At 38.0% G+C, this 72,089-nt stretch overlaps 4 protein-coding genes across 8 annotated transcripts; 2 read left to right on the forward strand and 2 right to left on the reverse strand.

The window, feature by feature from the left end:
* The first annotated feature begins 8,980 nt into the window (after positions 1-8,980).
* Positions 8,981-13,217, forward strand: LOC103413279 (serine--tRNA ligase, chloroplastic/mitochondrial-like). Of its 3 annotated transcripts, none has more exons than XM_029107167.2 (10): positions 8,981-9,465; positions 9,570-9,718; positions 9,917-10,017; positions 10,112-10,260; positions 10,381-10,473; positions 10,746-10,925; positions 11,002-11,168; positions 12,092-12,226; positions 12,308-12,401; positions 12,570-13,217. In XM_029107167.2, exons 3-10 carry the CDS (start codon positions 9,969-9,971, stop codon positions 12,843-12,845), a joined length of 1,143 nt encoding a protein of 380 aa, XP_028963000.1. In that variant the 5' UTR covers positions 8,981-9,465; positions 9,570-9,718; positions 9,917-9,968; the 3' UTR covers positions 12,846-13,217. The 3 variants fall into 3 exon arrangements, with proteins under 3 accessions (XP_028963000.1, XP_008349973.1, XP_028962999.1); XM_008351751.4 differs by having other exon boundaries at positions 9,011-9,465; positions 9,924-10,017; XM_029107166.2 differs by having other exon boundaries at positions 9,091-9,465; positions 9,891-10,017.
* Positions 13,218-15,511: 2,294 nt separating this feature from the next.
* Positions 15,512-20,585, reverse strand: LOC103413280 (O-fucosyltransferase 7-like). Of its 2 annotated transcripts, none has more exons than XM_008351752.4 (11): positions 20,206-20,585; positions 19,526-19,622; positions 19,368-19,435; positions 18,419-18,507; positions 18,143-18,323; positions 17,914-18,042; positions 17,671-17,804; positions 17,374-17,584; positions 16,419-16,603; positions 16,214-16,309; positions 15,512-16,058 (listed from the first exon to the last, which is right to left on the reverse strand). In XM_008351752.4, the coding sequence occupies exons 1-11, from the start codon at positions 20,338-20,340 to the stop codon at positions 15,917-15,919; spliced, it is 1,467 nt and encodes a 488-aa protein (XP_008349974.1). In that variant the 5' UTR covers positions 20,341-20,585; the 3' UTR covers positions 15,512-15,916. The 2 variants fall into 2 exon arrangements, with proteins under 2 accessions (XP_008349974.1, XP_070682596.1); XM_070826495.1 differs by having other exon boundaries at positions 19,526-19,631; positions 20,206-20,564.
* Positions 20,586-24,297: 3,712 nt separating this feature from the next.
* Positions 24,298-34,917, reverse strand: LOC103423028 (O-fucosyltransferase 7-like). Of its 2 annotated transcripts, none has more exons than XM_070826497.1 (12): positions 34,437-34,917; positions 33,965-34,048; positions 33,558-33,657; positions 33,407-33,474; positions 32,807-32,895; positions 32,521-32,701; positions 32,298-32,426; positions 32,061-32,194; positions 31,763-31,976; positions 25,274-25,458; positions 25,065-25,160; positions 24,298-24,893 (listed from the first exon to the last, which is right to left on the reverse strand). In XM_070826497.1, exons 1-12 carry the CDS (start codon positions 34,590-34,592, stop codon positions 24,764-24,766), a joined length of 1,566 nt encoding a protein of 521 aa, XP_070682598.1. In that variant the 5' UTR covers positions 34,593-34,917; the 3' UTR covers positions 24,298-24,763. The 2 variants fall into 2 exon arrangements, with proteins under 2 accessions (XP_070682598.1, XP_070682597.1); XM_070826496.1 differs by having other exon boundaries at positions 33,965-34,069.
* Positions 34,918-54,923: 20,006 nt separating this feature from the next.
* LOC139198109 (uncharacterized) lies at positions 54,924-55,604 on the forward strand. Its single transcript, XM_070826371.1, has 2 exons — positions 54,924-55,084; positions 55,193-55,604. Exons 1-2 carry the CDS (start codon positions 54,924-54,926, stop codon positions 55,602-55,604), a joined length of 573 nt encoding a protein of 190 aa, XP_070682472.1.
* Positions 55,605-72,089: the final 16,485 nt, after the last annotated feature.

Consider the following 72,089-nt stretch of genomic DNA (forward strand, 5'->3'; position numbering starts at 1 on the left):
AGGAGTTCACATGTACAAGTTGTACCACTCGTCTTCTGGTAGGTGAAATGAATAGTGAGTTGCTTTCATCACTTGGTTGGTGGTACAAATGTGAGTTCCTTCTTCCCCTGGTTGGTGGCATGAATGGCAAGTTGCGAAATGATATTAGAGTACGGGTTGTACATTTCATCACCTGGTTGGTGGCATGAAGGAGAGTACAGGTTGTACATTTCATCACCTGGTTGGTGGCATGAAGATGAATTCCTTCTTCACCTGGTTGGTGGCATGAATGGCAAGTTACCAAATGATATTAGAGTACGGGTTGTACATTTCATCACCTGGTTGGTGGCATGAAGGAGAGTATAGGTTGTATATTTCATCACCTGGTTGGTGGCATGAATGGCAAGTTGCCAAATGATATTAGAGTACGGGTTGTACATTTCATCACCTGGTTGGTAGCATGAAGAAGAGTACGGGTTGTACATTTCATCACCTGGTTGGTGGCATGAGTGGCAAGTTACCAAATGATATTAGAGTACGGGTTGTACATTTCATCACCTGGTTGGTGGCATGAAGGAGAGTACGGGTTATACATTTCATCACCTGATTGGTGGCATGAATGGCAAGTTACCAAATGATATTAGAGTACGGGTTGTACATTTCATCACCTGATTGGTGGCATGAAGGAGAGTACGGGTTGTACATTTCATCACCTGGTTGGTGGCATAAAGATAAGTTCCTTCTTCACCTGGTTGGTGGCATAAGTGGCAAGTTGCCAAATGATATTAGAGTACGGGTTGTACATTTCATCACTTGGTTAGTGGCATGAAGGAGAGTACGGGTTGTACATTTCATCACCTGGTTGGTGGCATAAAGATGAGTTACTTCTTCACATTTCATCACCTCGTTGCTGAGAATAAGGGCAAGGTGTCCAGGCACATTGTAGCAAGTGTCGAATGACACAAAATATGTTGAACCCTTTCAAAGCACAGTTGGCTTATGTATGAATGTGTTGGAATGTATGATTGAACAAATATACTGTGAAGCTGTTCGTTTATTTGTATAGTCTTATTGACATATACTTATACTTTGTTTCATGTTGGAAGCATTCATGTTGAAGCTTTGAACCCGAGTGTTTCATTGCTAGGAATGTAAGAGGATTAAGATCGAGTTGTCTAAATCACCTCTTTATTGAATTCATGTCAAATAGTCTTCGTTACATAGGATGCCGAACGGCTGAAGCTTAACACTTGTACAATATGAGTTTACTTGTAATAGTACTTCAAGTGATCAGCGTTCCATGGATGGCCAAGGGTTTTGCCATCAGAGCTTCTAAGCTTGTAGGAGCTAGGGCGACTGATGCCAATAACTTCAAATGGTCCATCCCAGTTTGGACTAAGTGTTCATTCACTCGGGACTCTGTCGCAGAGTAATCTTTTCTTCAATACCTAGTCCCCTACTTTGAAAGAACAAGGTTTGACCCTTAAGTCATAGTAGTTGGAGATGCGCTACTTGTAGGCGACATTCCTCAAGTGAGCCTCGTTTTTGTGTTCCTCGACTAGATCTAAGTTGAGGGTAAGTTGTTTGTCATTTTCGCTTTGCACGTAGTTCTGGATTCGGAACGTTGCTTGCTCAAGCTCAATTGGGACAACTACCTCTGTACCAAAGGCAAGTAAGAATGAGGTTTCTCATGTTGATGTCTGATACGAAGTGCGGTATGACCAAAGAACTTGGGGTACAAATTCTGGCCAACAACCTTTAGCATTGTCCAAGCTGGTTTTCAAAGTTCGCTTGATTGTTTTGTTGATGGCTTCAACTTGTCCATTAAACTGGAGATGAGCTGGGGAGGCAAAACATAAGTTGATGTTGAACTTAGAGCAGAACATCTTGAACTTATTGTTGTCGAACTGTCGTCCGTTGTTAGTGACTATCGCATTGGGAATGCAGAATCTACATAGGATGTTCTTCCATACGAAGTCTTCTATTTTTGCCTCAGTAATGGTTGCCAATGGTTCTACTTTGGCCCACATTGTGAAGTAGTCAACTGCAACGATTGACTATCGAACCTTACCCTTCCTTGCAGGCATTGGGCCGATCAAATCAAGTCCCTATTGGGCCAAGGGCCAATGGCTGATCATATGAGTGAGCGGCTCGGGAGGGGAGTGAGGAATAGTTGCATAGCGTTGACACTTATCACATGAGCGGGATATTCTGATAGCATCTTGGTGGAGTGTTAGCCAGTAATATCCTTAGCGAAAAGCCTTGTGTGCTAGGGATCGAGATCCAGCATGATCTCCGCAGACTCCTTCATGTATTTCCTGATGGACAATTTTCGCCTCTACGGGCGTAAGGCATCTTAGGTATGGTAGGTTAAAACCCCGCTTGTAGAGTTGGTCATTAATGATCAAGTAATGGGTAGCCTTGTATCGAATCTGCTTAGTTTGGACTTTGTCATTTGGAAGGGTGCCATGAACAAGGAATCTATAAATTGGGATAATCCAACTATCTCCTTGTTATAAGTTGCACACTTCCGCAGCCATGGTGCTTGGTGCTGCCAACAATTCGACCTGAATTTTTCTCCCAATCTTGTCTTCCACCGCTGAGGCGAGGCGAGGCGAGCCAAAGCATCTGCATGACTGTTTGTCGCTCGAGAAATTTGGGTGATCTGGTAGTGGAAGTGTTTGAGCAACAATTGTGTTTGTGCCAGATATGTTACCATGGAGCTATCCTTGGAGTCAAAGTTATTGGTGACCTGGTTAACCACCAATTGGGAGTCACTGAAGATATCAATTTGTTTAACCCCAAGGTGTTTGGCCAAACGTAAGCCTGCTATGAGGGCTTCATATTCGGCCTCATTGTTCGACTCTTTGAATTTGAAACGAAGAGCAAACTCTATCGCCACTTTGTCAGGGGTCGTAAGGACTAGTCCTGCTCCACAACCCTGTTGGTTGGACAAGTCATCAACATATAGACTTCATGCTGGGGCTGTTGATTCTATTTTCTGAGCTTCCGAGGGTAATGAAACCACTTCTTTAGGCGTAGAAACAATGTCAACAGGATATGTGAAGTCGGCGACGAAATCTGCCTCTGCTTGGCCCTTCTCAACTGGCTTTGGTTGGTAGGAGATGTCAAACTCACCTAATGCTATCGCCCATTTGATCATTCGCCCGGAAGTGTCAGAACTTTGGAGTATTTGTCGAAGAGGATGATTGGTAAGCACGATGATAGAGTGTGCTTGGAAGCAAGGGCGAAGTTTTCAAGCAAACATGACCAATGCTAGAACCAATTTCTCAATGTTGGAGTATCGTGTCTCCGCATCTTGTAAGGCTTTGCTTAGGTTTGGAGAGAAAAAAGGCTTTACTCATGTAGTCTTTGAGGTTCTTGAATGCCTCAACATATTCATCAGTTCATGTAATGTACTTCTTACTTCCCTTAAGTGCTTTGAAGAAAGGAACACATCTATCTGTGGCCTTAGAGATGAACCTAGTTAAGGCTGCCACCTTGCCAGTAAAGCTCTGAATGTCTTTTGAAGTTACCGGTTCCTTCATGTCGATGATTGCTTTGATCTTCTCGGGATTAGCCTCAATGCCTCGTTGGCTTATCATGAAGCCTAAGAATTTTCCAGAGCCTACGCCGAAGGCACATTTGTTGGGGTTCAACCTCATTTGATACCTCTTCAGAATGGTGAAAGTTTCAGATAGGTTGGTGATGTGTTGGTCAGCATGTTTGCTCTTGACTAGCATATCGTCAACGTAAACTTCCATGCTCTTCCCAATCTGTTCGGCGAATATTGAGTTGACCAGTCTCTGATAAGTCGCTCCTGCATTCTTTAGGCCGAAGGGCATGACTTTATAGCAATATAGTCCCCTGTCAGTAGTGAAGGCTATATGTTCTTGGTCCGGAGGGTTCATGAGGATTTGGTTGTATCCTGAGTAAGCATCCATGAAGCTCAGGAGTTCACACCCTGTCGTAGAGTCTATAAGTCAATCTATGAGAGGAATATGAAAGCTATCATTCGGGCATCCTTTGTTTAGGTCGGTGTAATCGACACACATTCTCCACAAGACCTTTTGGAGTAAACTTTCCTTAGTCGGATTCTTCTTAACAAGGACAACATTTGCTACCCACGTTGGATAATTGACTTCGCGGACGAAGCCTATGCCTTTGAGTTTTTCAACTTCTGTCTTCATTGCCTCGTACCATTCAGCGTCATAAGATCTTCGCTTCTATCTCACTGGCTTGGTCTTGGGGTCAATACTTAAGCGATGACAGATTATATCGGGAGAGATGTCTGGCATGTCCTCGTACGACCAGGCGAATACCTCAGTGTTCTCTTGCAAAAAAGAGATCAATGCCAACCGAATGTGTGGTGACAAGGTGTTACCAATCTTCATAATGCGATCCAGATAATTTTTGAGATAGTGACCCTCTTCAACTCTTCAACGGGTTGTGCTTACTGGGTGAAAAAGTCATCTCGAGGGTCGTCGGCTTGACTGTTGCCACCGTGAAGATCCAAGTTGGCTTCATCTGGGCTGGTCTTTATGACTTGGTCATGTATAGAAAAGGTTTCCTTGGGCACATGCATGTGCTATTGCTTAACCGAAGTGTTGTAACATGATCGTGCACTAAGTTGATCTCCTCTGATGTAACCATTGCCATAGGGGGTTGGAAATTTCATTAACAACATATGTGTGGATACCATGGCCTTAAGATCATTGATGGCTGTGCGTCCGAAGATGACATTGTATGTCGTTGGGCAATCAACCACCAAGAAGTTAATGGTGAAGGATGATTTGTGAAAAACATGTTCATTTGAATAACATCTATAACATGCATTTAATAATTAAAAGGCGGAATCATGCTTGCATGCATTCAAAAACAAAACATTACCCATGAAATTCAAAGCCTAGTAGATTGGTGAACCAAGACTCAACTCAAATCAAAGTGAGTTGAGAAATATATACCTTTGTAGATTTCTCTTTGCATAAGCAAAGGCTAATCACCCAAAGAGAGGGCCTTCATTCCTTGCTTCTTAGATCTATGGATTTGGATGGATGAAATGGTTCTCCAAGTTCTCAAAATAGAGAACATCTAAGTCTCCACACCAAGGTAAGATTGATGAAGAAATGAGTGACCTTGGAGTAGTGGGATTGCTAGATACACCCTCCAAGGGGGCCGGCCTCTTTAGAGAGAAAGGAGAGCATTGTGTTCTCTCCAATTTCCTAAAAGAAAACCCTACATGAATTTTGGCTATAAAGTCATATTTATACCTTTATTCATTGGAGTGGCAAACTTGTAATTAAAGCAAGTTCACTACCCTCCTCTAAATGGCCGGCCATAGGGTTTTGTTTGGGCTTTTTGGGCCTTTGTGAATTAAGTTGTCATACAACTTAAGTCAATGGGCTTGACGTTCGAAGCCCATTGGGCCTTAAGGTCCAAAACTATCCCGAGGTCTTTAACGAACTTATTCGTTTAATTAATTAACATATTAATTAATCCTTACCATAAATAATTAAACCATTTAATTATTCTTACTCATCTCCATTGTTTCTTCAATCTCCACCTTACACGGTGTACGATCCATTAGGTTCCTTTTAGCGAGGCAGTGGGCGATTAAAACTCTTTAAAATCGATTGTGAATTGAAACTTACTTTCAATTCTCCCTTTAGTGTTTATACACGTTTAGGGCTTTCATAAACCAAGAGTGACACCTAGCAGCATATCATGGTTACCCAAGCTAATCAGAAGAGGTAAATAACCTATTCAGTTTAGGATTACAAATGCAATACGGTCTTTCTCTAATACAATACTCTTGACCACATTGTTTGGTTTGATAGTTTATTCATGTCTTCTATCCAATTTGATTCTCTTACTTATATGATTACCTTGAATGTGATTTGGAACGACTTCCTAAATCTTATTCATACTCTGGCCAGAGATTCTTAATCATATCATAGAGTATTCTCCCTCAAACAGTTTGAAGGTTAGAGATCCCTTGTTGCGCATTCACTTGCCTCCATGGCTAAGTGGCTTAACCCCAACTATGCCGTGGACACCCTCTGACGGAGTGACTTTGACATAGTCAAAGATCAAAGACCTAATCACAAGACAACTATGATGCCTCAGGTCAAAGGACTACTTTGCATTATCCCAACCATGAGTTTTCATGTGACATGAGTATGAGAACTCCTTGTTGATCGTGTTCAGTGGACTCATTCTCTATTGAGCACCTACATGCTTGTCTTGGTGTTAGTCACACTAATGACTCGAGACTAGTCACTCTCCCTGAGAGAAGACACAGCACGTACTGATCTTAACGGACTGTCAATGCCTAATCGGCTTTGGCTTCGGTATCAAGTGTGTTATGCTGGGGTAAATGGCCACGCATGTGGCGTTCAAATGTGTGTATGCCTCATACCTCGGGGTAGGGGCTATCTTGACACATGCTTGACCCACTGTGTTGACTGCCTGGGGTCGGGGATTATCATGGCGATACCCTTGGTTATCGCGGTAGTGTCCCTTACTTCTTTTACTAAAATGAGACTGGTGAAGATGAAAATCTTTCCTTTTACCCTGAGATTGATATGTCTATTGACTTGGCAAAGTATTAAGTAAGATAGGGGAAGGCACCGCTGCCGTTTGGAAGATCGAGGTCTTCTCATTTGGTTAGATCTGGCTTCCACTCCCTACTTGCTGATAAGGGGTGGTTGTGAGGGGTTTCCCTTGATATGTCCTTGCCTCGGCGGAGGCATGGTTGTAAGCATGTGCCATCACGTCAGAGTAAGTCTTCCAAGTGTTGGCATTGATCATGTACTTGAAGAAACAATCACGTAGGCCTACTGCGAAGGCCTTAAGGGCGGTATTGTCATCTGCCTCAGCACAGCGAGAATACTCATGGCTGAAACGACCAGCATACTCTCGTAGTGGCTCGTCCGACTTCTGGTGAATAGTGTACAAGTCATCTACAGAATGCAAGCGATCGGTCTGGAAGATGTGTTGAGAGACAAATAGTTTGCTTAGTTTCTCAAATGAGTCTACTGTCTCAGGTGAAATACGGCAATACCAATTTAGAGATCCGCCAGAGAGGGTGGAGGGGAAGAGAAGACATCGCTCTTCGTCAGTGTGCATCCGATATGCCATGGTGGACTCAAAGAGGTTAAGGTGTTCAATTGGATCCTCCCTTCTAATACAGATTTGCAAACCAAGCTTTTGTTTTGTCTACGCTTGAAGAGGGTGTCAAGGATCATTCTTGTGAAAGGGCTAGGCCTGGGTTGGTTCCAGTCAAGTATCTCGGCCTGACGTTCGACCTTCAACTTGTTTACTTCCTCAATGAGCTGTAGGACAAGGGGGTCTTGAATGGAGTCATGTACCACTGGGATTTTCTTTCGTAAGTCTCCATCACCTCTTGGAAGTAGGAAAGTTTGAGCAAGGGTGTGTGATTTTTCCTTGGACTCGCCGCACTGACTTCTAAGGCGAGTCTGTCGGAATACCTCAGAGTCCCCGATACCTTCATGTTCCTTTGGGACATGTAGTTCCTTCCATAGATTGGCAGCTGGCCTGGGTCGTGGGAGGGGACCGAGTCTTTCAGAAACCCTTGGGTCATTGATCTTCGAGCATATGTGGAAGGATTCTCTCGACGTTGCTTCAGGAAGTCTCGGCAGTCACGATAAACGACTTTCGATCTTTCCAACCTTTCTGCAAGGAGGTGTCTTCCTCCACTTCTCCTGCTTCGGGTCGAAGCAGCTGGGTTGAGAGAAGTCTCATGTTAATCAATGTTTTGATGATTAGCTCGTTCCTCATCAGGGATACCCATATCGAAGGAAGGTGACCCTCCGTGTTGGGGGGCACCCAGATGATGGTTGATGTCCACATGGGCAACAAGCTCGCGTGTTTGAGTACGCAAAGTTTCATGGAGCGTCTCAAAGAGCTTCTCATACTGCTCCTGGATGATCTTATTCTTCATTGCTATCTTGTTGTTTTGAGCTTCTAGCTCATTGACTTTAGCTTGAAGAGCAACCCTCTTTCCTTCCTTCTTTCGGTGCTTCGCACTAGGTGCAAGAGGGGTGTCATTCTGTGTGTTGTGGCTTCTTTCGCTCCCCATGTTGGAGAGGGATGCCTGGTCAAAAGAGAGTGTACGAATGGTGGAAACCAGCTTGACAAAGCTAAAGAGAGTGGGAATAAGTGTCATTCCCACAGACGGCGCCAAATGTTGATGTACAAAATCAGTGAGGACTTTGGTACAACAGAAAATGTTAAGTTTGTGACCTTCGCTAGATTGCTCCGGTCACGAGTGTGGATAAGTATGTAAATGGATAGAGACAGGGAAGCAAACACAAGATGTACGTGGTTCACCCAGATTGGCTACGTCCACGGAGTAGAGAAGTTCTCATTAATTGTGAAGGGTTTACACAAGTACATAGGTTCAAGCACTTCTTTAGTGAGTACAAGTGAATGATTTAGTACAAATGACATTAAGAAATATTGTGAGAGAATGATCTTTATTTATAGAAGAGAGTTTCTAGTTTCATTCTGATATTGACATGTGTCGTGTTGTGATTGGTTTCTGATGTTGACATGTGTCACGCTATGATTGGCTTCTGATGTCGACACGTGTCGCGCTGTGATTGGCCTCTTGGTTGGAGGGAAACTCTTCTGGGTCCTTGACGGCATAACGTTGACCAGTGCTCAGTTGTTTCGGGATTGGTCAAGTATGGTACAAATAGATTCCAAAGCACTTGTATTTTTACTAAGGATTGGTTTCAAAATTATTTTCACCAAAAGCGTTATCAGCCATTTTAAAAGTATTTATAAACGAGCTCAAAATATTTGGCCCATAATGTTTGGGCAATTGATCACTACTTGGCACTCCTTGTCTGTCGTCGATGTTCATAACGAAACAGATATTTTGTGACATTGATGTCATATTTGATTTCAAATCACAAAGCATTCAAATCTAATAAGCAAATAACATTTTGATTAGAAAGATTTTGATGTCAAATATGCACAGTAGCATTCCAGTTGACATCTCTTTGAAGATGCTCTGAAATATCTTCATTTTTGTTTCTTTGGTTATTTATACTTTCTTTCTTTTGTTCTGCGTGCAAAATGTAGAAAAGTTGTCGATAAAATGGTTTAGAAATAATAAAAATTGGGAATAAATTTAGTCCCTTCATGCTCTCCAAGCACTCTCTTTTTTCACGGTGCACCCATTCAAGCAGGTTTTTGCACGCTCTGCGGTCTGCAGCTGAACAATGGGTTTGGGCGGGACAACCTTGCAAACCCTGAAGCTCGCCACTATTCCTCCACCCTCATTTTCTTCTTCTTTCCGCTCCGTTTTCAAACCCTTTTCCCAAACCTTCCTCTGCCACCGTAGCCGCAGACAACGATTTCCATTTCCTCTGCCCTTCTTCGTCAGAGGCCTTTCGGCTCCGGCCGCACAGGCAACTGCTACCGCAACCCCAAAAGAAACAAGCCCGGATGAAAAGGGTTCGATCATTTTACAACCCAATTTGTAGTTTTGATTAATTGGAGCTGAATTTTGTTTTTTTGTTGTTAATATTTTGTGTTTTTTCTTTTGGGGGGAGATGCAGGTGTGAAGCAGCAATGGAAAGCAGCGATAGACTTCAAGTGGATAAGAGACAACAAGGACGCGGTTGCGGCCAACATAAAGAAGAGGAACTCCAATGCCAATTTGGAACTTGTGCTTGAGCTCTACCACAAAATGCTGAGTCTTCAAAAGGTCAGATTTTTAACTTTTGTGATTGATTGATTTGCTGAATCTTTACAAGTGCTGCAGGCAATATGTATTTCGATTAACTGCTCCGCGGGGTTTATGTCCTGTTGTGCAATTGGCTTTAGAGTTTGGAAATTTGTTGTTTTGAGTTTTGAAGAAGTGTTGTTTTGTTTCTCAGTTTATGTAGCTAATTGTTACTCACAGAAAGCAGGAAGTTGAACGGCTTCGTGGGGAAAGGAATGTGGTGGCAAACAAGATGAAAGGAAAGTTGGAGCCATCCGAGCGTCAAAAACTTATAGATGAAGGTATCATTGTGCCCTTCTTTTGTATATTCATTTTGTTTTCTTGGTATGCTGATTTAGATTTGAGTTATTTAGAATTATTGGCTTTTGCGTTCAGGAAAGAATCTGAAGGAAGGGCTTCTTTCTTTGGAAGAAGACCTGCTTAGACTTACTGATGAGCTTCAGCAGGAAGCACAATGTATACCAAATATGACTCATCCTGATGTCCCAATAGGCGGAGAGGATTTTTCAACCTTAAGAAATATGGTCTCTCTCTCTCTCTCTCTCTCTCTCTCTCTCTCTAACACACACATGCGCGCTCACAAGAGAGGTTTTGTAGTCCATGTTCGTTCCGCATTCTTCCTCATTTTCTATGTCCTTTTGTAGGTAGGCAGCCCACGTGAGTTTAGCTTTCCTGTCAAGGATCACCTTCAACTTGGAAAGGAACTAGATCTTTTTGATTTTGATGCTGCTTCAGGGGTACTATCTTTGTCTTATTTAATGTGTTGAAGTGTCTCTAGTATATAGTAAATGAAGAAAATCATGCCACTAATTTCCAGTCTCAGCATTTAAATTAGACTTTGTACTGAGTTGGAGATTTTGGGGATCTTTCTGGGATAAATTGGAAGATTTCATAAATTCTCTAGGTCGTGCTGATATCAAATCTAAAAAGCCTTATGCTACTTCCAAAACATTGGGTTTAAAGGGAAAGGGTTTTTTCTATGCAACTAAGATTTTGCTAATTTCTACAGGTCAGTGGCTCAAAGTTTTACTATCTGAAGAATGAAGCGGTACTCCTAGAGATGGCCCTTATTAACTGGACGCTCTTGGAAGTCATGAAAAGGGGCTTCACACCTTTAACAACCCCTGAAATTGTAAGATCTTCTGTTGTTGAAAAATGTGGTTTCCAACCCCGAGGAGCAAATACCCAGGTTAGTTCAAACATTCTCTTTCTCGTAGTCTGCTAAGAAATAAAATGTTGTCTTATCTCTGGCTAAATATAAACAGGTGTATTCTATTGAGGATAGTGATCAGTGCCTCATCGGCACAGCAGAGATTCCTGTTGGGGGAATTCATATGGATTCTATACTTGCTGCATCATTGTTACCTCTGAAATATGTGGCAGTTTCCCATTGCTTCCGTACTGAGGCAGGCGCTGCAGGTACAGCATCAAGGTAAATTATCAACATTTCCAGTGACCTCATATATCCTTTGTGGTTTATACTTCATCACTTTCTTAATCTACTTTAAATTATTAATTAAACGCAACAACATATCTATTTCTCTGTCAAAAAACAATTTTTTATTAACAGAAAACAAAAGAAATTATAAGAAGCGCGAGCAAGTAGTTAAATGCAACGGCGTATGAATACATAAACCAAATTGGTTCACCCTTTCTTTGTGAAAAATACTCAAACCACTTGGGTTATGGTCCCATATTATTGTTAATATTCCTATTTTTTCTAAACGGCATCTGCAAAATTGGAAATTTCTATCCGTGACTGTCCAAATATGCCAACATGATGAATGTCATCATGCTTTAATTATCCAGTCTATCCAACCCAAATGAGGTGGCTTTTGTATAGTAGTCAATGAATATCAAAATGATTTGTGGTGTTATATGCCTTGAACTTTGAAAGCATTTTTTTCATGCCCGCTAGTGATAGGGATCCACTGGTTGGCTCTCTTGTAAGCAATGTTTATTTTCTATCCACAAGAATCTGGGAGTGGAATATGTGAATGATACACCAATTTTCAATCTAACTTTCTGTAGTTTCGGTTTGTAACTTGTAAGTGACAGATTGAAATCTTAAGTAAGATGCGTTCTGCCTACTATGTGCAGTCCAAAATATGGCATGGTTTATTGTCTCTGTTTTTGTGGACATGCAGAAGCATTCTTATCAATTGTATTAAATTTCTAAACAGTGGTCCAAAATCAAATTTTTGTTACAATTTCTGCGGTGGCAATATCTCCATATGGTGGAAGGTTATACCCCGTAGGTTTTTGTTTTTCATAGTCTTGTGTGCAAGTAGAGAATATTCTGTAAGACTTGTAGGCTTTGTCCATCGTACGATAAATTGTTTTTATTCTGTTCAGGGGTCTGTATCGCGTCCACCAATTCAGCAAGCTGGAGATGTTTATATTATGCCGACCCGAGGATAGTGATTTGTACCATGAAGAGCTCATAAGAATTGAAGAAGACCTGTTTTCATCGCTAGGATTACACTACAAGTGAGTACTTCTACACAACCTTCTGATTGTTCAGCTGATTTGACTTTTCTATGTTTACGGTAATGTCGAGTTTCTTGACAGAACTTTGGACATGGCATCTGGGGATTTAGGTGCGCCTGCTTATCGTAAATTTGATATTGAAGCATGGATGCCTGGTTTAGCAAGATATGGAGAGGTATTGCAATGATCTCTCCCCTTGAAAGAAAAAAGGAACAAAACTTGTTCTTGGTTTCATGGGCTAGGCTATAAAACTGCTAGTTCAAAGTTGTTTTTTGAGGTAGCAAAGATTTATGTTTTTGTTTGATTATTCTGAAATCTTCTAACCAATATGAATGGCGGACAGATATCAAGCGCATCGAACTGTACAGACTATCAAAGTCGTCGTCTTGGGATCCGGTTTCGTTCTGCAGAACCAGCGTTAACAAATCCTAAGAAGGGCAAAAGCAGCCTCGCTCCACCAGAGTTTGTTCACACACTGAATGCAACGGCCTGTGCAGTACCACGAATGATCGTATGCATACTTGAGAACAACCAGCAAGAAGATGGCTCGGTCATTATCCCTGAGCCATTGAGGCCCTTTATGGGCGGACTTGAGTCCATATATCCCAAACCTAGGTAGGATGATGTTGCAAATTATATTTGTTCGGAAATTTCTGTGGGATCATTCTTTGGTTATGAGATTTTTCATAGGTGGGAGTGGGGAGTGTAAGAAAAGCCTACAAATACAGCGGTCATTTCTTAAAGTTTATTTGGAATCCTTGGCATCGAGAGATGATCATTATAGAGTGTTTTGAGCTCTGTTGCAACAAATCGCATTGTGTATGTCGTCGCGCAATGCTTTTCTTAGGATTCAAACAAGTCTGCACTTTTGGGTGTTCCAGATAGGTGGATTTACCTGGGCGGCAAGGCAACCGAAGCTGCCTCGCTCTAAGATTGTATGAAAACACCACATTTGAGAATGTCCCTCCTATGAAATCTGTCCTCACCAGCAGCATCAGCTTCAATTTTATTACCTATATAGGCAATGGCAGACAATTTGGTTCTGTATGAAAACAGCACAAAACCAAGAGGACTTTTTGTGATTTAAAAACTCATTTCTCATTTCAGGAGAAACGAGCAACTGAGATGCTAAGGGGTTTTAACTTGCGTATATAAAATGACGTGATTAGTTTGGAATACCGTCATCTCAATCTCCCAGTGCATATTATTTTATTCATTTCTCAGAAGACGCAAATAAATCATAAACAAAAGAAACTTACAGAAGGAATGGGATATTTTGGGGCGTTGAGGTTGGCAGTGGCAGGAGGAAGTGGTAGAAATGAAGGGACTGTTGAGACGACGGACACTGCCATTGCCGCCACTGCGCTGATTACTGTCTATCTTTGAGAATCACTGTCTTGACTGGCAAGATTCAATAGTCTTTATGTTCACCCCCAGAATTCGTCATGAGCCTCATGGGCATGTCGGAAATTTGCTCGAACAAGAAACTGGTGATTGTGAGCGTGCCACTATTAGTTGCCGCTAGTAGACAGGTTTGAACGGTTGAGATCGCGCATGAGTTCGACTTCTAACCAAGAGATTGCGTCATTGAGTGGGAGCGGCTCAAATCAAGGTTCTCTCTTTGCCTTAAAGATAAGGACTTTACTTATGTGGAGAAATGTAACAATATGTAAATGAAATGACAAAGTTGCTAGAAGTGTAAAGGACAAAGGAAAATAAATGACTGGTATTGTAAATTGTTTGTAAATTAAATGATTGGAAATGAGTTGTATAGAAATGTAATTATTTAAAGTACAAAGCATTATAAGTAGACCTGTAAATGGGTCGGGTTCAATCCGACCCGTTAAGTTAACGGGTCATCCGAACTCGACCCGTTAACACCCGTTAACAATTATTATTATTTTATTTTTTTTGCATAGAGTTTATTTTTTGTTGTTAAGACTTTACTGAAATTATTAAAACATCCTCAACTAACGGGTCTAACAGGTTGACCCAAAATGACCCGTTAGCGACCCAACCCGTTAAGCATCCCCCCAAATACTAATATTAACGGGTCGGGTCGGGTCCAAAATGTCAGGTCTAATTATAAGTACAAAGGGATGCCAAATACAAGGTTCGAGCTTGTTCCCAATGGATCAGGCAAGTTGCTCTAGCCTTGTGGCAATTTCTGGTGGTTTGGGGAATGGCTTTGAAGGTTGTAAATAAAAATACAAAGGAGATCAATACTATCGAGTTAGCAGTAGAGCTAAAAACAAGGAAAGTAGAGGGTGCTTGGCTAAAAGTAAATGTTTACAAGAAAATTGAGGAGCTGATTTGAGTAAAGTTGCTTGATTGATTGGTTAAGTGTCTTTAATTCTTTTGCGTCTGCTTCTTTATATAGAGTGCTGAGAAAGTGATTTTGCTGAGAACATTGAACTTGTAGAGAGAAGCTCCACTACCAGCTTGCATATGAAATAATATTAAAAGAGGCAAGCTTGCATTTCCATCACATGTCTCTCTCCCACTTGCAATAAATTAATAATTAAAATAAACAAGTTAGTTTCTTTCACCACATATACATCTCCTAAGTCTGCCAACATCCTTACTCACAATAAAGCCACCACTTTAAACCATGTGGAGATACATTCTCACATGCAACTTTTGGTATATTTGCACACTAATCCCCAAAAATGTCACATTTTAGCTTTAAACCTAAGTAAAATTTTGCATATTTTAGGTGCAAACACTTTTAGTCTTTCTTCAAGTGGTGGAGGCTGGGGAGGGAGAGAGAGTGACAGTAACACCGACTTATGATATTGTGTTATCCTATCTTTAAGCCCACGGGATCAATATTGATGAGAACCCCAAGTCTAAAGTAAAGACTAACAATTCCAAACAACAAAGTTTTGTGTCAACATGTAACTGTAACATCGTCACATAATTGTAATATAAACACATATTATAACATGGGTTAATTGAATTTGGTAATCCAGCACAAATAAGCTTCTCCGAATTACTCTAGTACAATTTACACATTGTTATTTCTTTGATTACTTTTGTTAGAAGAGTTTCATACAAGGGGTTAAAAGGTCATTTTGATTTAACCATTTGTGGTCTCAGTGGCAAAAAATTATGGCGTATGCAATCACTCTCTTTCTTTTTCATCACGTGACTCAATACATATTCACATAGTTACATTCCAAGACACACCATGAGACGTAAATTTGAAAATTTTAAAGCAGCTAATGCGGACTGTGAAGGGCTTCTACTAAACTGAAGAAAAAAAAATGCAGACAATAACCGAGATAGAGTCAAATTCTTTCACTTATACTGCATCAAATAGTTACGAATACACGAAGAGTGCTTGTTCCTTTGGAAACAAACAAATGATCTATTTTCGTATCCCCCAACGTGAATCATTCTATATCGAACTCTAGAAACTTTGGAAAGCACATAAATGGAAAGCCCTCTTTCCAGCGATCCATTCCCTGACCTGAACGTACTTGCATTTTACTCTTCATCAACACTATAACAACTCACCACCAGCTATCTAAACTCGGGATATACACACTTCGCTGTCCTATGCATACAACCGAAACACAAACTTCTAAGTTACAATAAATTGTAAAGAAAGATTGTGTCACCACCCTACCAGTGCAGGAACCTTTTCGTTAGAGGAACCATTTCGTAGTTTTGAAATCTCTGAGATGATTAGCGAGCTCTTTGCATTGGCATTTCTTTTCTACACAAACAATCTGGTAAGGGGTTCTCGTAAAAGGGTTCTTCCGAACGAAGCTTATCCTTCCCCCTAAGTCCTGGAGCAGGACCTCTTCTTTTCCGTGGGGAGCCTTGCCTGCATAACCACCATCACAGACAGTTATGAAAAATAAGGATAACAGAAAAATCGTTATTTGTGAATGTTTACAATTCACAATAACCAGATATGATATTGGTTGGGATAAAGTGATTGTCATGGAACTTCAAATCTTTAGGTGAGAAATCACACACCGTTTCCTGTGCATTTGAACAACTCTATTTGATAAGGTTTTGCCTTCCTCAAGTGTTCCCTGCTCAAGTTTGTCAAACAGAGAAACAAGGGCTTTTCTGATAAACACACACAAGCACAAAACAGATTCAGTTTGCGGCATATCTGGTCAGAGCACGGTGTTTGGAGTAGTTCAAAACATATCATTCCAAAAAGAAATCGCCTTGCCTGTCAGGGTTTATTGTTTTCCTGTGTCCAAGAAAGCGACGGTGACCTTCAACTGCCGCCGCCATATGTCCTGGATATGTAGGTATAAATACATCACTTTCAACTGAAACAAGGTAGTCAAGCGCAGCCATTTGAGACGCATGATTGGTAAAAGGTTCAAGCTCCTCAACGGATGCCAAGGTTTCCTGAAAGTGAAAACCAGCATTACAGTCCATGTGTCAGGATTTCAGACATACCCAGATATGTCCGAATGACAAAAAATTTCAAGATAAATTGAATAGATATATAGATGTTCATTTGGACTTCCTCCTGATCATTTTCTTAGTCACATGGGAGACTTGCTGCTCTGATGTCATTTTCTACATTTCTAAAAGAACTTTATCAGTTGTGCATAACAATCCACATGACTCTTAATCAATATCTGTTTTATCTCTGATAATCTGCACTGCATATATCAGCAGGTTCGCCACCTTTGTTCACACCAATAAATCAAAATCTCAACGCCCACTCAAACTTTATGGATAAAATTCTAATTTGAGTATGGCATTAGCTCTTGATGGTTTTAATGATGTACAGCCATAGAGAAATCTTTCTTCGTACCCAGATTTTAAAAGAAACAAAAATGTGTGGCCAGATGACAGTGAAATGCACAAGATAACATTCCGTCTGAGATTATAATTCTAAGTAATTTGGGCCCCCAAGAAGAGTAGCAGTACCATTAGTTCAAAATAGTATTAACGGATATGGCCAATATATTGGATCGACTAATGTGCCGAGCTCCCTTGCTACAGCAGTCGTGATACTTTTCTATCTACATTCTATATAAATTGGAATGTCATATATTCAATTTAAACTTCAAGGTCAGCCACAGACATTCTAAAAGTTTCATTATATTCCATTCAGAGCTCAGTTATTTAACAAAACAGAAAAGATCAATTATAAACATCAATGATACCTTGCTCTTCAGTATGGGATAACGGGATAGTAGATCAGCCATACGAGAATCACCATATATCTTTCCAGCAGCAATGTAGATAGGTGTGTTTGGTGGGTACCCAAGAGCACTGAGAAAAATTCCAGTCTCCCTTGGAGTTAATGGGCAATACCCGCTGGATCTCTGTTCTATGGAATTAATTTCCTTGTTTCTCCAGGTTTTTGTGTTCTCCCTGCATGTTCCAAATAAAACAGGCATCACAAAAGCTCAAGGATTAACCAACGTGACAGAATTTCTCCCAACATAAGTTTTTCATACCGGATGATCCTTAGTTCATCAGCTTCAGATGGAGTTAAATCCTGCGTGCATCCACTAAAGGCAAGCATGTCCTTCTCAAATCGTAAATGAAGGGCAATAAAAGGACCAAACGACCTCATCCGATCAACTAACAACTAAAACATTAATGAAACAAAAATAAAATTGTAAAATAGATGGAATAGGACTAAAAAGTTATAATAGGCATTCCAGAAATCAAACTAGCATGTAGATCTAAGAATTTACTTTTCCCATTGCTTCAATTTGAGGTGTAAAACGCAGAGCTTCATAACAAGCACGACAGCGAAGTTTCTGTATATCTAGAGGTAGGTTGTTATTTGCTAAGCGAGCATCAGCTTTGGAGGCTCGAATAACCTTAGAAAAAGAATAAAGTGTTTAACAAGATGATTTTGATTAATTCAAAAAAGAATATATAAAATACATTGCATAAACCAGAGTGTTCCAGAAACCACACCTCGTACACTTCCCAGAGACTAGCTATCTCATCTTGGTAATAATCCATACTAGCCCAGCTTCTGAAAAGCTTTAGTGCTCTGGGACCAGAAGCAAGTTCCTTGGGAAGCTTTTTTACAATTTTAACATCATTAGCTAGAGCCTTGATAAAATGATCTTCGTCAAAAACATCTGAGAAGTTGCTGCGCAACATATATAGGGAACAAATTTTTGCATCAAGGACATAATAGCTAAGAATAAAACAGAATTCAGAGTGTAAAATAAGTGACAGTGTTACCTAGAGTCTTTCCAAAACGACCGTTGATCAAGTTCTGGAATAACAAGAGTGGCATTTATGATGCGGGCTACAGCTACCATGTCACATATCTGGAATTCAAGGATGACACATTTCAGCTCCATTCAATAATCAGATGACGATATTCATAAAACTATCATGTACATGGAGCCAAGCAAAATATTCTATGGCTTCTGTGTCTACCATTGTGAAACACACTAATTGGCCATCTAAATAGATTTGTTGCGTGATGTCATGTAGCCTACCACGATGGTAAGAATTGTGCAGTTCTAAGGTTTTTATCACTTAAATCTTACATAGGTACAGACCAAACCCCACAACATATAGGCAGGTACAGCCGAGTCAAAATTGTGCACCATGAAGTCCATGTTTTTATAACTATAGAAATTGCAGCAACCAATTAATATTTGCAAACTGCAACTGGATAAAATAATGAGACAACTCTCAAAGCTTAAATGCCCTATTTAGTAATAGAAAAGAAAGAGGGATAAAGGCCTATCCCAAAACTTTATGCAAATACAACTTGAGATCCCAATGTGACAGATTAGAATCAGATTATTGTTTCACATTAGTAATATGAGTGAGATTAGAATCAGACTATTTTTCCAGAGTCTATCAATGAGAAAAAAAACAATATACAACAACAACAACCACTAAATATCCCACTAAGTGGGGTCGGCTGTATGAATCCTAAAACGCCACTGCGCTTGGTTTTGCGCAAGTCTTTCGTTAATTACATTCGCAGAAATCAAACACTGGATCCATCCATAATCCTAACCCATTAACCCACCCTCTCTCACGGTCACACCGCTTGGGCTAACCTCAAGGGATTAACATAAATGAATTTTTGCTACACACATTTCAAAATCAAAATGTGGACAAGATCAAAATTCAACACAATACATTTGAGAAAGAGAGTGTGTTCATATACCCCTGCACGCATCTGGTTGAGACCACCATTTGTACGCACTTGAAAGTAGCCCCGTGACTCTGCAGGAGCTGAATAAACAACAGTAAAGTGGAAATTAGGAACACCAAGGATATGTCATTATGTCATAGCTACACAATAAATCTCTACCAGTAACTTACGTGTATAGTTCGGAGTTGGCTCTACACACTGCACAAAATCGGGAGTCGGTGGAATCTTCCATAGCTTGTCATCCAATATCCGACTTGTATCATCCAACTGTCAAGTCTAAAGGAGTGAAAACATGAAAGATGTATAACTTTGTCACATGAACAAATGTATCTAAAGTCTACAAGATTAAGACCCAAGTCCTAACTCCTAACGAAAGGAATATACAGCTTCTATTGTGTTTCTTTTCTCTTTTTCGCCAAAGGTAATGTGTTCAGTAATATCTTATTCCGTTGAATCGTAATAACGCAAACCATGAAGTTGATGCATTCAAATTCTTCTTCTTTAGTTTTCCTAGGTTGTCACAATATCAACATTCAAGTGGAGTGCATAAAGGAATCATCAATCATATACGTATCGATCATTTGATACTTTTTCGGAACCAAACATACTTGTAAATGAACAAACCCAATAGTAATGCATACATAACAACAACAAAAACAACAACGAAATTGAAATCTGCAGCATTTTTCATACAGACCCAACATTAATATTGTCGAAAAAAGTAAACCCATATCGTAAAAACTACAAAAGCTTCAAGAAAAATATCGAAAAATTGAATGAATTTGCAATTGCATTTTCTGGAAATAATAAGAAAGTGCGACAACAGAGATGGGTCGGATAAGGAGATCACCGTGGGAAGCTTGACGGGGTCGGAGAAGTTAGGGACTTTGGAGAAAGAGAAGAGAGCCACTAGCGCAATTAAGCATACGGCGCACGTTAGCACCTTCCTCACTGTCGCCAATGTTCTCCAGCTCTTCCTCTGCATCTGGTATCTGAAGCTCACTCATCCAGAGGCCTCGCCTGCAAATCCAAATGACGGGAAGGCTTTGGTTTGTGGGTTTTGTTGGGTTCGCGGGTTTTGGCGCTGATCTAAATCGGTTCGCCCGAACTCGGGCGTTTGTGACTGGATTTACGCTGCTTTTCGTGTGCTTTCTGGGTTTTTGCCGCTTTGGTAGGTTGTTTAGTTTGTTTTTGAGCACTGGTTAGTTCGCAATAAAAAACAAAATGAAACAAAAATTCATTTGATATTTATTTTATTTTTGACGTTAATTTCTAATTTTCATTTTCAGGACCCAATCAAAGTTTTGATCATTGAGTTAAAATTTTGGGAGAGCAATGATCTTTTTAGAAAAATCTGTCAGAATATTGTCTCGTATTTGACACTGCCAAGACCTAAAAATGTCACATGCAATCCAACCAAATATCGAGGCCCGAATGTCATGAAATACCCCAAACTAAGTCCAGACAAAGGAGCAGAGCCACTCTAAAGGGATCAGAATCCTCCCCTAAGCTCAAGGGTGAGGATCTGACCAAGCCTATCAGGCTATAAATATGAGATTTTTTTTTTAAAATTGTAATAATTGTAACTGTTGAATAAAATTTCAACGGTCTGATAGACTTGGCCAGAAGGATCCTCACTCTTAGCTTAGCTCATGAGAGGATCATGATCCCACTCTAAGGCCACCGTAGGCCTACCCTCACTACCCTTTCTAAATAATTTAGTACTATGTATATGCATATATACATGCCTTTTATGTAAAGGGATCCTTATTTTTTTTCAAAAACTAGGGATTAGGTGTGGGGCTCATTCCACATTGAACTTCAACAATCCGAACCATCTATTTTGTAAGTCTCGTTTCATAGATCATCCTTACAAAAATTCAATGCAATTCAATCCAAAATCATTTGTCTATTTAATTATCAAGATAAAATTTCATTAATTTCGTTGTTTCTTATACAACAAAAATTATTCGTTAATTTCTTTGAACTCAATTAGATGTCTTAAACATTTTCGATTTGGCTAATACTTTGCAAGGATGATCTATGAGGTGCAACTTGAAAAATAGACGGTTCGGATCATTAAAGTTTGATGTGGTGTGGACTCCACAACTAATCCCTATTTTTATAAAAAAAAAATGAGGATCTTTTCCATTAAAGGTTTCCTATATATATATTTAATGACACACCCCGATCCTAGAATCAAGGCGTGCTGGTCGTCACGTGAGTGTGACGTAGCCAAAAGTGCGACACGGAAGCAAGATATAACAGAAATATGAAGGAATTTAAACCAACCACTAGCAGTAATAACCTACTAGCATCAAAGAGAGAGTTATAAAGTAAAACACACGAATTCAGAGCGTAGGTATAAGTGCAGTCAAGTAGGACCATAATTAAAGTACAACACCCGCAAGTGAGTCCTACATGCAGAACGTCTGTCAGAATGCCGAAAAAGACCTCGTGAGCCACCAACTGCTAACTAGAACCTGGAGGGGCGCAAAACAAAGATGAGTGGGTCAGTAAAACCAAAGATTTTCCAAAACATTTCATTTAAAACATTTCTAACCCCTCACCGTAAAACCTGTATACTTTCCCAGAAAAATAGTATATAAACATATATATATCAACAAAAGCTCAAATCACAATCCTTCAACGCTTTTCAGAAAGAATATGTCATGCCATGCCATAATATAATATGAATACATCAATATAATCAGGTGAAATAATAAATCAACCGGAGACCCTACAATGGTCCTGTACGGCTGATTCTATAGCTCAATATCCCATCAAGCCGGAGTCACCAACTGTGACCTGTACGGCACTATACTGCACATAAGTCGGAACTACCTAAAGTAGTCTGTACAACTAAGATGGTGAAATAATACGCTCTAATGCTTCTCTCATCAATCATCTGTGCACATAATCTAAAGTCACCCACCAGTCGGAACCCCTCTAAAGGTCTGTACGACTGGCATGTCGGAACCACCTCTAGTGGTCTGTACGACATCCACTTATTTGGATCCAAGGCGAGCGTGCGGTGTGGTGAATACTATAAGCACTAATACCAAAGGTGCAGTTTATGAGCTCACAACGCAATCACATCATCATTCATTCATATAAACCATATAAACTCACCTGATACTCACTTGTGCGTCCACAGCGTCAATTCACATATATATGCATCAATTATCAGTTCAAACATCTCAACAATTGCATGCGTGGCATTTAAAAACATATTTTCATATAATTGCATTTTCTGGGAAAACAGTAGTATATAGGTAATACGAAAACAAAACTGCCCATTCACTGGTAAGTCGATGGGTCGTAACCCCCGTGACGTCCCTGGATGCGCTCGTCCTCGGGATAGGTGTCACCGGAGAAATTTCACAAAAACCGGCCAACTTTGAACGTGGTGATCCCGACGTCCAAAACTTCCAAACGAACGTCCCCGAGCTTCCTTAGAACCTCCCTAAGCTCACTATAAGCTTGGATTGTCCTGAAATGGGTGTGGTTGAGTTCGTAGAGTCCTCACGAGCACGATGGTGTCTTCAAAATCCTCGATCTATGAAGTTTCAGGGGGCTTTGGCGTTGGTCTGTACGGTTCGAGAATGAGAGAGAGACTGTATGGAGAGGAGAGAGAGAGAGACACGGGGAGGGAAAGGGAAAAATGTCCCGAGGGTGTGTGGTCACCAACAAATCCCACGTCAAACCCTAACCACACAAATTTACAAAATCATTTTTTTATCCAAACTTAACTTATTTTCCAAGAACTTAGGGGTGTATATATTTAACCAATAATGTGACACACGTACCTTAGTCCCCGCTAAGGGGTAATTCCGTCATTTCACGCTCCCGATATAGAATTTTCGGGACGGGCTGTGACATTTAACATCTTATTTAAAACTGAAATCTAAATTCTAGTTTAGTTTTATCAAAAATTAATCTTTTACATTGCCAACTGAAGAATAATAAACTTTTAAGTTTTTCCTCCTCCGTTTCTTGAAATTTCATATATTTTGTCTCTGTTCTCTTTAACTTTTTACTAAATTTTTCAAATTTCATATATTTTATTCTCCAAATTCTCAATTCATTCTTCTCATTTTTTGTTTCAAAATTCTCAATCTACTTGACCCATATTTTGAGACGACATGATTATATAGTAGTTTCTGGTTGGACTGCTTCTTTAAATTATTAAAGAATGAATTCAATCATCAACAGACACATTACGTTGTCTCCAAAATATGGTCTAAAAGAATGGTTCTTAGTATTTTTCATTGACTTGATATTAGAGGGTTAGTTTCTCTTGATCCTCTTTAATTTTTTATTAATTATGACTTGATAATGGAATGTTAACTTCAACATAGAACAAATCATTTAAAGCCTCAAAAAATTTAATTAGCTCACAATTTCAAGCATGTATTATACTCTCTTGTAAATAATATCTATTTATTTATTATTTTGACATTTATGTGAGGCCCCTCCTTACCTAAAATCCTAGCTCTCCGCCACTACCCAGACACATACAAAGGTGTGGAATCAAGAAAGAAAAATATTCAAAATTATGCTACGCTATTAAAATAATGATAAATGGACTGGATGCTTGTATAATCACGTCATGCCCCTGCAAATCCATACATATTCATTACGCCAAACTCTATTACGCTAACTATGATACACGTTAAAACAAGCCCAAGCCACGTGTTGGGACTTTCCAAGTAAATTGTGGCATGGATAGTTACAGAAGTTTATCAGCCTTACGCAGAAAAATCCGTTCGAAGATTCTACGGGTTTTGGATTTGGGGAAAAAATGGTTTAGGGTATGCGAATGAAACATCCAAACTCGATACGTCCGTTGCCATCCCTGTTACCTATTACCGCTACATTGGCATCCCAATTGTAAGCAAGTGTATCTCTTGACTTAAGCTAAAAAGAGGAACCGTAAACAGAGAACAAAATTCTATAACTTTTATTGCATCGAATATTACTCTGATTACATGAAGAGTGCTTGCAACTTTTTGGAAACAAGCAATTTAACTATTTTCGTCTCCCCAATGAATCATTTTTATCCAGTTCTAGAAAAGTAGAAACCCGGCCAAATTTGCAAAGCTCATAATATACTGCCTTGGTCATAAATGGAAGCCCCAACCCCGGCATCTCGTTCCCTCATCTGCATACTCTTCTACTCAAGCAGTTTGCTCTTCATCAATGCTATGATGTACCGCCACTGCCACCACCACCACCGCCAGCTACCAAAATTCAGGATATACACACACTCCGCGTCCCTATGAGTACAAGCGCAACACTGGTTTGTAATAAATTGCAAAGAAAGATAGTTTCACCAGCCTTCCAGCACAGGAATTTCCCTCAAGAGTAAACCTTTTCGCTATTATCTGAGACGATTAGAGAGTTGTTTACATTGGGAATTCCTTCTTACACAAACAATCTGGTAAAGGGTTCACGTAAAAGGGTTCTTCTGAACGAAACCTTTCTGTGCCCTTAGTTCCTGAAATGGGACCCTTTCTCTTCCGCGCGGAGCCTTGCCTGTTTAACATCCGTTGAAGACAGTCAATTATGAAATATCGGGCTTTAAACGCCATTCAATAATTGAGAAAACAAGAAATTATGATTTGTGTACACAATAACCAGAAATGGTATTGGTTTGACCAAGTGATTCTTATGGAACTTCAAGGCGTTTGGTGAGAAATATCATACCGTTTCATGTGCATTTCAATAACTCTATTTGATAGGTTTTTGCCCTCCTTCAGAGTTCCCTGCTGAAGTTTGTCAATCAGGCGAACAAGGGCTTTTCTGTGGAACAGATAGAAGCACAGAAACAGAATGAGTTTGCAACTCTTTATGGCCATAAAATGATATTGGGAGTAGCTCAAATCTGCATACATTCAGAAAATAAATCGCCTTGCCTGTCAGGAGATATTGTTTTCCTGTGTCCAAGAAATCGTCGATGACCTTCAACTGCTCTTGCCATGTTTCCAGAGTATGAAGGTATAAATACATCACTTTCAACTGAAACAATGTAGTCAAGCGCAGCCATTTGAGATGCATGATTGGTAAAGGGTTCAAGCTCCTCGGCGGATGCCAAAGTTTCCTGACAGTGAAGACCAATAAATCCCCATGCAAATTAATTACATTATACAAACAACAACAACAACAAAGCCTTTTCCCACTAAGTGGGGTCGGCTATATGAATCCTAGAACGCCATTGCGCTCGGTTTTGTGTCATGTCCTCCGTTAGATCCAAGTAATCAAGTCTTTTCTTAGGGTCTCTTCCAAAGTTTTCCTAGGTCTTCCTCTACCCCTTCGGCCCTGAACTTCTGTCCCGTAGTCACATTTTCGAACCGGAGCGTCAGTAGGCCTTCTTTGCACATGTCCAAACCACCGGAACCGATTTTCTCTCATATTTCCTTCAATTTTGGCTACTCCTACTTTACCTTGGATATCCTCATTCCCAATCTTATCCTTTCTCGTGTGCCCATACATCCCACGAAGCATCCTCATCTCCGCTACGCCCATTTTGTGTACGTGTTGATGCTTCACCGCCCAACATTCTGTGCCATACAACATCGTTGGCCTTATTGCCGTCCTATAAAATTTTCCCTTGAGCTTCAGTGGCCTACGACGATCACACAACACGCCGGATACACTCTTACACTTCATCCATCCAACTTGTATTCTATGGTTGAGATCTCCATCTAATTCTCCGTTCTCTTGCAAGATAGATCCTAGGTAGCGAAAACGGTCACTTTTTGTGATCTTCGCTAGATTGCTCCGGTCATTAGTGTGGATAAGTATATAAATGGATAGAGATAGGAAAGCAAACACAAGATGTACGTGATTCACCCAGATTGGCTACGTCCACGGAATAGAGGAGTTCTCATTAATTGTGAAGGGTTTACACAAGTACATAGGTTCAAGCTCTCCTTTAGGGAGTACAAGTGAATGATTTAGTACAAAAGACATTAGGAAATATTGTGGGAGAATGATCTCGTAACCACGAAACTTCTAAGTCCCGGAGTGTGGTATCGGCTTGACTTTCCTTATCTGTCTCATAGGTAGATGTGGAATCTTCTCTGGAAGTACTCTTCCTCCATCCAGGGGTGGTATCTGTAACTGGTGGAGATGCACAAGGTAATGTATCAATGTCACTTGAAGCTTACTTGTAGTTTCAGGCTTGGTCAAGCGCGATACAAACCATGTAGTAGGAGTCCCCCAAGTCGCCGAGCTAGGGGATCTGCTGAAAGAGGTAACAGACAAGGTAAGCAATCAGAGCTCCGGCTGATTGTTCACATTCTCCCTATCTTGCAGGCAGCATGAAGGATAAAGAGAAGAAAAATGAGAAGAGATGATATGGGATACTTTTGCTTTTGAAGAAGTAACTTTCCACAGGCTTATTCTTGAACTGGGCTGGAGGGTTTTCTGGTTTCCTCCAAAGTATAAGGCCGACTGAAGAATTTGAGGGTCAAAACAAGTCCATCAAATCTAGAGTACGTTCGACCCTGTTGATATGGGATACTTTTGCTTTTGACAGAGTAGTGGATGTATCGGCACGTGTGCTGTTACGCTTGTCTCCACATGCTTCCTTGTATCCTTCTCACTTGCCCTATCTGTTCCTTAGGCAGATGCGGTATCTTCCTTGGAAGCATAAGATGTTAAAGATGAGTACTCGGGAGCAATGTCAGGGTAAGGGGTTCCAGGCAGTCAGTTCCTGGCTGGAAGCTTGATTCCAAGTGCTGACTGATTGCTCTCTTTCTCCTTGTCTTGCAGGTAAGAACAAGGCCAAAGGAAAAGACAGGGAAAAAGCATGATATGGGATACTCTTGCTTTTAACCCTGATGATATGAGATATTCTTGCTCTAGTATAGCTTGTTTACAGAGGTATTATCGGGGGGAAAGAAAGCTGAATATTTCGAAAGGCTTCGTTGGGAGTGCCCTCTCAGATAAGAGGAAGGGTTGAGCATTTTTGCAGGTCTGCCTGTCCGTTGGGGATGGAGGTCGACATATATAGGAGTCTCCCTAACATCAAGTAATAATGCTATTCCTTTACCCTGCTTGGTCATAGCACGGTAGTGGGAGCTGCCAGCTTCACAAGTTTTAACTCTGTCAGAGCACTTTGAAAAAAATGGTCTGTGGTATCTGGAAAGCTGATGTTGCGTGTGAAGATTACAGACAAGCTTTATCCAAGGAGATCCGGCTCTTGAAGTTGGGAAAGTGGTGCCTCTTCGGTTTTCGAACAAGCAATCATGTCGGGGATCTGGCTCTCGAGATTCGGAGAACGATGCCTCTTCGATTTTTGAGAAAGCAATCATGCTGGGGGTCTGGCTCTCGAGAATCGGAGAGCGGTGTCTTCGATTTTTGAGAAAGTAATCATGTTGGGAGTTGGGAGTGTTTTCTCGAATATGAGTAAAGGTTGGGCATGTTTGCTAGTCTACCTTGCCACGAAGCACAGAGGTTGACACACAGGGACTTTCCAATTATCCAGCAGTGGTACTGTTCCTTTACCCTCTCTTCGATTTTTGAGAAAGTAATCATGTTAGGAGTCTGGCTCTCGAGATTCGGAGGGCGGTGCCTCTTCGATTTTGGAGCAAGCAATCTTGTTGGGGGTGTTTTCTCGAATGTGAGTAAAGGTTGGGCATGTTTGCTAGTCTACCTTGCCACGAAGCACAGAGGGTGACACACAGGGACTTTCAAATTATCCAGCAGTGGTACTGTTCCTTTACCCTCTCTTCGATTTTTGAGAAAGTAATCATGTTGGGAGTCTGGCTCTCGAGATTCGGAGGGCGATGCCTCTTCGATTTTGGGGCAAGCAATCTTGTTGGGAGTGTTTTCTCGAATGTGAGTAAAGGTTGGGCATGTTTGCTAGTCTACCTTGCCATGAAGCACAGAGGTTGACACACCGGGACTTTCCAATTATCCAGCAGTGGTACTGTTCCTTTACCCTTGTGGGTAATAATATGGTAGCTAGGCCGTCAAAATTTATGTGTCTAAACTTTGTTAGTGTTGTTTCTTTGCTATTCTTTTACCCTTCTTGGTCAGAGCGATGTAGTGAGAGTTGCAAGCTTCACGTGTCTCGACTTTGTCAGAGAACTTTGGCAAAGTTATATGTGGTACCCATGAGCTACTGTTGCGTGTGGGAAGTGGGTGATTGAACAGTACGATTCATGTGCTTTCTACTTCGCCAGAAATCTTCGACAGAATGCCCATAATTTCCGCAAAGCTGAGTGTGCGTGCGACAGGTGCTGACAAGGCTGGAAAAGTAGTCTCAACTTTGTCAGAGGACTTTGGCAAAGTTATATGTGGTACCCATGAGCTACTGTTGAGTGTGGGAAGTGGGTGATTGAACAGTATGATTCATGTGCTTTCTACTTCGCCAGAAATCATCGACAGAATGCCCATAATTTCCGCAAAGCTGAGTGCGTGTGACAGGTGCTGACAAGGCTGGAAAAGTAGGTGCCTCTTCGATTTCTGTGATCGACCCTCGTGGTCTCTGAGCAGCCCAGCTTTTGAGAAAGCAAACCTCTTCGATTTCTGAGATCTGCCCTCGTGGTCTCTGAGCAGTCCAGCTTTTGAGAAAGCAAACCTCTTCGATTTTTGAGATCGGCCCTCGTGGTCTCTGAGCAGCCCAGCTTTTGAGAAAGCAAACCTCTTCGATTTCTGAGATCGGCCTTCGTGGTCTTTGAGCAGCCCAGCTTTTGAGAAAGCAAACGCCTCTTCGATTTCTGAGATCGACCCTCGTGGTCTCTGAGCAGCCCAGCTTTTGAGAAAGCAACGCCTCTTCGATTTCTGAAGCTTCGTCGAGTGCAGATTTTTATAGAGGCTGACATTAAGTTCCAAAGCACACTTGAATATCCACCAGTAGAAGCTCCATTCTTGCACTTCTAAGATCTTGATTTGTCCGACCTCTTCTCTTTTCTACACCTTTGAAAATGTCTGGCCCCTCCGACCGTCGTTTTGACTTGAACCTTGTTGAAGAGGCAGCCCCGCCTTCTCCAGACAACATATGGCGCCCATCCTTCGTCTCCCCTACTGGTTCTCTTACCGTTGGGGATTCCGTGATGAAGAATGATATGACCGCTGCGGTAGTGGCCAGGAACCTTCTCACTCCCAAAGATAACAGACTACTTTCCAAACGGTCTGATGAGTTGGCTGTTAAGGATTCTCTGGCTCTTAGTGTTCAGTGTGCAGGTTCTGTGTCTAATATGGCCCAACGCCTATTTGCTCGAACCCGCCAAGTTGAATCATTGGCGGCTGAAGTGATGAGTCTCAAACAGGAGATTAGAGGGCTCAAGCATGAGAATAAACAGTTGCACCGGCTCGCACATGACTATGCTACAAACATGAAGAGGAAGCTTGACCAGATGAAGGAATCTGATGGTCAGGTTTTACTTGATCATCAGAGATTTGTGGGTTTGTTCCAAAGGCATTTATTGCCTTCGTCTTCTGGGGCTGTACCGCGTAATGAAGCTCCAAATGATCAACCTCTGATGCCTCCTCCTTCTAGGGTTCTGTCCAGTACTGAGGCTCCGAATGATCCCCCTCCGGTGCCTTCTCTTTCTGGGGCTCTACCGACTGCCGAGACTTCTCCTAAGCAACCTTTGTGAAGGCTCCCTCTTGTTTGTTTATTTTGACTCAAGTATATGTACATATTTGTAATTTATCGGGGATATCAATAAATAAGCTTTCCTTCATTTCAACGTATTGTGTTAAATCACCAAAGCCTTCTTCGCTAAGTTCTTTGAATTTTCTTTTGTTGAAGCTTGTATGTTGGAGCTTTGTGAGTGGAGCATGTAGGTTGAGGTAGTGTTCCCTTAATTTCCCGAGCGAGGACAACTTCTCGGTTGGAGACTTGGAAAATCCAAGTCACTGAGTGGGATCGGCTATATGAATCTTAGAACGCCATTGTGTTCTGTCCTGTGTCATGTCCTCTGTTAGATCCAAGTACTCTAAGTCTTTTCTTAGGGTCTCTCTCAAAGTTTTCCTGGGTCTTCCTCTACCCCTTCGGCCCTGAACCTTTGTCCCATAGTCGCATCTTCTAATCGGAGCGTCAGTAGGCCTTCTTTGCACATGTCCAAACCACCGTAACCGATTTTCTCTCATCTTTCCTTCAATTTCGGCTACTCCTACTTTACCCCGGATATCCTCATTCCTAATCTTATCCTTTCTCGTGTGCCCACACATCCAACGAAGCATCCTCATCTCCGCTACACCCATTTTGTGTACGTGTTGATGCTTCACCGCCCAACATTCTGTGCCATACAGCATCGCCGGCCTTATTGCCGTCCTATAAAATTTTCCCTTGAGCTTCAGTGGCATACGGTGGTCACACAACACGCCGGATGCACTCTTCCACTTCATCCATCCAGCTTGTATTCTATGGTTGAGATCTCCATCTAATTCTCCGTTCTTTTGCAAGATAGATCCTAGGTAACGAAAACGGTCGCTCTTTGGTATTTCTTGATCTCCGATCCTCACCCCTAACTCGTTTTGGCCTCCATTTGCACTGAACTTGCACTCCATATATTCTGTCTTTGATCGGCTTAGGCGAAGACCTTTAGATTCCAACACTTCTCTCCAAAGGTTAAGCTTTGCATTTACCCCTTCTTGAGTTTCATCTATCAACACTATATCGTCTGCGAAAAGCATACACCAAGGAATATCATCTTGAAAATTAATTACATTATCAGAACAGATTTTTTTTAAGCAACCCCCAATCATCCTCTAACAATCGATGATATGATTTTTCACGAGTTATCCAAATTAAAACCTCTGGTGTATTGATGTAAGGGCGTCTCACCTTCTCTCCATTAAAAAAATAATATTATTATCCCCATTAAAATACAGTAGCGAAAAAAATAAATACCACTCAGCCTTTCAGTCTCTTCATCTGTTAGCCAGTACCCATCACAACCAACAAAAGTAAATTAAATGCCTCTTAGTAATAGATGAATGACAAGCATAACACAGAGAAAATGACTGAGCTTCATAAACTCAGCAAGCAATACTGCAACCCGTTAAAGTTTCTTTCAGTAAATCCTTTCTTTGTAGTAGTTTGTACCCGGCTTTTTGAATAAAATATGTCCGGCAAGATCATAGTGAAACACACATCGGTTGGAAATTATAATTGTGAGTAATTTGAGCTCCAAGGAGAATTGCTCTAGTCAGTTTAGAATAGTAGTAATGAATGTGGGTAATATATTTGGTTAAATAACGTGTAGACCTTTGTTTCAGTAGTCCTGTTAATTTTCCATCTATACTCTGTAAATATGAATGTCCCATGTTTCATGTTCACTTAAGCTCAACCACGGACATTCCAAAAAGTCTTTTATCATATTGACATACTCCATTTGGGGCACAATTATTTAACAAAATGGAGAAACCATAAGCATCAATCATACCTTGCTCAGCAGTATTGGATAACGTGACCGCAGAGCAGCCATATGAGATTCGCCCCCATATATCTTCCCAGCAGCAAGATATATAGGTGTGTTTGAGGGGTACCCAAGAGCGTTGAGAAAAATTCCAACCTCCTTTGGTGTTAGGGGGCAATACCCTTTGGATCTCCGTTCTGCGGCATCAATTTCCTTCTCTTTCCAGTATGGGGTATTCTCTCTACAAGTTCCAACTAAAAAATCAGGCATTACAAAAGCTAAACGACTATCCATAAATTGATAGAAATCTATAACCATGTCATACCGAATTATCCTTAGTTCCTCAGATTCATCTGGAGATAAATCTTTAGTGCATCCACTAAAGGCAAGCATGTCCTCCTCAAATCGTAAATGCAGAGCAATATAAGGACCAAACGACCTCATTCGATCAACTAACAGCTACAACATTAATGAAACAAAAATTTGTAAAATAGTCATGGAATAGGACTAAAAAGGTTAGGCAATCCAGAAATCAAACGAGCATTTAGATCTGACTATTTACTTTTCCCATTGCTTCAATTTGAGGTGCAAAACGTAGAGCTTCATAACAAGCACGGCAGCGAAGCTTCTGTATATCTAAAGGTAGGTTGTTATTTGCCAAGCGAGAATCAGATTTGGCAGCTCGAATAACCTTCAGAAAAGAACAATGCGTATATCACGATGATTAATTAAAGGGAAAAATAACACAAGAAATCACATAAACCACAGGGTTCCAGAAACCACACCTCGTATTCTTCCCAGAGGCCAGCTATCTCATCTTGGTAATAATCCATACCAGACCAGCTTCTAAAATGCTTAACCGCTCTTATACCAGTAGCTAGTTCCGAAGGAAGGATTTTTATAATTTTGACATCATTGGCTAAAGCATTGATAAAAAAATCTTCATCAAAAACATCTGAGAAGTTGCTGTGTACCAAATATATGAAACAAATTCTTGCATCAGTTACACCAAAGCTAAGAAATAAAAGAACGAATATCTCAGAAATTAAATCAAACCATAGAGAGTGTTACCTAGAGTCATTCCAAAATGACTGTTTATCAAGTTCCGGAATTACAAGAGTAGCATTTATGATACGGGCTACTGCTACCATGTCACATATCTGAAATTCGAGAACGACACATCTCAGCTCTATGCTACAGTCAGATCATAACACTTATCATATGGTAGATAATATATGTAGAAAAAGTTACATATACATAGAGTCAAAACACTTTTATGGCTTCTGGGTCTATCATCACGATTTGTGAAACACACCAATCAGCTATGTAGATAGATAGATTAGTGGCATAATGTCATGTCTATAATGCAACCATGGTAAAAATTGTGCGTTTTCAAGATTTCCTGCCACTTCAATCATGCCGGTTTTCCAACATCGTGACAGATTGAGTACAGCACTTATCTGTCACGTATGCCACTCTAATCTGTCACAATGAGACTTAAGTTTCCAATTTTCCCTTCTTTTACAATCTTCAACGGACTAAACAATGCAAAGAACTTTTTATTCCATTATCAAAATTTGGACTGGATCAAAATTCAACACAAATATTCTGTTTTGTGATCAATCAACATAAATTTCATAGAGTGAGTAATTTAGAGAAGAGTCTACAGACCCCAGCACGCATCTGGTTGAGCCCACCATTTGTATTAACTAGCAGGTAGCCCCGTGACTCTGTAGGAGCTGAATAAACAACAGTATATTGGAAATTAGCAACACCAAACGATACGCCATAGCTACTCAATAGAACTGAATCAGAAGCTTACATGTATAATTGGGACTTGGCTCTACGCATGGCACAAAATCACGATTTGATGGAGGCTTCCATAGCTTGTCAGTTTCCAAAATCCCACTTGAACCTTCTAACTGTCAATTCTAAAGGAGTGAAAAACATGAAAGATGCATAACTTTTTCACATCAATAAATGCATCTAAATCTGTAACACTTGGACCAAACTCCCAAGTCCTAACAAAAGGGTTATATAACCTCTCTTTTTTTTCTTCCTCCAAATGAAATCGGCATCAGCACAGTATATCCTAATTACGCCAACCTCGAATTTGAGACTTCCAAAATTCTCCTTGGTTATCTTTTTCTTATTGACACAACTATTGTCAATCAAATGGAGCATATAAGGAAATCATCAATGGCATAAGTAATGATCACAGGATAAAACCTTGCCAGAACTAGAAGGCAGAGGCGTTTTCAACAGATGGGGCGGAGCGATCTCCAGTGTCCAGCTCTGCTCGGCGCTCAACTTCTGGTATTTAATATCATGTTGCTACAAAATCAGTAAACAAAAAAAGCATACAACACTCAAAATTCAGATAACCCAACAAATATTTTCCAAAAATAAAACGGAAAATGCAACAAAGACTCAATTTTGTTGTCCTTTTTTAGAAACAAATTCAGCTTTGATAGAAACTTTCCCAGATAATCAATAAACATAACAAAAAGAAACTGAAAACAAAACCCAACTCAGATATTGAGTTAAAGATTCATAAATACATCCTCCTTTTATAATTAGCGACCACCACAGTACTTTTAGCGACGATCAGAACCAAATCCCGCTGATTGGGCAAAAGGGTATGAAAAAAATCTTTAAAAAGAAAAGAAAGGCAGAAGAAATCATAAAATAAATGAATTACCGTGGGGAGCTTGACGGGGTCAGAGAAGTCATGGACCCTTGAAGAAGGGAAGATAGGTACGTGGACGGAGAAGAGAGCCACTAGCGCTATTGAGCATATGGCGCACGTTAGCACTTTCCTCAGTGAGCCCAACGCTACCGACCTCTTCTTCTGCATCTGGGTATCTGAAGCTCCTCACTTATTCGTAGCCATTGCCCAGAAATCGGAATGCGAATAAAGATTGAGTCTTTCGGTTGTGGGGCTTTCTGGGTTTTGGGGGCTTAGTTGAGGGCGGCGGTTCGACTGACGGCTGCGGTGCGGCTGGAGTCGTCGGCCGTTTGTGGTGGTTGGGTTGGGTTTTATGCTGTTTTGGCAGTACGTTTTTCTGGGTTTTTGCCGCTTTGCTTGCGTTGGTAGTTTGGAATGGCAAGCGGCAGAGGATGGTATCTTCTATATATAAAAACTAGAACAATATAAATAAAAGACACAAAGAAAATGTCCATTTTAATTACTTTTTTATCTCTCAACAATTTTAATTACTTTAGAAAATGTATTATTCTCTTTTCTTCTTCTTTTATTTATGAAAAATAAAGGGAAATGTAGTTAGAAAAAAAAATTGTTTTCAAAATGTTTTGCCACTTATAACATTGACCCCACAAAAATTCGGAAATAATTCCTTTTTAGTTAGAAAATAACAAAATTATTTAAATCTTAACTCTTTATTAAGCGAAACTCAAACATTTTCCTAACAAACAGAAGGAATTATCAAATTTTAAAAGTGGATTAACAGGATGAGACATGTGATCTGCCAAAAGAGGTCGTATCTTAAATATCAATTTTTAGATTAGCCTCAATTTACTCCCCACTAAATGTAGAATGAAAAAAAGAACATCATTTCAAACCACAAACGATGAAAAGTTAGTAAAATTTGTTTATAATTTAGTATTCTTGTATTTAAAATGTTAATTATGAAATAAAGATTATTATACTCCATGAATTTCTCTTTGCCTCAATAAGGATCATTTGTTTTGATTTTGTGCAAAGTTTCGATTAGAAAAAATTCTTAGAAGCATTTACACGTACGTAGTATGATTAATTTAATTCTAAAATATTGTTGAATTATATATTTACTTTTTCGGTACAAGATAAATAAGCAAAATATTTTCAAACATGAACAGGTTGTAGCATCGGGGGACATGATAGTTTCAGTCATACTCACACATAAAATTGTATTGATTAATTGCGTGAATAATTTGGTACAAAATTGATTTTCTAATCAATTCCAGTTAAACATTTTATGGACCTCATAAAAGTTCTTTCACTCACATTTGTAAAGTCTCCTCGAGTAATTGCATGTGGCATTAAAGTGATCACAAACACAAGCTGTATATAAAACTAGTCCCGAATTCCAGATAGTTGGGTAAGATGAACTCCTCATTCACAAAATTTAAACTCAAAACATCACATTTACAAGTGAAGAGAAATGTCGTTTTTCTGTAGTATTATTAGTTAGTTTTATTCTTGTTATTTTTAGAAAACACATATGTGCAACTCTAAACTCACCTTTCACCTTTGTTTTTATTTATTTTTATCTTCTTTTACACTGTTTTTATTTTTTTAATAAGATGGATGTGCCTTTAAGCCCCTTTTTGTGAAGAAAATGATTTTGTTCCTTTCGAATATTTTTTTATGTACATGCTTGGAATTTTTTTTTAAAAGACATAAATTCGGAGAGTTAAATATAAAAAATAAAAAAAAATAAAAATGTGACAATCACTCTAAAATAAATAAAACCCAATGTACCAAAAGTAGAACAAACCCTTTATTTAAAAAATAAGGAAAATCTAGACGTTCTGGAAAAAGAAAGCAGAATTCGAGACGTGCTCAAATAGATAAATTTTTGTTTTTTAAAACAAGAAATAATAAATAATAAATAAACAAATAAACCTTCTACCTTGCCCTTCAAATTTTGGAGAAAAGCTCAAACCATTTTTCTTTTAGTATGAATGTGTTTGTTTTGGAAAATGATATTTTGACGCAATTTTTTTCATTGCATATTTTCAATTAAATATTTCTGTTGTTTTTATTGAATTATTTAATTTAACAACTAGAAGTAAAGATGTAACATCCCACATCGCCCAGGGAAGTGATCCTTAAATGTATATTCCTATTCCTACTTAGCACGAGGCCTTTTGGGAGTTCACTGGCTTCAGGTTCCATCGAAACTCTGAAGTTAAGCGAGAATGAGGCTAGAGCACTCCCAGGATGGATGACCCACTGGGAAGTTGCTCGTGAGTTCCCAAAAACAAAACCGTGAGGGAATGGTAAGCCCAAAGCGGACAATATCGTGCTACGGTGGTGAAGCGGGCCCAGGAAGTGATCCGCCCTGGGCCGGGATGTGACAAAAGATAGTTAACTAAAATAATAATATTCTAGCATGTAAAAAAATTAGCCAAGCTAAATGAATAATAAAAAAAAAATTATTACGTATTGCATGCACCAGATAATTGAATATTATATAGAAAATTGATTTTTACAACATTAAATCTTATATAAACCTATATCATTAAGTGTTACATACCATTGTAGCCGAATTTTTAAAAGTAATTAGGGTTATTTTCTTGTGAGTTTCCCTAGGTTTGCAAGTCTTGCACCGAACTAAGAAAGCTGCAGGAAGTGTGGAGGAAGTGAGGGAGTGTGGATCTCAAGAAGATGGAGTCAATAGTAAGATGAGTTGCATTGATGGGGAGGATGGCATGCATGTGCTCCTTCCAGGATCAGTTTCTTGTGTTCACTACAGACTCACTCGCAGCTAAATTATCTCCTAATTAATATCAATGTCACATCTCCTCTGTAGTTGCGTGAATTGCACACAGTTGTCACAATCTAATATATAAAGAATACTCTTTTCTTCAATCGGGTTAGATTTTTTATTTTTTGACAAAGTTTTATTGTGGTCCTTACTTATGGATTGTTGCATCCTTGAATGCAAGATAAAAATCTAAATTATCTCATAATTAGTATCAATGTCATATCTCCTCTGTAGTTGTGTGCATTGCACTCGATTGTCACAACCTAATACATACGGAGTACTCTTTTTTCTTCTATTGGGTTAGATTTTCTGTTTTCTATCAAAGTTTTATCGTGGTCCTAACTTATGGATTGTTGCACCATTGAATGCAAGATAACAAACTATGGAGAAAAATATTGTTTGACAAAGTGTATCTAAACCCTTGGTTATTTGTTTAATGTAATCGATGTTCTTATTTAAAATATGCTAATAGGGGAAGGTAGGATTTGAATCCAATACGCATTTAGTTAAAAAAAAATCTTAATTACCCGCACAATTCACTACTTGCTTTAAGTACATAACTTTAAATATAAAAATGCAGACACACTTTGACACATTATATATATTCTTGTGCTCACAATAACCTGAGGGAGGGTGACATCTAAAAATCAAGCAACCAAAGAAGCATCTAGCACTGAGGCTTCTTAATTATACCCACATTCGTCGTCAAGTTAATGGCATCTTGCCCATCGCCTAAGGATGTCTTTTCATTGTAATGGACTGAGCATTTGCTCCTCTTTTGTAATGTTTTTTCCTCAATAAAATGAAAATCTATCCGTCTTCCTATTAAAAAAAAAGAAAAAAAAAAAGCATCAACAAGCACCGGAAAGTTTATTTCGTTAATTTGCTGCTTTCTTGCAAGTTATATATTGCACCCTTTTTGTTGAGCTTAATTTAGCTAACACGTTCCATTTCACCACTTTAATTGAGCTCAAATCAAAATCTGTTTGTGGTTTCGATAACAGAAACAGAAATCTACTACAGGCTTTTGGAATACCATCAGAAACAAAGATTAATCAATAACAATCATGAATTTAAATTCATAATATAACAAAATAGAAGATAGGGTGTATATTAAATATTTATTTGTTTATTTACTTTCTCACTGCTATTGGATTTTAGGGACCACACTTTTTTTCTCTCTATCCACCTCTATTTAATTTATTTGTTGTTTTTGTATGATGTATCCAATCCAATCGATGATAAAAATAAAAGAGATATTGGCCGGTTCCCCCTCCCCTTCCTCGGCCCGAACTTGTGAGGAGCTGTCAATTTTCTCCCAAACTTTCATATTAGTCATTTACTCCATGAACTTTTATAATTGGCTAATTTATCCCCTCAGCTATAATTTCTCCCCTAAACACTAAAATTCAATCAAAAGTGTATGAAGTGAACTAGTGGAAAAAAAATATATTTATATATATATACACACATATATATGTTGCTCATATTAAGGATAAAATTACCTTTTTGCAAACATAAAATTAAAGTTAAAGCGGGAAATTGGCTAATCACAAAGGTTTAGGCGGGTAATCGGTTAAAATTAAAATTCTAAAAAAAAATTGGTCAATTATAAAAGTTTAAAATGATAATTGGAAAAAATTGACAACTCTTTATAAGTTCAAAAATAAAATTGGAAAATACCTCAAAATAAAAATTAATGTGCAAGACGAGAAAGAATGACGTGTGTGTACTATTTTCCTCATTTTATTATAATTATATTTGAAAACAATTGTGTGTACGAACATAAGCCACTAGACGAGAGAAGCCAGAAGAGGTACAAATACCAGGGTTAACCGGTTAAGCGTGTGCAAGGAAACGGCATTGTCTGGATACTGCCAGGACATCCAAAAAGCAGCAAGTACTACTGGATGGATGATGCATCACAAAACAAACGTTGCAAGTATCAAAGAAGACAGAGTAATATTTGGAAAGCATGCACGTCTTTAAAGCCCTTAAGCATTTTTGTTGCCTCAGCAATCCCTTCTGGTTCGAATTGCTCTCTCTCTCTCTCTCTCTCTCTCTCTCTCTCTCAGGGTGAGGGACCATTTCATGTGACATATTCCATGCCTTAACAAAAACACAGTAGCTGGAAAGTGAACAGGTATTCAATAAAATGAGACATCTCTTACGCTCCTCCTCTCATGTCCTTTTCGTTTAAGATTAAGGGTAACTATATATGAAAGTAACCTAAGGTTAAATGCGTTTTTACGTTAAACTTGCATATTTTAATTTAATAACACACTATGATCAATTACGTACTTTTTAGTTTAGTGATGCTTTTTTTTCAAATATTGACAAGTTTGAATTTATAATATGCGAAAAATACGATTATTTTAATGCATGCATACATTGTTATGTAAAGAACTACAGTAAATTCAACCCATATAATACAAAAATTTATGGGATTTGTATGCAATAACAATGATTTTTAAACAACGTTAGGTATGTGTGAATTTAAACAACGTTAGGTATGTGGGAATTAATGACAGATAAATTTACGTGTGCGTACTACAGAATCACAACTGTTTGATATATTTGCAGATATGCCATCCAACCAATTAACAAACTCAGGCTTAAAAAGTCAAAAGCTGTACCTTCAAAAATTATTGCTCATGAAAAGGTCTCTTACTATTTCTAGCACAATAGATTAATTCATATATCGTATTCTTTTAGTTTTAGTACAAGCTTTACTCACATATTTTGGCTCATGAAAATATAGCTTCTGAAAGAAGAAAACATAGGGAAAAACATTAAGTGAAGAAAAGGAAAATGGTGCTATATGACTATGATCGATTGATGATTTGATACTTCAGCATTATTTTTATAGAGAACTAGATTTTAATCCTTAAATGAGATGAAGTGTAGAAAAATGTCTTATACAAGATTAAAAATTGATTTTAGTCCTTAGACTCTATTTAATGCCAGCATATTAAATGTCTTTTTTATTATATATAATAATTTTATGGTGTTCATAAATTAAATTTTATGAAAATATTATAAATTTTAATTCTCATTATGATAAGCATCTTATATAAGAAAATATTTTTGTAAAGATTCGGTACACATGTTTTTGCATATTTTCTTACGTGCCACTAATTCATTACAATATATTTAGGTATGAACATTTCGGTACACTAGGTTAGTATAATATGTTTAGGTACGAATATTTGGGTACACTAGTTTATTATAATATATTTAGGTACCGACATTTCGGTACACTAGTTTAGTATCATATATTTAGGTACGGAATTTTTCGATACACTTATGTTTTTGCATATTTTCTTATGTGCTACTAATTCATTGTTATATATTTAGGTACAGACATTTCGGTACACTAATTTAGTAAAATATATTATGATACGAATGTTTAGGTACACTAATTAGAGGAAGTAAATAAGATATCTATTAGATATTAAAACAAAAATATAATATAAATTTGAATTAAGTACACATTAGAGGACTAAAATCAATATCCAATCTAACACAAGGTTTTTATTGAATTTTAATCTTCTCCAAGGATTAAAGTTCAAAAACCCCTTATTTCTATTATATGTACATGTTACATTGGGCCTTTGGAGAAGAGTAATGTTATAGTTACCATATATTTCATAACACGTTAGTATCACCTCTTTAATAGAATTATGATCCACCAACACATGTGAGTCTCATCTTTATTAAAAAAGTGATACAAACGTTTTAGTTGGAAGAAGTTTCAAATTCAGAAATATTGTTGTCATAGGTAACAAGTGATGGTTTTACACATATTTGTAACTATGCCAATAGGGTTGTTCATCGTCCAACACGTTTTGATCTTCACTAATTATTCGTGTACATAATTTGAACAGTTGCCTGATATTTTTTAAGATATTTTAATTGAGGATTTTAACTCATCGCAAAGAAATAATCATGTTTCATCTCAAATAAGTCTAGAATCAATTTGTTCATTATTTACAAAGGGAACTGTTATTAGCACTTCAAAAATCTCATTCTACACTCATCGCAAATGTATTTTTCTTTCTAATTATAGAAAGTTTGAAGTGCTAAATGAGAATTTTAGAATGCTAATAACAATTCCTTTTACAAAACACAAGATTGATTTTCCATGTCGAGATGCAAAACATAAGTCCGTGTCAAAGTAAGCGAAAGGTAAATGAAAATAGGCATCTGACAAAATATTCACTGTTTTTTTTTTAAACGACAAAATATTCACTTAAAAGACGAAATAAAAAGTTTTCAAGCAAATCAAAGCTAAAGGGACTATAATTTATGGGGAAAATGCTGTATGTTATTTCTAATTTGCTAGCTTTCCATTAAAGATAACACGTGATAATAATTCTTTATATTTTGTTAGTCTTTGTGTTTGCGTTGTTGCTCTTTCATAATTCTTTTGGTTGGGTTCTATTTAAAACGATCAACTTTAGACGTGGTTCTTATGTAAGGCATCCCATCTAGTACAAAGCTACGTGTCAAAATTTAGGATAGTGTTGTTCATACATAAATTTTTGTTTTCCACACACAATTGTTAACTTATAAGTTTATTGATTTTTTTTTTCAATTTGTTTAGTTTGATGGCCGGAAATTAGGATGGGTATGTGAAAAGTAAAAATTGATATGTGGAATACTAATCAAAATTTAAGATTAAATATGGTTTCAAGTGATGCTAGAGTAATCATATTTTGTAAATTACATGATGTAACAGTTGATGGTTGGGTTTCTTGTTTAAATCATTAAAAAAATATACAACTATCAACTGTCACATCATATAATTTATAAAATGTTGTCTATAAACCGAGATTTTTATAAGTCTTGTACTAAACACATAATTAAATGTGAAAGTAACAATTTTGGTTTATAAATAAAAAACGATAAAATAGTACCACATGCGGCAGAAGATCTTTCCTACGTGCATGATGAAGATTGAAGAAATGAATGAAATTTAATTTGTTCTACTAAAACATTGTGAAATAATGTTATGAATTCAAGTGTGCAAAACGATTATTATTATTATTATTATTTTGGCAAACAACGATTATTTCATATCGTAGACTATGAATATATACACAAGTGTAATAAGTTTACCCTAATACTTGTTTTACACCACATGATTATAATTTGGTCTCACTAAAGCGCCTTTTATAATGTTTATACAACGTAACTGTGATGCTGGTCTCATGATACAATGTTATGCAAATACTAAATTTATCTATAACTAAAATGATGTTAAAAATATGTAGAAGTTAGAGGGATAACCTTTTTAGTGAATGTAGCGAAGCATATGTAAAATGTCACACTAAAACTATAGCACAAGATGATAACAAATAAAGGACGGAGGAATAGATGATGTTATTGATCTTTCTTTCTTTCCTTCTGTATGTCTCTCTATATCTTTTAACCATAGTCGGAGCGCTCTATTTATAGAGCGGCTCCATACAAACAAGTTCATACAATTTGAAAAATTTACATCGCATGTTTTGGAAAATGACATCCTTCATTTCCAAAGTCTATTCCAATTTTCACGGGCATTGAAAACTTTACCAAATGCATTGCGGGCATTCACTACCCACCAGCATTTTTAACACTCCCCCTTGGATGCCCACATATTAACATCAGTTGCCTCATTAAAACCTTGCTTGGAAAAACCCAGTGGGAAAAAGCCATAGCGAAGGAAAAAGAGTACAACTTTACCTGGATTGTTGATATAGTGTTAAGTATGCTTATGTTGCCTCTTTAAAACCTTGATAGGAAAAACCCAATGGGAAAAATCCTAATCGAAGGAAAAAGAGAACAACATGCATGTATCATGGATGCTCCCCCTAATATGTATCTTCCCCTGATTCTGCATTCTCCAACTTTAGTTGTTTGGTAAGTCGACGTAATCCGATACTTTGCACTAACTTCTAAAACGTGCATTTTGGTAGAGATTTGGTGAACAAATCTGCCAAATTTTTATTAGAACGGATTTGGCTGACTTCAATAACTTTAGCCTTCTGGAGCTCATGTGTACTGAAAAACTTTGGAGATATGTGTTTAGTCTTATCGCCCTTGATGAATCCTTCCTTCATTTAGGCAACATAAGCTGCATTATCTTCATGAATGACAGTTGGAGTGTCTGTCTTTGAAGGTAGACCACATGAATTCCGAATATGATGGATCATTGATCTTAACCAAGAACATTCACGACTTGCTTCATGTAAAGCAAGTATTTCTGAATGATTTGAAGATGTAGCAACTAATGTTTGCTTTGTTGAGCGCCATGAGATTGTTGTATCTCTATTCTTAAACACATATCCAGTTTGTGAGCGAGCTTTATGTGGATAAAAAAGGAAACCAACATCTACATATCCAACAAGAACCTGGTCATTTGTGGAGTTCTTTGAGTAGAAGAGACCCATGCCTGTTGTCCCATGAAGGTTTCACAATACATCTTTGACACCCTTCCAATGACGGATTGTTGGACCAGAGCTATACCTGGCTAACAAGTTTACTGAAAAAGCTATATCTGGTCTAGTTCATTGTGCTAAATACAATAAAGCACCTACTGAACTCAGATAATGGTACTTCTGGAGAGAGGATCATTTCATCATCTTCTTTTGGACGGAATGGATCTTTCTTAATGTCCAGAGAACGAACGACCATTGGCGTACTGAGTGGATAAGCTTTGTCCATGCCAAATCGCTTCAGGATTTTTTTAATATAAGCTGATTGGTGGACCAAAATTCCACTAGCACATTGCTCGATCTGCAGGCCGAGACAAAATTTCGTTTTTCCAAGGTCTTTCATTTCAAATTCGCTTTTCAAATATTCAACAGTTGTATGTAACTTTTCAGGAGTTCCAACTAGGTTCATATCATCGACATATATTGCCACTATAGCAAATCCAGAGTTGGATTTCTTAATGAACACATAAGGTCAAATGACATTGTTGATATACCCTTCTTTGATCAAATGCTCACTAAGACAATTATACCACATTCGTCCATATTGTTTTAGCCCATACAATGATCGCCTTAATTTGATCGAGAGCATACCTCGTGATTTGTTAGCTGTTTTAGGCGACTTAAGTCCTTTTGGGACTTTCATATATATGTCATGTTGATGCACAAAATCAGTGAGGACTTTAGTACAACAGAAAGTGTTAAATTTGTGACCTTCGCCAGATTACTCCGGTCACTAGTGTGGATAAGTATGCAAATAGATAGAGACAGGGAAGCAAACACAAGATGTACGTGGTTAACCCAAATTGGCTACGTCCACATAGTAGAGGAGTTCTCATTAATTGTGAAGGGTTTACACAAGTACATAGGTTCAAGCTCTCATTTTGTGAGTACTAGTGAATGATTTAGTACAAATGACATTAGGAAATATTGTGGGAGAATGATCTCCTTTTGTAGAAGAGAGTTTCTAGCTTTGTTTTGACATTGACACGTGTCGTGTTGTGATTGGCTTTTGATGTTGACACGTGTCGCGCTATGATTGGCCTTCTGGTTAGAGGGAAACTCTTCTGGGTCCTTGACGGTATAACGTTGACCGGTGCTCAGTAGTTTCGGGATTGGTCAAATTTGGTACAAACATGTCAGTTTCTAATTCTCCATATAGATACGCAGTGATGGCATCCATAAGTCGCATGTCAAGCTTTTCTGAAACCACTAAACTTATTAAGTAACGGAACGTAATTACGTCCATTACAAGAGAGTATGTCTCCTTATAATCAATTCCAGATCTTTGTGAAAAACCTTGTGCAACGAGTCGTGCTTTATATCTTGCAATCTCGTTTTTCTCATTGCGTTTCCTTGTGAATACCCATTTGTAACCCACGAGGTTTACACCAGCGGGGTTTGGACTAATGGTCCAAAAACATTTCGCCTTTCCAAGGAATTTAATTCTGCCTGGATTGCATTTTTCCACTTAGGCCAATCTTGTCTCTGTTTACATTCATCAACAGAGCGGGGCTCAATATCATCACTCAATATGATTTCAGTGGCTACTGCGAATGCAAACATATCGTCAATGATTCTTTCATTCCAATCCCACAATTCATTAGTACATGCATAATTTAGGGAAATTTCTTTGCTTTCATGTACTTCTGTCTCTTCAGGGACGTGTGTCTTATCAAGGACTATTTCTTCTTATGGAAGTCCAGAATCATGAATTGTAGATTTGTCATTCGTTCTCTCTTCCTGAATTATTTTATTTGGATTGAGTTGTGCCCTTGTCTTTCTCTTTCGAATGGCTGAATCTTTTGAACCTGAGGGTCTACCAAGCTTTAGGTGTGCACTAGATGAATCATTTGCTGCCACTTTATTTTGTCTAATTGGGACATCAATTGTTGCAGGTGCATTTGCAGCTGGTATATGTGATTTTGTCACTTTCATAGCATCATTAAATGCATCTGGCATTTGATTGGCAATGCTTTGAAGATGAATGATTTTTTTTCACTTCATTTTCACATTGAGTGCTTCGTGGATCAACATGAGACAATGTGGGAACAACCCATGTCAGCTCTTTTCGTTCTTCTGGAGCGGTCTTTTCTTCTCTTAACGATGGTAAGATTGTCTCATCAAAGTGACAATCAGCAAAACGAGCTGTAAACATATCACCTGTCAAGGGTTCCAAATGTCTAATGATAGATGGTGAATCAAAACCCACATAAATTCCCAGTCTACGCTGAGGTCCCATTTTAGTGCGTTGCAGGGGTGCAATAGGCACATAAACAGCACAACCAAAAACTCGTAAAGTGAAATGTTTGGCTGATGTCCAAACACGAGTTGTATTGTGGAGTATTGGTGGTTGGCTATAAGTCTTAATCGAACCAATGATGCAGCATGTAGGATGGCATGTCCCTATGCAGAAGCTGGCAATTTGGTTTTCATAAGCAGAGTGCGGGCTATTAACTAAAGCCGCTTGATCAATGCTTCTGCTAAACCATTTTGAGTATGGACATGAGGAATGGGGTGTTCAAAATCAATTCCCAATGTCATACAGTAATCATCAAAAGTTTGAGATGTAAATTCACCAGTGTTATCAAGTTGGATTGACTTAATGGGATAATCTGGGAACTGTGCTCGTAACTTAGTTATCTGAGCAAAAAGTCTTGCAAAAGCTACATTTCGAGTAGACAAGAGACAAACATGTGACCATCTGGTAGATGCATCAACCAAAATCATAAAATATCGAAATGGTCCACAAGATGGTTGAATAGGTTCACAAATATCCCATTGAATTCTTTGCAGAAATGATGGGGACATTTAGTTGTGATGGTCTAATTACCAACTTCCTTTGAGAACAAGCCTTGCAAGGGTTATCATTTAAGATAGCAATATGTCTGCTCAATAATGGATGTCCATTAGAGTTGAGAATGATCCTACGCATCATGGTAGATCCTGGGTGACCCAGACGGTCATGTCAAAGCATGTAAACTTTTGAATCAATGAACTTCTGGTTCATGACAGTATGTGATTCAACTGTCTTTATGTATGTATAATACAATCTAAACAAGTGTTTTTATTGCAAATTCGTAGGATTTTACCACCTAGCATAACTAGAGTTGTTTCTTACTGTTTTAAAGTGTTTTTAGTGCATTTTGAGCTGTTTTAGTGTGTTTTGAAAAGAAATTCAAAAATTTGATGAAAATCAAACCAAAAAGAGTCGTTTTTGTGTCTTTGTGTCTTAGGGTACCTTCCAACACAATGATGAGAATTTGGTTTTTAAGTACATTACTGTTAAAGAAAGTTATAAACATGAGTGGAAGCTTGATATGCTCTTTGGCTAATACTTGGTTATAGTTGATGTTTACGAATTCACATGTAATCATAAAAAAAAAAAAATTAGTTTTTGTAACATGCTTGAAGGAAGAAACTCAAACTAACGCTACAACCCTGTGAGACTTGAGCCTAAATGTTATTTGGAGAGTTATTGATCTGTGCATTCTTATTTTACCTGTGCATTCTTGTTTTCTAAGTCGTTGCATGATCTCATTATTCTTTGCTTGGTTGCTACTTAGAATGCGTTTCTCATCATTATAGTTCCAAATACTAGGACTCATGCTCGTTTCATTTAAAGCTTAAAATTGAGTGCATAACACATAACAAGATGAAGTTGTTAAGTAGTTACCACCAGAGCCAAAAAGCTTTCATCCCATGTATTTGTTATGTAGGTTTAACACATTTGAGTCTTATTTAGCCTATTTTCTTGTTAGACACATTTTCCCTACCGAGCCTAGAATAGGACTATCCATACCCTTGTTCTTGAAGTATAATGGAGCATGACTTAGAAGGAATTCAATTTGATCAACATTATGCAGAAAACAAGTGTAGGGGAAGGTTATTTCTAACAAAAGAAAGAAAAGAAAAAATATGTGTAGAAAAGAAAGAAGCGAGTTGAAAATAAGTGAGAATGAACTCACAAGTGTTGATTGTTGAAAAAAGGGTCCAAAAGATTGAATTTGGCTCTAAGTGTTTTGTGAACCTTTCCTTTGTGTTTAAAGTGAATTTTTGCATTCAAAAGTGAATTCTAAGTGTCAATTTCACTACTTTGCTCACTATTGCTTTAAGAACGTTTGTCTACCCTTACCATTCCTTGCTAACCAATACCTTAGCCCCGTTACAATCCTTTGACTTCAATCTTGGGTGTTATTTGTTTCAATCTGTGGAGTTTGAAATTGGTATGAGCATATGAAATTCCTGGTTCTCGCTTCTAAGTAGTGGCATTCCGTTCATGAGATCATATATATACATGCATTAATAATTCCAAAAATTGCTTTCTTGGTTATAAACATATGTGAGTACTAGTTTTCATGTTTACATTAATCTTCTCACATATATCTAGTATAGGGAGTGTAGTCAGAAAATCTTGTGTGAAAATAAGAGAGAATCTGGTAAGGAATTGAGGGAATTCTCTAAGACATGTTACTACATTCAAACTGTTGTTTTAATTGATTAAATGCGAGCTAGTGAATGGTGACTATGATTAAGTGTATGCTCGAGAGTAAGGATTGCTAAAATTCATGTGAGTAGTGATCTTTGGCATGTCATGTTCATTGGAAATCTCTTAGGCAAATGTTGGAAGGTTTAGGTTATGTTTTGTTTTGTTTTGTTTTGCTCGAGGACTAGCAAAAGCTAAGTGTGGGGGAATTTGAGAGGAGCATATTTATGCGACTTAGTTAGCTTGTTCTTATGCATTTATGTTGTTATTTCTTAGTTAATTTAGTATTTCAAGCCATTTTCGTGTGTTTGTAGGTTTAAAGGGCTAAAGTGGCAAGAAATGGCATTTTGGTGCCTTTTGGTGCAGTTTTGGATTGAATTGGAGTACATGCATGGGGAGCAAGTTGGATGGATGTTTTTGGTGCTTAAATGAGGCTAGAAACATGCTACAAATCTGGAGTGCAAGTTGCAAGAATGGTTGGTGCACTCATTTAACCTACCAAAATTTGAGTTGTTGGTGCACTCACCTAACTTACCTAAATTGAATGGAATGTGCACTCACCTAACTCACCTAATCCATCATCTCCCTATAAATAGCCATGCATTTCATTAGGAAAAGCAATCAATTATTCATCATACCATTCACCATTCACACAATCAAAAACACATCAAACCATCATTTGCCACAACCATCATTCATCCACTCACCACCATACATACTTTTAGCCATTCTCCCATACAAAAGACCACTCACCACCATACATACTTTTAGCCATTCTCCCATACAAAACACCACTCAAACCTTCACCCATAGCTTGTGCCGCAACAAAGAGAAGAAGGAGGACCCTTGGAGTGCTTGCTATTCAAGTTTGGATTGCTGGATCATTCTTAGGTGTTTTCAATCTTTGTTTTCAATGTCTAAATTTATGTATCTTTATTTTGTGAACATGAAGAGCTAAACCCCTCTTAGTGTTGGAAATGTGCCCTAAAGCCAATCATGTGATGATACTTTACGGACATTTCACATGTTAAACTAATCTAGTTTAACATATAAAGGGCATAGATTATTGTTTGAGCCGTCTCATATAAATGTTATATGCTTAAACGATAAAGTCCAAGGAATTTGTGATTGAGAGAATGTAATCTAATGAAGTTAGATTCTTGTGACCATTCTTTCGTAGACACATCCTAAACGTTCCTGATCATAGGATTGCCAATTGGGCATTGACAGTCCGTCAAGATCGGTACGTACTATGTCTTCTCTCAGGGAGAGTGATTAGTCTCGAATCATTGGTGTGTGTGACATCAAGACAAGTACGGTAGGTGCTCAATAGAGAATGAGTTCACTGAACGCGATCAACGAAGAGTTCTCATATTCCATGTCACATAAGAACTCATGGTTGGGATAATGCAAAGTAGTCCTTTGACCTGAGGCATCATAGTTGTCTTGTGGTTAAGACCTTGATCTTTGATTATGTCAAAGTCATCCCACCAGGAGGGTGTCCACGGCATCGTTGGGGTCAAGCCGCTTAGCTATGGAGACAAGTGAATGCGCAACAAGGGATCTCTAACCTTCAAACCGTTTGAGGGAGAATACTCTCTGATATGATTTGAATCTTTGGCCAAAGTATGAATGAGATTAGGGAATGCGTTCCGAATCACATTCAAGGTAATCATATAAAGCACAAGACACACATTGGATAGTAGACATGAGAAAATAAACTATCAAACCAAACAATGTGGTCAAGAGTATTAGATTAGAGAAGGACCGTATTGCATTTGTAATCTCGAACTGAATAGGTTCTCTAACCTCTTCTGATTAGCTTGGGTAACCATGATATGCTGCTAGGTGTCACTCATGGTTTGTGGAAGCCCTAAACGTGTATAATCACTAAAGGGAGAATTGAAAATAGTTTCAATTCACAATCGATGTAAAATGGTTTTAATCGCCCACTACCTCGCTAAAAGGAACCTAATGGATCGCACACCGTGAAAGGTGGAGATTGGAGATTAAACGGAAATGAGTAAGAATGATTAAATGGTTTAATCATTTATTTATGGCAAGGATTAATTAATATGTTAATTAATCAAACGAATTAGTTCGTTAAAGACTTCGGGATAGTTTTGGACCTTAAGGCCCAATGGGCTTCGAACGTCAAGCCCATTAACTTAAGTTGTATGACAATTTAATGAATAAAGATTCATTAAAGCCCAAAAGCCCAAATCCCTTAGAATGGCCGGCCATAAGGTGATGGATTAGGGTTTTGGTTATTTAGGTCACTTAAAGAAGTGACTATATAAATGACTTTATAGCCTAAAAATTCATTAAGTGAATTAAGTGAAAAATGGGTTTATTTTGGGGGAAATGGGTGAGAATTGTCTCTCCATTTTCTCTCTAAAGAGGCCAACACCTTGGAGGGTACATCTAGCAATCCTACTACTCCAAGGTCACTCATTTCTTCTACAATCGAACCTTGGTGTCGAGAATTAGAGGTTCTCAATTTTGGGAACTTGGAGAACCTATTCTTCCATCCAAATCCATGGTGATAAGAAGCAAGGAATGAAGGCCCCTATCTCTTTGGGTGATTAGCCTTTGCTTATGCAAAGAGGAATCTACAAAGGTAAATTTCAACTCACTTTGTTTTTGAGTTGATTATTGGTTCACCAATCTACTAGGCTTTGAATTTCATGGGTAAATGTTTTGTTTTTGAGTGCATGTAAGCATGATTCCGCCTTTAATTGTTAATTGCATGCTATATGATGTTGCTCAAATGAACATGTTTTACAAAATAAATCCTTCACTTAGCTAGGGGGAAATTCGAAACCATGATCATATTTGCAATATGAATTGATTTCTTCCAATTATGATTAGATAAGTTGTGAATGCAATTCAATTAACTGTTTTCTTCAAAACTGATTCTTGTATGTTGATTAAGGATGCATACTTAGTTTTCAGGCATGAATTTGATGCTAGAATATAAATGAGTTTCACCTAATCGTTACAAATTTATATTCATGAGTAGTGAAGGTTACTAGTCACAATCGCGTTAATTGAATTCTTGGCAAACGTATCATGCATTCATAGTTACAAATGTCTCGTTAACACTTATGATTTTCACAGAACGTAGTGATCTCTGATTGTATCTCTATTATTCATTCATGTAGGGGACCTTTTGGGAATGATTTGGGTTGTCGCATGCATTCATCCAATTCAATGAGTAAAGGAAAATCTGAGGGTTAATTAGTGCATCACGGTTAATCTGGGGTGTTGAGCTTCATAATTTTTTGAAAAGCAATTGGAAATCGATTCATGTACAAGTGTGTCATGTGTGAAGAATGGACCTCTAGCTAATGCATCAACCATCTTATTTCTTAAAATTCGTCCAAAATCTGTTTTAAGTTTTAGTTACTTGTTTTTACTTAAAATTCATCCAAAACCCAATCTCATTTACTTTAGAGTGTCAAATTAGTTAGAATCTGTCTTAGTTTGTGTTTTTAAGTGTTTTAAGTCAAGTTAAAATCAATTTTCGTCCAAATCTCTTCCTAGTGTCTAGTTTGAGTCTATTTGGTTGTTTTAAGCTGTTTTGAGTATTTTAAGTTTGTTTTGAGTCTTGTGAGTCTTGTTAAGTGTTTAAAAGTTTATTTTTGTGTTTTTAAGTCAATTTATAATAGATTAGCAATCCCTCCTAATCCCCGGTCTAGAACAATCCCTATTTATCCATACTACAATTGTCAATAAGAGGGTTTAATTTGTGTGTTAAGTTAATTTTCGCATCAAATTTTGGTGCTATTGCTGGGGATTTGCTAATCCCTAGTTTAATTTTGTGTCTTTGTGTTTTATTTTGTGTCTGTGTGTTTGTGTGTTCTTGCTGTGCCTTATATCTAGTTGCTGATTGTGTTTGTTTCTTCGTTTCAAGTACTAGTTTATGACTCGTAGCTCGCAACCTATTGGTGTAAATATCTTGGAGTTCGACGACGATTTTGAAAGAACTTTTAGAAGGAAGAAGAAGCAATCATAATTTAACCCACCTAGTTCAAGTTCTGAATTTGAAAAAGAAGAAGAAGAAGAACAAGTCATGGCAGCGGACAATCGTACAATCAAAGAACTCTCAGCCTCGGGGTTGGACAATGCCGTGCCACTTTGCATTCAATACCTCGTGGCTGCCCAAGGAAAGACCGATGAGTTCGAGTTGAAGTCAAGCTTGTTGCACCATATCCCCAAATACCATAGGTTGTCCATGGAAGATCCAAACAAGCATTTGAAGGAGTTTGAAGTGGTGTGCTCGAGCATGACACCAATCAATGTCGATGGGAGCATTCTGAAGATGAAGGCCTTTCCATTATCTCTTATGGATAAGGCTAAAGATTGGCTATACAAATTGGCACCTGGAACTTTCACCTCTTGGGAAAGCATGAAACGAGCATTCTTAGAAAAGATTTTCCCAACCTCGAGAGTCATTATTTTGAGGAAAAGTATCAATGGCATTAAACAAGGCCAAGGCGAATCTTTCCCGACATATTATGAGCGTTTTAAAGGTCTAGTTGCATCTTGCCCTCAACATCAAATGAAGGAAGAGCTGTTACTTTAATACTTTTAAGAGGGACTGTAGACATCGAAATTTCGGTAAATAAATGTTGACCGATAAATTAAAGTTTCAACGCTCATGTATTACATAAATTTTACACGTAGCGTATGTCTAAACAAAAAATCGAAATAAGTTGGAAAAGTCATCAAACAGGACACATGTCAACACCTAGCAGAAACGACTTATTTCATCTGGAATATTATATTCAAAATTAGGCCTTGGAAAATTCTATAAATAGAAGCCAATTTCATTCATTTTGGAGGAACCAAAATCATTAGGAAAAATTCTTGAAGCTCTGAAACTCCGAAGCTCTCAAGCATCCAGGTTCCCGAAAAATCAAGAAAACTCTCTTCGTTCGTCGTTCTTCGTTCATCGTTCTTCCAAGATCAAGCCCCAACGGCCCTTTGGATCAACAATCGTCCACCAATTCAAGATCAAGCCCCAACGGCCCTTGAAGAAAGTGTTCTTCGTTCTTCGTTCATCGTTCTTCCAAGATCAAGCCCCAACGGCCTTTTGGATCAACAATCATCCACCAATTCAAGATCAAGCCCCGACGGCCCTTAAAGAAAGCACCATCGTTCATCATCCGTTCATCTTAAGATCAAGCCCCAACGGCCCTTTGGATCAACAACGTCGACAAATCCACTCATTCAACCGTTCTTCAAGATCAAGCCCAAAAGCCCTTGAAGATCCGTTCATCACTGTTCTTCAAGATCAAGCCCAAAAGCCCTTGAAGATCCGTTTATCACCGTTATTCAAGATCAAGCCTCAACGGCCCTTGAAGAAACACTCATCCTCAAGATCAAGCCCCAACGGCTCCTTGAAGATTCGCTCAAATCCACTTTCAAAGATCAAGCCCACGGCCCTTAAAGAACGTTCATCCAAGATTAAGCCTCGACGGCCCTTGAATCAATCACACATCCACAAATCAACACCTTACGGAGATTGAATCAGAGGATCAAATTTGAGAGAGATTGTAACCCAAAATCATCAAATACAAATATTATTTTGTGCACGTTGTTCTTGTCGCTTTCGTTTCAGGAAATTTTTGTGTTCACAAATTTGGCATGCCCAGTGGGACAATCTCTACCTCTCATCTCTTTCTCCGTTCAAGAAATCCAAACACACCTCAAAGTCAATGGCATCAAGCAAGGGACAAGCTGTTCTCGCAACCACTGAGGGAAGGATCCTAAGCACTTCTGCCGCAAACAGACAATCCATTGGCGCCACAACCGCTCCTCAACATGCCATTTCAAAGTTGGTGCCGCTAAAAAAGCAAGGGGAGCATCAAAGGTGCAGGTCCGTCATCAACCTAACCTCGCTGGGGGCATCAAAGCATGTCGTTGAGGCACATCAGATGACATCCCAAAGCGGCCAACGGGGTCCTTCATCAACACCCTGGATGCCTGAAGAGTCACGCATAATGGTTGCACAAGTCACGACCATCGACGTTACCTCCATTGAAGAACAGCTGGCTCAAATGAATGAAGCGATCGCAAGGCTAACATGGATTGTTGAAGAAAAAAACTTGCAAATCGCTGCACTCGTCATCCGACTGGAGCAACAAGTGAATGAGGTAAGTGCTATTTCTGAACTTCAAAATCAAATGGCTAATTTTACTACTCTTCTTTCACAGGTGGTTGAAGGACCAAAGGTACAAAGTGTAGCTGCTTGTGGCGTGTGCTCAATGCAAGGACATCTCAAGGATAAGTGCCATCAATTGATCGAGAATGGAGGGTGGGAATCTGCCAATGCCGTGGGATTTGGGAGCCAACACCAACCAAGCAGTGATCTTTTTCTAATACATACAATCCGGGGTGGAGAGATCATCTAAATTTCAAGCGGAGAGAACCACAACAAATTTCCTAACAAGGAGGATTTTGGCCACAACATCCTGGGATGTATCAAAGGCCATACGCACTCACTCAAGTCCAACCACAATCTGCCTAAACCAATTCAGGTACATCTATGGATAATGATCAAATTGTTCAATTACTAACTTCTTTGGTGCAGGGGCAGCAAAATCAAAACAAAACAATGCTCAATCAAGCTAAGGAGGTGGATGAGTTAAAGAAACAAATGGGCTAAATGGTGGAGTTCATGGGGTAATTCAAAGAGCAAGGCAAACTGCTTAGCATAAAGGAATCCAATGGGAGGATTTGAATCTGCCAAGGCCATTAAGTTGAGAAGTGGAAAAGAAGTTGGAACGGACCCCCAACCATTAAAATCTACCCAAACGGAGGATGAGAAGTTGCAGTTCGAAGAGGAAAACCATGACAAGGCCACGTCAAGGAATGCACAACCCTTGCCGTAGCCTCCTACACTTCCTAATCCATCCAATCTGTCCACCACAGGTAAGAAAGGTCCAAATTTGACTCATTTTAACTCTATTCCATTCAATGCACCTTTCCCTCGCAGATTTATGCAAGCCAAGAATGAAGAGGATGAAAAAGACATTCTGGAGACATTTAGGAAGGTGCACGTCAATATCTCACTCCTTGATGCTATAAAGCAAATCCCAAAGTATGCTAAGTTTTTTAAGAAGCTTTGTACAACAAGGAAACGGATTCGGGAGAAAGAGGTGGTACATGTAAGTGAGAATGTCTCTGCAATGTTGAAAAGAAAGCTACCACCTAAATGCAAAGATCTAGGTACTTTTACTATCCCTTGCATAATTGGTAATACAAGGTTTGAACATGCCATGCTAGATTTAGGTGCTTCCATTAATGTCATGCCATATTCTGTTTATACATCTATGAATTTAGGAGAGCTTAAAAATGATGGTGTTATTATTCAATTAGCCAATCGATCTAGTGCCTACCCGAAATGAGTGTTGGAAGATGTTCAGGTGCAGGTAGACCATTTGATTTTTCCTGCAAATTTCTATGTGCTTGACATGGAGGATTTAGCCCACTCTCCACCATCATCAATCTTACTTGGATGACCTTTCATGAAAACAGCTCAAACCAAGATTGATGTGGCCAAGGGAGCATTAACAATGACGTTTGGTAGCGATATGATTAACTTTAAAATTCCTGAAGCTCTTGAGAATTCTAATGATGTTCGTTCTTGTTTTTCCATTGATGTAATTAAAGATGTAAGGTAGGAAAATTCAGCACCAATTAAGAAGGATGAATTTCGAACCACTAAAGACGAGGGAATTTGAGTGGAGCGCAAAGAACATGCCACTAACCTCAAAATGGTGCTCTTGGCCAGATTGTGCATTTTGAGGTTAGTGGCGTGTTCTTTGCGCTCCACTCCAATTCCCTCGTCTTTGGTGGTTCGAAATTCATCATTCATAATTGGTGCTGAATTTTCCTGCCCTACATCTTTAATTACATCAATGGCAAAACAAGAACAAACATCATTAGAATTCTCAAGAGCTTCAGGAATTTTAAAGTTAATTATATCGCCACCAAACGCCATTGTTAATGCTCCCTTAGCCATATCAATCTTGGTTTGAGTAGTTTTCATGAAAGGTCGTCCAAGTAAGATTGACGATGGTGGAGAGTGGGCTAAATCCTCCATGTCAAGCACATAGAAATCTGCGGGAAAAATCAAGTGGTCTACCTGCACCAAAACATCTTCCAACATTCTTTTCGGGTAGGCACTAGATCGATTGGCTAATTGAATAATAACACCATCATTTTTAAGCTCTCCTAAATTCATAGATGCATAAACAGAATATGGCATGACATTAATGGAAGCACCTAAATCTAGCATGACATGTTCAAACCTTGTATTACCAATTACGCAAGGGATAGTAAAAGTACCTGGATCTTTACATTTAGGTGGTAGCTTTCTTTTCAACATTGCAGAGACATTCTCACTTACATGTACCACCTCTTTCTCCCGAATCCGTTTCCTTGTTGTACAAAGCTTCTTAAAAAACTTGGCATACTTCATGATTTGCTTTATAGCATCTAGGAGCGGGATATTGACGTGCACCTTCCTAAACGTCTCCAGAATGTCTTTTTCATCCTCTTCATTCTTGGCTTGCATAAATCTGCGAGGGAAATGTGCATTGGGTGGAATAGGGTTAGAATGAGTCAAATTTGGACCTTTCTTACCTGTGGTGGACAGATTGGATAGATTAGGAAGTGTAGGAGGCTACGGCAAGGGTTGTGCATTCCTTGCCGTGGCGTGGTCATGGTTCTCCTCTTCGAACTGCAACTTCTCGTCCTCCGTTTGGGCAGATTTTGATGGTTGGGGGTCCGTTCCAACTTCTTTTCCACTTCTCAATGTAATGACCTTGGTAGATTCAAATCCTCGCCCTGGATTCACAACGGTTGTGCTAGGCAGTTTGCCTTGCTCTTTGCATTACCCCATGAACTCCGCCATTTGGCCCTTGTTTCTTCAACTCATCCACCTCCTTAACTTGATTGAGCATTGTTTTGTTTTGATTTTGCTGCCCCTGCACCAAAGAAGTTAGTAATTGAACAATTTGATCATTATCCATGGATGTACCTGAATTGGTTTGGGCAGATTGTGGTTGGACTTGAGTGAGTGCGTATAACCTTTGATACATCCCAATGGGTTGTGGCTGAAATCCTCCTTGTTGGGCAGTTTGTTGTGGTTTTCTCCACTTGAAATTTGGATGATCTTTCCATCTTGGATTGTATGTATTAGAGAAAATATCACTCATTGGTTGGTATTGGCTCCCAAAGCCCACGGCATTGGTAGATTCCCACACTACATTCTCGATCAATTGAGGGCACTTATCCGTGAGATGTCCTTGCATTGAGCACACGCCACAAGCAGCTACACTTTGTACCTTTGGTCCTTCAACCACCTGTGAAAGAAGAGTAGTAAGATTAGCCAATTGATTTTGAAGTTCGGAAATAGCACTTACCTCATTCACTTGTTGTCGTGGGGTGGCTCTTTGCCCAACAACTTCATATTGTTATGCATTCAACGCTCGGTTTGCAATTAAGATCTTGGCAGCCACCGGTGTTTTATCTTCCAAAGCACCACCTGCTGAGGCATCTAACATTTGTCTTTCAATTAGGAGGAGTCCCTCGTAAAAGTATTGAAGTAAAAGCTCCTCCTTCATTTGATGTTGAGGGCAAGATGCAACTAGACCTTTAAAACGGCTCATAATACATCGGGGAAGATTCACCTTGGCTTTGTTGAATGCCATTGATTCTTTTCCTTAAAAGAATGACTCTCGAGGTTGGGAAAAACTTTTCTAAGAATGCTTGTTTCATGCTTTCCCAAGAGGTGACAGTTCCGGGTGCCAATTCGTATAACCAATTTTTAGCCTTATCCATAAGAAAGAATGAAAAGGCCTTCATATTCAGAATGCTCCCATTGACATTGATTGGTGTCATACTCGAGCACACCACTTCAAACTCCTTCAATTGCTTGTTTGGATCTTCCATGGACAACCCATGATATTTAGGGATATGGTGTAGCAAGCTTGACTTCAACTCGAACTCATCGGTCTTTCCTTAGGTAGCCACGGGGTATTGAATGCAAAGTGGCACGGTATTGTCCAACCCCGAGGCTGAGAGTTCTTTGATTGTACGATTGTCTGCTGCCATGACTTGTTGATCTTCTTCTTTTTCAAATTCAGAACTTAAACTAGGTGGGTTAAATTCTAATTGCTTCTTCTTCCTTCTCAAAGTTCTTTCAAAATCGTCGTCGAACTCCAAGATGTTTGCACTAATAGGTTGAGAGCTACGAATAATAAACTAGTACCTGAAACGAAGAAACAAACACAATCAGCAACTAGATATAAGGCACAACAAGAACACACAAACACATGGACACAAAATAAAACACAAAGACATAAAATTAAACTAGGGATTAGCAAGTTTGCTAATCCCCGGCAACGGCGCCAAAATTTGATGCGAAAATTAACTTAACACACAAATTAAACCCTCTCTGTTGACAATTGTAGTATGGATAAATAGGGATCGTTCTGGACTGGAGATTATGAGGGATTGCTAATCTATTCTAAACTGACTTAAAAACACAAAAATAAACTTAAAAACACTTAACAAGACTCACAAGACTCAAAACAAACTTAAAATACTCAAAACAACTTAAAACAACCAAATAGACTTAAACTAGACACTAGGAAGTGATTTGGACGAAAATTGATTTTAACTTGACTCAAAACACTTAAAAACACAAACTAAGACAGATTCTAACTAATTTGAACTCTAAAGTAAAGGGGATTGGGTTTTGGACGAATTTTAAGTAAAAATAAGTAACTAAAACTTAAAACAGATTTTGGACGAATTTTAAGAAATAAGATGGTTGATGCATTAGCTAGAGGTCCATTCTTCACACATGACACATTTGTACATGAATCGATTTCCTATTGTTTTTCAATAAATTATGAAGCTCAACACCCCAGATTAACTGTGATACACTAATTAACCCTCAGATTTTCTTTTACTCATTGAATTGGATGAATGCATACGACAACCCAAATCATTCTCCAAAGGTCCCCTACATGAATGCATAATAGAGATACAATAAGAGATCACTACGTTCCGTGAAAATCATAAGTGTTGACGAGACATTTGTAACTATGAATGCATGATACGTTTGGCAAGAATTCAATTAACGCGATTGTGACTAGCAACCTTCACTACTCATGAATATAAATTTATAACGATTAGGTGAAACTTATTTATATTCTAGCATCAAATTCATGCATGAAAACTAAGTATGCATCCTTAATCAACATACAAGAATCAGTTTTGAAGAAAACAGTTAATTGAATTGCATTCACAACTTATCAAATCATAATTGGAAGAAATCAATTCATATTGCAAATATGATCATGGTTTCAAATTTCCCCTAGCTAAGAGGGGTTTAGCTCCTCATGTTCACAAAACAAAGATACATAAATTTAGACATTGAAAACAAAGATTGAAAACACCTAAGAATGATCCAGCAATCCAAACTTGAATAGCAAGCACTCCAAGGGTCCTCCTTCTTCTCTTTGTTGCGGCACAAGCTATGGGTGAAGGTTTGAGTGGTGTTTTGTATGGGAGAATGGCTGAAAGTATGTATGGTGGTGAGTGGATGAATGATGGCTGCGGCAAAGGATGGTTTGATGTGTTTTTGATTGTGTGAATGGTGGATGGTATAATGAATAATTGATTACTTTTCCTAATGAAATGCACGGCTATTTATAGGGAGATGATGGATTAGGTGAGTTAGGTGAGTGCACATTCCATTCAATTTAGGTAGGTTAGGTGAGTGCACCAACAACTCAAATTCTGGTAGGTTAAATTAGTGCACCAACAACTCAAATTCTGGTAGGTTAAATGAGTGTACCAACCATTCTTGCAACTTGCACTCCAAATTTGTAGCATGTTTCTAGCCTCATTTAAGCACCAAAAATGTCCATCCAACTTGCTCCCCATGCATGTATGCCAATTCAATCCAAAACTGCACCAAAATGCTCTTTCGTGCCACTTTAGCCCTTTAAACCTACAAACACACGAAAATGGCTTGAAATACTAAATTAACTAAGAAATAACAACATAAATGCACAAGAATAAGCTAACTAAGTCGCATAAATATGCTCCTATCACAATCCACTCGACAAACCATGCAACTTCTCCAATATATGCTTCTGGGTATCATTGGAGGTAATGTATAGATACTCCACATTTTCTGCACTTTTCATTTCAATGTGGTATCCATTTAAACGTATGTCTTTGAAACTCAACAAGTTTCGAGTAGATCGAGTAGCGTACAACGTATTTTGTATGGACAATATAGTTCCATTTGGTAAAAATATCTGGGCTTTCCCTGAGCCTTCAATTACATCTGATTTGCCTGATATTGTTGTTACCTTATTCTTGTAAGCATCAAGCTTAAGAAATACTTTTGATCACGAAGTATTGTATGCGTAGTTGCACAGTCTGGAAGAAAAATGTCTCCGCCATTTCTCATGTTTTGAGAATGACCATAGTTTTTATCCATGCTTTATGAGTAAGGAAATCAGAGTTAAAAGCAAGTTATAACAAGAAATTTACATGCCACTTTTATTGAATCTGAAATGCTAGTTTTACACTACAAGTTCAGCATAATAAAAGTATATCAAACATAAACGATTCAGTCGGACCGGTATACTTCATTCCCCATTTCCATAATGAAGTTTGAAACATCTAGGTGAGTTGTGTTCAACTGTCTTGATAAGTCACACACTTGATTAGGTATATCCATTGGTTTAGCCTGGTCGAGAAAATTAGTCTCGGCACCCTTCTCTTCGAGGGAGGCTTGATACAGATCCACCAGATGTTTTGGGGTACGACAAGTACGCGCCCAATGCCCATTGCCACCACACCTATGGCAGGCTCCTTTAGAGTTCCTGGGAGCATTGTTCATGTGAGCTTTGCCTTTGTGGCGATTCACATTTTTAAAGCTCGGGCCTGAATTATGCCTTGGAACCTGGTTGTGAAACTGACCACCATGATTCTTGCCTTTCCTATTTCATCGACCTCGCTTGTGGCCACGTCCTCGTTTATGATTATCACCACTAGAGGATGTGGCGTTCACTTCGAGGGAAGCAGCATTCACTTCTGGGAATGGTGCAGATCCAGTAGGTCGGGAATGATGATTTTTCATCAGGAGCTCATTGTTCTGTTCAGTTACCAGAAGCACAGATATCAGTTGGTTGTATTTAGTGAAGCCTCGTGCTCTATACTGCTGCTATAGGAGCACGTTAAAGGCATAAAATGTGCTGAAAGTCTTTTCCAGCAAATTTTCCTCAGTAATAGTATCCCCACAGAGCTTTAGCTGAGAGGTAATTCTGAACAACGCATAATTGTACTCTGCCACTGACTTGAAATCTTGGATCCTTAGGTGAGTCCATTTATAGTGAGCTCTTGGAAAAATCACCATTGTCTGGTGGTTGTATCTGATTCTCAATGCATTCCAAAGAGTTAACGAATCTTCAACCGTTAAGTACTCGCTTTTTAATGCCTCATTAAGATGGCGACGAATAAAAATCATAGCCTTCGCCCGCTCTTGAGAGGATGAGCTGCTCTCTTCCCTAATGGTATCTCCAAGATTCCCTGTTTCCAGATGAATCTTGGTATCCAGTACCCATGTAAGGTAATTATTCCCGGTAATGTCCAGGGCAGCATAATTAAGCTTCGCCAAGTTCGCCATTTTCTTTTCTAAAAGAAAATGAGATGTGTAAGAACTTGCAATAATATGTATTCCTGGAGGAATATAGTGTTAGAACTTTTGATTTTTACAAATTTTTCATTTTGATCTTCATGCCAAAATGATAAGCACTCGAAACTTCTAGCTCGAGATTTTCAAGGTGAATGAGAAGGGCGATTGTACCGCACCATTCTCATTGAAATAATGTAACATAGAATGGGCGATTATTCCGCACCACTCAAGTAGCAGGAAAATTTAAATAAGCACAGCAGTGTGGGCGATTATACTGCACCACCTAAAATTGTAATGAAATTCAACTGCAGGCAAATTAAATATACAGGGTAGGGCGAGCGATTGTACCGCTCCACCTAAAATTTGCAGTAAAATTAAATCCGTAGTCCAAGATAGGCCATGATACTGCACAATCTTGGATCGCAGTAAGATTAAATTTGCAGTTCAAGATGGGCGATTGTACCGCACCGTCTTGGATTGCAGTAAAATCAGCATAAATAAATACTGGGTTAGTAATCAATATCTATACCAAACAAGAAATCAAAGATGTATGTAACCGTTAGGTTGAGAACTAAAAGCAGGCATGGAGCAAACAGTTCTTCGTGAGGGTATATCGCGCAATTGAGGCAGAAGAAGAAGATGAACAGTAAAAACCTTAGAGGAAACATTTTTTCTTTCGTTCGGCGAAGATAAATGATTTTCATTCGGCGAAGAGAAATGAGGAATAGTTATATTTAGATACTCGTGCTGATAACGTGTTATAAATATGTAGAAGTTAGAGGGCTAACCTTTTTAGTGAATGTAGCGAAGCAGGTGTAAAATGTCACACTAAAACTATAGCACAAGAGGATAACAAATAAAGGACGGAGGAATAGATGATGTTATTGATCTTTCTTTCTTTCCTTCTGTATGTCTCTCTATATCTTTTAACCGTAGTCGGAGCGCTGTATTTATAGAGCGGCTCCATACAAACAAGTTCATACAGTTTGAAAAATTTACATCGCATGTTTTGAAAAATGACATCCTTCATTTCCAAAATCTATTCTAATTTTCATGGGCATTGAACACTTTACCAAATACACTATGGGCATTCATTACCCACCAGTATTTTCAACAAACGAAACGTTATATAACAATATACGCGTATCACATAAGTCTTTTTATGTCAAACAATAACTCCAAGAGCAGGTGGGTTCCGTTTCTCACCACAATTAGGGTTGACCATTTGGCAAGAAACAGTGAAACACTTGTCCACAAGAAAGGACACATGGGCACATGCACTTGCAACTTGGCAACAACAATTTTTAGCATGAATGGACAATGGGGTCCGAGATCGAAGACCATTCTGATTGTGAGATTGATTTTGATTTGTGAGATGTGAAGGCTTCTCAACAAGTTTCAAAGACGATACGGATTATGGACCGACAATCTAGGCATTGATTATTATTATTACTATTTTAGCAAACGATATCATTTATCGAAAGGAGTGGAGGAGTGGGTCAAGTCTCAGAAATAGACTAGTAATAATGTGATTCAAAGAATCAAATCTAAGACCTACTATTAGACCGTAGTACTAAGTGACAGTAATGTTCGCCTCCATATTTCTTTATTTAAGTTTTAGTTTAACCGTCAAGTGATGGTAATGTTCGCCACCATATTTATAACCATTGTATGAGTTTAAATTTCGAGATATATGTAATGGGTGGACATAAATCTCAAAATTTAAATTTATCTAATAATAATAAGTAGAGTAATGACTATTATAACCACTGAAGAGTGATGAACAAAAATACACCCTTATAAACACAATTAACCTGGCTTGTTCTATCTAAAGAATACTTATTTCACAAAAAAATATAGAATCTAAAGTATAGTTTATTAACATTGGCATGATATCATATTTTTTTAGTTCTTAGTGTAAAGTATTAAAATAGGCTTTACTAGGATATCTGTGCATTTTCGCATGAAAAACTAGACGACAAAATTATTCACTTGTATAATTTGTTACTTACACCAACACGTTTCGATCCATGACTTGTATTACTTAGTTGGCAAAATTGTAGTATACTCCAAGTGTGTGATTTTTTTAGGTAGATATGTTCGCAATTGCCACTTAGACTTTTTATTTTGATAATGTACTACCTAAACTTCGTGTGCAAATCTATCACCTAGCTCAGTTACCATTCATATTGTCGTTAAATTAAGTCATGTGCCAAGAACATCAACTAATATGAGAACAATTTAGTAAATTTGATCTATATTGATTAGAAGAAAAGTAAAGTATAAAACTTACTGAATTCAAGAACAAATTAAGAAACTAAATCCCCACACCAACTCCCCAACTCCCAGAGTCTCCCTCCACAATTCGTTCACCACCGTGGAATTACCCATGGACGGAGCCAATGAAGGCTTACTGGGGGCAGATGCCCACTCAAGTAATTCGTTTGTTTAGTTGTAGACTACAATTATATAATATACACGGGTTATCTTTGAAAAAAATATATGTATTTAATATCCAACATACATTCATTCTACTTATACTCCATATCAAATATTATATGAGTAATAGTGCTCTTGTTTGTCATTCAAACTGAAAAAACTCTCTCTCATCTATCTTGTACTTATATTTTTCTCATCACTTTGTAATTTTCCACTACTATATTGAAATTTTTGTAACATTGGAATTGTGATACATTATCATTTGAAACCATCCTTAATATCATATTGCGTATAACCATATTAAAATAAGGTTTTCTTAGTTGTTTTCAATTACCCCCATTAAAAGAAATTTCTAGCTTCATGGAATTACCTATGGGCGATCAAAATTGAAAGTTGAAAGGAGAGTGCTAGCAACATTTATACTAACCTTTGCATTTAGATCTTTCACTCCTTCAAAGACACGTGTCATTTTCACAAATATAACAATACCCAACCTTACCTGCCCCTCCCAACCCCGTCCTCTCTCTCACCAAAATAATGGCAGCTACAGGCAAGTGTCTTTTGAAGGAATAAAAAGATCCACATAAATGTTAGTGCAAATGTTGCTAACACTTCATGTTTAAATCATTGTAGATTTTTTATTAGTTTTTGGATTTTCTAATACAAGGATAATTTTATAGCAAATTTTTGTAGTTTGGGTCCCCAAAGAAAATTGTAGGTTGCTCCTAAAATTATTTAACAAAAAATTGGATGGAGGTTGTAGATTTGCATCAAATGTGAGATTTGGGTGGTAATTGCATACACACCTATTAGTTTATGTGGTATTTGTACAAAATCTCATTTTTTTAATCATAAGTCATTCACAAAATTAATTAAAATACAATTACATCTGTATATTTATGTGCTATATATTCGCACTCATAGTAAAGATTTTATTAGTTTTCTAGCACCACATTTTCCAACAAGTTTTACAATACTTGCGTAACTAGCATTGGTACTTACAGGATTTCAATATTTATAATGATTTAAGAGTTAATATTACCATATATAAAGATGACTTTAGCGGTAATTTAATCAGGCCGCTAACGAGCAAAAAAAGACCTCTTACAGATAAGCTAAGCGCCTTTATAACATAATAAAATGCGTTATAATCAAGTTTCTTGTTTATTGCTTTAGAAAGATTACAGGTAAATCTTAGCTCATTCCTTCAATTAACTCCATCATATCTAGTAAATTCCACTAACAAACAAATCAACAAGAATTGGAAGTATTATGTATTATATTATATTATTGGAAGTTTTAACGAAAATTCTAAGTTACTGTTTACTTTAACGAAAAATCATTTTTTACACTAAAAAGTCAAACCTGATACTATTCACTTTACCCTTTATTTTGTCCTTATCATTAAAACTCAAAATTTTCAGACCATATTCATTAATTTTCCTTATATTATTAGTGTCGGGAATCACGTAATGCTCACAAAAAGTTTGGGGTGATCAATTCAGTGCATCATAATTGAGTTTGAATTGATAGATATGGACTGATGAAAAGAAAAGAAAAGAAATTGATAGATTTGAATTAAAATTGAATTATGAGTTCGAGGTACACAGATTCGAGACCCTATTGACATATGGAATTATATTACTTTCAATCCGTGACTAATATGATTACAAATCGACAAATTGGTCTAACAAAACAACAACGTTATTATTCTTTCAAGTATGAAATAACAAGCTTTTTATTTTTTTTATTTATTTTTGTTTTGTTTTTAACAAACGATATTATTTACATTAAGTGGACGAGAGAATGAACTAAACCTCATAATGAGCAAGCAATAATATGGTTCAAATTTGGTTTTGGAGAGAATCGAATCTAAAACCTCTCATTTACAAATGAAGATAAATATCACTATACCGTAATATTAAATAACATGAATTATCTCTAACCCCAAATGTTAGAAACTTTGTTGCTAAACTTACTAGATTTACCAACAAAAAGGAAAATGATGAGAGGAAGTTGCATGTCACAATCTGATCGAAATTGCCGTATAACGAAGGTGACACAACACCTAAGAGTGGACTCAGCATTTAAAGTAAAATATTGTTGTATAAAAAGATTTGAACGATGTACATTCGACGAGGGCTTTCGACTAGTCATATCGATCATTATTGAGGGTTGTGCTAAAAGATAGTTCACTATCCTCCCTTTGACAATTATTCATTCATTAATCCAACTAACAATTTGAAAAGGACTCTTGCTCCCACACTAAGTTTAGTTTTAGACCATTGAATTCCCATTCCCTTAATCCACAATTTATAAATGTTTTTAATTTATAAAATTTGTGGAGGTCAAGTGCCTCTCCAAGCAGCATATCCAGGTGCTTGAACGGAAACACACTTTGTTTTAAGTAAAAATTTCAACGTGCTTATATCGGAAACATTTTTGGCAAAAAATAAATTAGAGAGAAATATTTATCGGTACATGCACACATAACATTTTTTTGTTTTTAGTACGTGTTTTGAATATATATATATATAAAATATGTAGAAAGAGAGCTCTGGAGTATATGATATTTTCTGCTTTTTAGCCGTTATATTTTGTTTTTTGCATTTTTAATTAAAAATCTAAAGATTCAAAATGTTCGGAATCTGGAACTTCATAAAAATTCTATTTTAAATGAGACAACTTTTGAAGAGCTCATAAGTTCAACACACATACCACTAAGCACCCGTTATATTACTGAATAGATGAAGAGAAACAAAAAGGGTTTCAAGTGCCACATGGAAGAACGCTTATTAAGTTAGGGCGGTGCTATCGGCATATATATATATTTTACATATTTTGTTAATTTTTATCAGTTGTGATTTTTTCAATTCATTTCAATTTGACAGTCAAAAATTTAAAAATGTGCGTAAAAAAAGTAAAAAATAGTGTATGGATAACAGTATAACACCACTTAAGTTATTATTTGGCATGGGAAGTGAGGGTGGGACATCTTCCTTTTCCATGAAAGCTCGGCATCCACTTTCCATGGAATCGTCTGTTTCTTGTTGATTCAATTGAACGATCAACAGACACACTGAATTGAAATAAGTTTGTGGTACTACTCCACTTCTTAACTACAATTTTAAATGATATGGGGTAAAGTCACGTCATTACTTATTACATTAGTCGTACTTAGGATATTTCAATTGTAAATTACTACGAAATTAGATAAAATAATATATAAAATGACGTACTTATAGACATAATCACAAAAATAACATTAAAATATCAGCATTTCCTAATCTCTGTAACCTATTGACAACAGTTCACTTGACTCAGTTGATCTATCAATATTCTCAAAATATTTAAGACTTTACCTCAAAAACTTTGTAGAAACTAGAGAGAGCTGGAATGTCGTGTGTATTGCCTTAAGAAAAAACAATGTGAGGGAGGCCATGATCATGTTGTCCTTCAGGCAGTTTTTCTTTTACAATAAAAGCGAATTTTGGGTCGTTATTTGGCTTACGAATGCATGTATAATTATTTTTATTTACTTGAGTTATAAGTCTCTTACATCATGCATGATAGCAGTTTTAATTTTTATAATAGTCATATTAAATAATTGTTTTTCCCAATCCTCTCCTTTTTGTTGGTTGTCATTGGCAATTTCCAAAGACAAGTAAGGGAAATTTATAAGGCTATATTTGGATGACGAGTTTTCAAATTCCAAGTGATGGTACTAGGTTAGTAAGAGATGAATTACAAAATGTTAGATCGGTGAAATTAAAAACGCACACAAAAGCACGTAAGAGAGAAATGTAAATAACTCATTTCAAGTAGGGGTTTACAAAAATACCTTTCCATCCCTTTGTAATACTCATAATTTTGTGATGCACTTTTTTACTAAATTGGCATCATTCCCTTTAGATTTAGAAATCCCTCGACCAAACAAAGCTAAAGGTTTTTCGCGAGGAATTATTTGGGTTCCTGCTGGGTATTGATCAAATTGTTAAGTGGAGCTGGAAATCCATTTAACTCTTTGGACATCAAAAAGATGATAACAGCCCACAGATGATGGACCTAATCATCTTTTAAATTGTTGGAGAATTCAAATGACTCTCACATACCCAATGGGCCTTCAGCCTTACGGGTTCCAGCTCAAGCAGCAACTTTGTTCTATCACTTTCCGCTTTTAAATTAGAATTTATCTTAACACATCCCACGTATTTTCTAAGACTACCTTCGCATCTCACATTCTCTCCACCTATAAACAAATAAAAAGAAAACAACTCGTGTAATCATATTCTCTATTCAATTTTAGGGTTTCCTCCTTCTCAATTGAATTAAGAATTTTAGGGTTTCCTCATATTATCTATTCAATTTTCTGCAAATCTAACTTTCTGTCGTTCGAAAGTTTTGTAATTCATCAATTTCAAGATTTCTATCAATTTAGGACCACCCAATGGCGTAGGCCCAAGGAGAGACCAAGGAGCCCAAGGCCCAAAGGTTTCAAAGAGAGCCTCCTGAGCACCCGAGCCGATCGAGACGAAAAAAAGGGTTGCCCGACCGCATCGAGCACGGGGGCAAACTGAAAAGTACTTGGCGAGACGGGGCAGAGTAACCAAGAGTAACCAATGTCCGAGTGGGACGCTCGGCTTGCCTTAGTTTAAAAAGGTGTGTCACCCAGGCTGCAGAAACGTCACCTCACTGACGAGAGCTTGGGCGAATAGGTAGAGTGATGTCAGTGAGCTAGTGCAAGTTGTTGACAGATTAAATGCCAATTTGAGAGGCCCCAAGAGGGGGAGGCATATATAAAAGGGTAGAGACCTCCGAGGGGTTCTGACGAATTGGAGAGAAGAGAGTGAATGTATAAGTCAACCGCTATTTAGATTTGAAAATCAATATATTATGAGCATCATAATCGACGTAGTCTATTTTTGAGAGGTGAATCATTTACATCTTTGAGTCCGTATAATTTCAGTCCATTTCCTAAGCCCACCTAAAGTGATTTAATTAAATTTGTTAACCTTAACCTTACAATTTTGAGCATTAACAGGGAGGCAACCATAAACTTGATAGAGTGCTTCAAAGTTCAATTATCAAACCTAAACTGCTCAATCCACTGTCCCGGGCTCCTTGTGAACTCCATGTCAACCATGGCCGTCTCCAAGCAAGTTAATGTTTGCAAATTGTGTTCGTACGCTTTCTCACTTTCTTCTTTAAAATATAATGGAGTTAAACAATCATTTTATATTGGGGTCAATAAGTAATTTAATGTGAAGTTTTTGCGTTGGCTATATTCAACAATATGTGAGGTGCTAATAAAAAAACTCATCTTCTATATTTAGATTATTTTCCAAAGTCACATATTTAGAATGAACAAACATTTTTGTTTTCTTTCATCAACTAAAAGTAAAAGAAACAATATAACGATTTATCAGACTACAATAACGAATTAGAATTAAGATAGGTCTAGAGTTTGTTCAAATTAAATGTAAGATATATCAATCACCCCACTAGAAGTTACGTTAAATAATTGAATTTATATGTACATACTATAGGCTAAGCTATGTGCTAGAACCAAATCATTGATTCATCATCCTAAACAATATTAATGTTTTGGTTGTATACGGGTATATATAGTCATCCAACATGATGCTTGATAGATATATTGATAAAAAAAATAGCAGACAAAAATCTATCGTTGATGCACTTCCAAACCATATGCTACACCTACACAGACGTTAACCATAAGCAACATGCCACACTCTCATTTATTATTATTATTTGTTTACATGCATGCATATTTATACATTACTATTTGGATTTATGAACAAAAGAAAACCATTTTCTTGTTCAAAGGGCTATCAGAGCAGGTTCATCCACCTGCCCATTCTTCCGTTTTTAATTAAAATTTGATCAGATGTGTAACGTGATATGAAAACATGAACGGCTTTATTCGATTTTTTCTCAATTTAATTAATCGTTTCCCATTGTTTGATCCAAATGCCATTTTTAGAGGTGTTTCCATATCACACAGAGATCTACCGCATAACATAAAATGTGCAGTGTGAAATATAATTACGTTTTTTAAGAGCATCTCAAACAAACTATCTTCAAAGTTATTTTTCAACTAAAAATGTAGAGTCACGTCAGGGAAACAAGCTCCAATAGCCTCTTCAAAGTTCAAATACAAATACCAAACTTGGGACCTTACAATTCATGGTTGCGCGGTTGAGTTTTGGGGGAGGGGTTATTGTAATGTCGATAGTCCCCCAACCAAAGAAAGAAGTGGTCAATCAATTACAGTTTTTTTTATTTGAAAATATTTTATTTAATGAATGAGAAACTTAAGAAAAATTAAAAATGTGTAAAGGCTATTTTAGATAAAATGGTGGGTGGGAAAATAATGTTTTTATATTTTTTTAGTTTTGGTGGTAAGTGAGAATATAAGGTGCGTAAAGAAATAGCATTGGTGGTGGATCTAACATCAATCTTAAAATAATATTTGTGTATCCCACATGGAAGGTAACGGAAATCAAACTTTACCACGTAACGTATATCTCCTTTTTAATTATATGCAAAGTAATGGTACTGCAAGTACTTTGAAAGTTAAAACCATGGGAGTGGCAAGTTGGTAGATTATCAATCTTATTAAATACATTTTGTTAATCTGCATCCTCACGTTGCTTGCCAGAGACTTAACAAATTTAAACTTTCCAACCGATTTGTGGAATTTGGAAATTGCCCCGAATTTGACCCGATGACCAGGTTTTACTAGCTGTCACACAAGCTTTTCCATATGGATCAAATTAATCAAAACCCTAATAAAGTGTAAAGACCGTGGGCAGTCGCATGCAGCTGACCATTGGAATTTGAATTTATATGCTTCAAGAAATTTCGTGGATGGAGCTTAATTAGGGTTACTTAGCAAATAATGCGATTCTTTGAACTAGCAACCAAGTCGTGCCAGTTAGTTTCTTTGTTGTTACATAAGAAAATTTTGTTTTATCACGTTGTATGCAGACACAAAGTTCACCAACTTCGGTTGAACATCATAACAACAAAATATTACAGAGAATCAAATCTAAAATGATCCCTTTTCTGAATTCCTAAAATTATTGCAGCAACCTAAAGTGATATATATATTGGGAGAGAGAAATAATTTTTTTGCTAGACTGTTTGTATTAACCAAACAGTCTAGCTATATTGCAATGAGCATGCTATTTATACACTCCTCTTAATTTTTAATTGTAAAATCGAATGAATTGAAGAAGAACAAATGATACAAATTAAAAAAAAGTGCGTGGATAGCACACCCCAATTGCAATAACATTCATCAAGTTGGTTCTTGTTTGAATATGTGATTCATATGCAATGGTGGATTCGTGATTTGAACCTTGGAGGCTCCATTGTCAAAGTACAAGTTTTTAGATAGAAACAGAGCGCAAAGTGTGTAGAAATTTTTTTAGTTTATTCACTGAGACATTTCGTTGATCAAGCCTTGTCGGCCAAACCATGTTGCCCACATGTCAGCAGATATCAATATATGCCGAAGCATTCTTATGAGTGATATTGAGAGAATTTGTCAAATGTTGTCGGCACAATCTATTGAGATATGTCTAACAGACATTACATCAAACATTGAGTAGGCACAAAAGAGACTCGTACCAATGTTCGGAGGGTCCTCTAAAATATTTTCGGGACTCCGAGTGGTACTTGAACCACCTTGGTCCCGATA

This window comes from Malus domestica, chromosome 08 (assembly GCF_042453785.1).
Source record: "Malus domestica chromosome 08, GDT2T_hap1".
Classification (NCBI taxonomy): domain Eukaryota; kingdom Viridiplantae; phylum Streptophyta; class Magnoliopsida; order Rosales; family Rosaceae; genus Malus; species Malus domestica.

Coding starts and splice junctions, on each gene's coding strand:
- LOC139198109 (XM_070826371.1), top strand. CDS start 54,924: ATGGGAGGATTTGAATCTGCCAAGGCCATTAAGTTGAGAAGTGGAAAA. Junction 55,085..55,192: donor AGGAATGCACAACCCTTGCC/GTAGCCTCCTAC, acceptor TTTCCCTCGCAG/ATTTATGCAAGCCAAGAATG.
- LOC103413280 (XM_008351752.4), bottom strand. CDS start 20,340: ATGCAGAGGAAGAGCTGGAGAACATTGGCGACAGTGAGGAAGGTGCTA. Junction 17,805..17,913: donor AAATTGAAGCAATGGGAAAA/GTAAATTCTTAG, acceptor TTAATGTTTTAG/TTGTTAGTTGATCGGATGAG. Junction 16,059..16,213: donor GTTCAAATGCACAGGAAACG/GTGTGTGATTTC, acceptor GTGGTTATGCAG/GCAAGGCTCCCCACGGAAAA.
- LOC103413279 (XM_008351751.4), top strand. CDS start 9,231: ATGGGTTTGGGCGGGACAACCTTGCAAACCCTGAAGCTCGCCACTATT. Junction 9,719..9,923: donor AAATGCTGAGTCTTCAAAAG/GTCAGATTTTTA, acceptor CACAGAAAGCAG/GAAGTTGAACGGCTTCGTGG. Junction 10,926..11,001: donor CCCGAGGAGCAAATACCCAG/GTTAGTTCAAAC, acceptor AAATATAAACAG/GTGTATTCTATTGAGGATAG.
- LOC103423028 (XM_070826496.1), bottom strand. CDS start 34,592: ATGCAGAAGAAGAGGTCGGTAGCGTTGGGCTCACTGAGGAAAGTGCTA. Junction 34,070..34,436: donor ACCCCGTCAAGCTCCCCACG/GTAATTCATTTA, acceptor CTGATTTTGTAG/CAACATGATATTAAATACCA. Junction 24,894..25,064: donor ATTGAAATGCACATGAAACG/GTATGATATTTC, acceptor GATGTTAAACAG/GCAAGGCTCCGCGCGGAAGA.